This window comes from Tenrec ecaudatus, chromosome 15, assembly GCF_050624435.1.
Source record: "Tenrec ecaudatus isolate mTenEca1 chromosome 15, mTenEca1.hap1, whole genome shotgun sequence".
NCBI lineage: Eukaryota > Metazoa > Chordata > Mammalia > Afrosoricida > Tenrecidae > Tenrec > Tenrec ecaudatus.
The window spans coordinates 105,667,794-105,739,882 of NC_134544.1; the positions used below are offsets into that span (position 1 = coordinate 105,667,794).

At 42.4% G+C, this 72,089-nt stretch overlaps 1 non-coding gene and 1 pseudogene across 1 annotated transcript; one reads left to right on the forward strand and one right to left on the reverse strand.

Annotated features, from left to right (window-relative positions):
- Nucleotides 1–18,203: 18,203 nt before the first annotated feature.
- Nucleotides 18,204–18,391, forward strand: LOC142428238 (U1 spliceosomal RNA; annotated as a pseudogene).
- A 4,621-nt stretch (nucleotides 18,392–23,012) lies between these two features.
- LOC142428295 (U5 spliceosomal RNA) lies at nucleotides 23,013–23,128 on the reverse strand. Its single transcript, XR_012780219.1, has one exon. It is a non-coding gene; the product is annotated as a U5 spliceosomal RNA (small nuclear RNA).
- Nucleotides 23,129–72,089: the final 48,961 nt, after the last annotated feature.

Sequence of the window (72,089 nt, forward strand, 5' to 3'; positions counted from 1 at the left end):
TGGCCCATCTAAATTAGTCTGTGAAGAAGCCCTCTTACTCCAGTGGTTAGAGGACTGGCAGCTCCATGAAATGAAAGCAGTTGTGTTCCATGAGGTGGCCATTGGTAACACATGGATTACAGCCTAGAAACCCTAAGGAGGAGTGTAAGGTGCTATGGCATCACTCACAAAACCCACTGTAGCGCAGTGGACAAAACAAGCCTCTTATCAAGAACACATGGATAAAAGACTAGAACATTCAAGCACTACCATGCAGTGGGGCACAGAGAAAATGGTAGATTTTAAATAAGATCCTTTCTTACTATATATGAGTTATATATATATATTTGGATGTTGCCTTTTATTAGAAATGATTATGACACAATTTTTAAAATGAGCTGCTATTAATAGGGCACACTTTTTGCACAGTAAATTCAAAGAAAATGAAAAAACAGTTAACATATGAAAAAAATCCAACAGGATAAAAATCGTTTACATACTTAGAATTTGGTCCCAAGAAACTGTTCTATGGAGGTCTGAGGATTAATCAGGGCCACTCCGAAAAGGATCGAATGAAAAGCTTTACTGGAGCTGGCCGCACTCCAAAAACACTCTCCAAAGCCCTCTGTGACACTGTGCCCTGTAACAATAACAGGCAGGCCACCCCCGCCTGGTCAAGAATGGGTGCCATGTAACACTAACAGGCAGGTCCAGTCCCCCCCCCCCACCCACCCCCTGTCCGTCCCCATGTCAGAAATGGAAAATCTTTGAATTGCAGCCTGCCCAGGATGTTTACGCTCCAAGAAGCAGCCTAGCCTACCTACAGTATCGTTTGGCAGACCACTGGGGACAAACTGACCTTAAATGTAAAACTTACTTTGTTAGACTTAAAAACTGTTTTGTTTCACTTTTCTGAGAATGCTTTGCCAGTTTCACACAAGAACTTGCCGTCCCCCTCCCCTTGCTTGGCAAGACGCCCCACAAGGAAGTATAATAACTTCCCTTTGAAGCTGTTCGGGGCACTCGCCTTACAGTCTGAGCCTGCCTCAGTTGCTGGTGAGAGCCCAGATTCGAATTTGTCTGAATAAAGCTTTACTGTTTCCATCTGTTTCAGTGAGTGGTCTGGGCGAGTGTCTCGCTAGCTAACACCCTCTGCCTGAGGGCCATGTTACCTACAACTTTGCTTCCTGGTCAGAAGGCGTTCAATGAGGTTTACTCTACGTGGGACTCTGCAATTCCAGTGAGGACTCAGTCTGTGTGGGGATCTGGGGCCGTCACTGCTAAGGTACCCTTTTTCAAAGGAAGGTGCTGAGAAGTTAAGCTCTAACACAGACTTCGGTCAGCAGTGGAGCGGCCTGATGACCTCAAGGCTGGCCTCTCCTTTCGGTAAAGGCCATTCCGGGGTCCCCTGCTCTCGTGCCCGAGACCTGACATGGAGGGAACGGGCCTAGGCAAGAACCCGTCCCAATCGCGCCTTTCTGGAGCCAGGGGTGAGGGTTCAGGAGGAGCTCTGAGCAAGAAAAGCGGCCAGCGGTCTCCAGACCCATGTGAGGCCTGCACCCAATTCAGAAAGGGTTTCACCGGAAATGTCCCAGGGGGTCGCGGCGACCTGAAACTGATGGACAGAGTGCGGGAAGCGTAAAGTCCGTGGGAAGCCGGACACAGCTGGGGACGCCAGGCCTGCAGGGATTCCACGCCAGGGATCAGCACAGAAATGCAGAAACTCACTCTGGTAGAACTCCTGGGGCGCTCACTGGGCTCCTTCTCAGACAGAGGAAGTGGGGTCAGCAGGAAATTGCATCACCTGGGGAGGGGGTGGGGTGGTGTCTGTGGGAAGAGGCAAGGCCTGGAGATAATGAGGGCGACCTGGAGGTGAGGCTCAGGGCCTGGAGCAGCAATGGATTCATTCTCAGTGGTTTCCACTTAGTCTGGAAACCCTGCTGAAACGTGTTCTCTTTGGGTGACCCTGCTTGCATTTGGAGCACGTTTGCGTGTGTTTTGTGAGTTTGAGCAGGGCTTTGTAGACTGTTGTCGGACATAAGGGCTAATGGTCGGACTTGTGGGATTGGACTGACCTGAGTTGGGATGCTTTCTTAATGTATACTTAGCTCTTATATAAAACTCTCTCTTATATACATATGAGTTTATGAGGATTTGTTTCTCTAGTCTACCCAGACTAACACAGTGCTCTCCTGTCAGGTCTGAATCACTGACCTTATGCTCACAGATTGACACACTGCCAAGCCCTGCATCATCCCGAACATTGTGGCTCAGTCTGAGCCTATTGTTGTAGCCAATGTGTCCATTCATCTTCTTGGGGGTTTTCCTCTTTGAGTTGCTGTACAGCTTTTCCGTCCATGTTGTCCTTTTCCAGGGACTTTCTCTCTCAAGAGCATGTCCAAGGTACATGAGACAAAGTCTTGCCATCCTTGAACCCAAAGGGAATCTGGCTGTACGTTTTCAAGATCGGTTTGTTCTTCTGGAAATCCATAGTACTAGCAGCACCCTTTACTAGTACCTTCATTCACCTGAGCATAACGAGCCCACTAAATTCAGTTTGAATCTCACATACTTTCAGCCTTGATGGCTTCTTTCTGACCCCTGACCTGCATTGTAAAGAAAGGTCATGTAAAGTTCTGAAGGGTGTTGGTGAGTCTCTTCTGGATGGAAGAGGAGAGACTTACTCATTTAGCACTTTCTCTGGAGCTTACGTATCCTGGATTGCCTTTGACAGATATCGGAGTAGTAGCTAACACTGCATGAATCACATCTGGAAAAGAGAGGGCTGTGATTCAATCCTGTGGGGTTTTAAAATTTCATTGTTGTCCCCATCCTAATCATGGTCCTTTGCTTCTTCCGGAAGTCAAACCTGAGGCCGTGTTTAGTTAACCTGCCACCAGCCATGATTTTGTGCCCCCCCTCGCCCCTTCAACACCTTTTTATTTTTCTTGTGAAGAGAGCAAAAGAACTCTCTTCAAACAAGGAAAGGCTTTTACAAAAGATGCAGGCAAGATTCCAACTCTTTTTTAGTTGTATATGATTACTGTTTATTTTGAACTGAGTTTTTAAATCAACATAGCTCAGGAAACCTCCAGGCATCCTCCTTCCTTCCTCCCAGTTACTCTCACAACAGCAGTGAGGTAGAGCATTCATTCTCACCCCCAATATTTAAAAACAAAATAAATTAAAAAGGTTCAAAGTACTCAATCTTTTGTCTATTTGTGACAAAAGTAATAAAGATCAAATAATTGGAGTTTTCTTGGAAGTGTCAGGATCTTTTGGAATTTGAACTCTGAAAAAGTTCTTCACTGCAGTACTTTGTGGATCCTTACAATTATTATTGTCCATTCCAGGATTGCTTGGTTCCTGCAATAAACTGTTTGATTATTAACTCAAACTCCAGTTTGGTCTTTGGAAGGAGGAAGAGAAAAAGGAAATACTATGTACATTTCTTGAGAAATGATATTTGCCAATGACTGCCAAATTCCTTAAAAAAAAGAAAGAACGAGAGAGAGAAAAGGAACAATAACAATGGACTTACCATCTCTGGGAAAAGTTATCTTTATGCCTTCAATAACTAATCTTTTGTGGCAAGATTCTATTTGTTGTAAATATAATAAATAGCTAGAGGGAATCTGACTACAGAGTAAGAACAACCATGAACATTGAACAATCTGTTTGAGCCCATTCCCCAACCTGCTTAACTTTGTGTAACAATGCAGATCCCACAGCTTGTCGAGCTTCCCCTTGGATATGGGATGTTGTCACAGAATGTCAGAATACCTCATTTATTGCCAGAATTATTCTGCATTTTCCTTCCTGAGACTCTGCCTCTGTTGAGCCCTTTCCTCAGAAAAATATCCCTTTACACCACATACGTATCAGTTTTCACTAAACCTGGCCAGGCTAGCATGTCCACCTTCAGGTCACAGATCACATGGAAGAGAAGAACTTTGTTCAAGGAACCAAAAGTCACCATAGATACGTCACCAGACCAAATAAGACAACATTTGGAACCAAGAACTACAAAGACCCTATCTTGTAAAGAATCGTAACCCCACCCTAATTTGTATTCACTGACCATCCCTGTGAAATGTGTTAAACATTCATCATCCTATACATTGGCATGCTAATTTATTGGAATAGTTGCCTAAAACTGTGAACTTGGTCCACTGTCTTCTTCAGGAGCTTTCCTTGGGGAATCTTCCTGCTCAGTCCTTGCTCGCTCCAAGGAAAGCAGACCCCTGTCACTGTCATGCAGCTCCTGTCTTTGTTTCTCAGCAAGAGTCATGTTGGTAACATGCCACACATTTCTTTTTTTTTGTAAATTGTTTTATCAGGGACTCCTACAACTCTTATCACAATCCATACATACATCAGTTGTGTAAAGTACATTTGTACAGTCATTGTCCTCATCATTCTCAAAACACTTGCTCTCCTCCTAAGCCCCTGGAATTCGCTCCTCATTTTTCCCTTCCCTCCCCAGCCCCCTTCTTCATGAACCCTTGATAATTTATAAATTATTATTTTGTCATATCTTTCCCTGTCCGACGTCTTCCTTCACCCACTTTTCTGTCGTCCATCCCCCAGGGAGGAGGTCACATGTAGATCCTTGTACTCGGCTCCCCCTTTCCTGCATGCTTTTCACACATTTCTTTTTCCTGAGTGCTTTTCAACATAAAATTATAATTTATCTTCTAGAGTCGCTATGAGTCAGAATCAGCTGTATGGCAGTGAACTTCACGTTGGTTTTATCCCAAAGAAGATGATGGGGTCATCCTTTCGCTTTTCAGTGTCTGAGAAGGCTAGGAACATCTTTACTTTATTTCATAGGCTTCTAATATGCAAAGTACCTCATCCATTTCCAGGTGAAATTGCAAGCACAGTGAAAAATGTTACATCATGAGCAGAGTTCTGTAGGATCCACTGACCTTGTCCATAAGTCATGAATTTCCTGTGGAGAGTCTTCTGCCTAGTGGTTACTTCTCACAAGTCGTGTCAAGATTCCAAAAATAGGTTGACATAGGATTCCGTTACTTGTCATCAGTGATTATTTTCCCTGTTCCCAGTTTTCCAAGACTTGGACCCAGGAGTGATGAATCCCTCACAGATCCTCTCACTAAGCTTCGCTGTGTCTGATGACTCCATGTTGCCAGAGCTGGAACTCCCAAAACCTGCAGAAGAGTTTGTAGTAGTCTGTGAACAATATATTCTAGTAGAAGAAACCCCGCCCATCGCTAAGGAACTGATGCTCAAGCTCCAGAATGCCCACCAAGCAGTTCTAGCTGCAGCTGAGCACAATGACCCCGAGGGCACAGCGGTCCATTACTGTGTGAGAGCAACAGTGAGAGGACTCAGTGCTCTTACAAACACAATGTCCCTGATATAATGACAGTGGTCTATAGGGATCACATGGTTTTAGAAAACACAGGGTCAAGTCTTCTGGAGCCAGAGCAATAGGGAGGCACAGGACCATCCTGTCAACCTCTAGGGTTTCCGTTCCCTCCAAAATATTTGCTCCATTAATGACATGTTCCTTAATATTCATAACAATACCCCAAAGATATTGCAATTTTCATTAATTTGTAGATTTTATTCATACACTAAATCACATGTGTGCAAGTATACCTTTTTATATATAAATGTTGTTTGCATCATTGATAGCTATGACATGTATTTAAGGATTTTATATCCTGGATTGGTGTATTGGTGCGATACTTTATTGTGCCAGCCTGGCCGATAAACACAAGTAGGATTAACTGAAGGGCAGAGGGCTAAATGGCTCGGTGAGTCTCACCTTGCTTGTTCTGTTCCTCAGTTTAAAGGGGTACACTACCTGTGGGATGCCTAGCCTGTGGACTGTGTCGCTGTAAGTTGAGGTCCCTTTAAGCCTACACGATTGGAATGCTCACCTCTGGAGCTGGGGACCGACAGTTGATGACAGTTGGGGACCTGCCTTGCTGTTGGCTGCCTGGAGATATATAGCCCAGCTCTCTCTACAGAAGGGGACTGGCAACTGGCGACTCTCAAGCGTTAAAGGACTGCTAGTGCCTCACTGGTTTATAATTTAACTGTTAATTCCTTATATTATCTATCTGTATATAATTTAACGGTTCATTTCTTCTATTATATATCTATCTTTATAAATATATTTATATATAATTACTAGCAATCTGGTTTGTCTCTCTAGAGAACCCTCTCCAACACAATGGGACTGAATGAAAATGAAAGCACCCAACTCGTAGAGACCCTATAGACCCTGTGGATTGCCAAGACAGTAAATATTCCCCCATCGATAGTTTTATTGGCATATATTCGCATATCATACAACTCACTAGTTCAATCACATCAAGAAGTGTTGTACAATCATAACCACATCAGTTTTAGACCATTTTCTTCAGTCTTGTACTAATTGTTATTAGTTACCCATGTCCCCCATCCTCCTTGCGATACCCCTAAGTAACTATTCATCTAGTTACTGCTTCTATAGGTTGACCTACAATGGATTTCATATACAGAATAACATTGAGACAAATAAACAAAATAAACTAACAAGAGTAACAAAGTAAAACATAACCTCAATAGAAAAAAAGCAGAAACTATTAAAAACGAGAACTTAAATGGATCCTAAGGGAGAACAAATGATAGGGTGCTAAATATGCTTTCCAATGCATTATGCATGTTAGCCAGGCTATTCACCTCTCTGGTCCATGGTCAAGGATGATTCACCAGGGGCTTCATCCCTCTGTATTTCCCCTCCACTTTTTAAAAACTAAAAACTGAAACAGCTTTAAAATGGGCCGACAGGGCGATGTAAATGAAGGAATGGCATTGATTTGCAGGAGGCTGTGGATGACAGTAGACATTTGCAGCTCCACACATAGAGGAAGCCTCCATTGAATGCCCTCCAGTCACAGTTGGGTGTGAATAGCCGGGTGATCAGTCAGAGGGCATTGCAAAGTCCATTGTGCCACACTAGTTAGGTCAAAATGTAATCTCTTATCTGAGACTATAAATCAGTGGTTCTCAACCTTCCTGATGCTGCTTTTCATACAGTTCCTTATGTTGTGGTGACCAGTAACCATAAAACTATTTCCATTGCTACTTCATCGCTGTCATTTTGCTACTGTTATGAATCATCATGTCAATATCTGATATGAAGGATGTATTTTCATGGTTACAAATTGAACATCATTAAAGCATAGTGATTCATTAACAAAAGAGAGAGAAAGAAAATGAAAGCACAACAGAACAAACTGTTGGACTTAACTGAGGAGCACTTTGTGAGCTATTTGTAGCAACAAACATCTGTATCATGTTGAAATACAACTCGGACGTTAATTACCTCAGTTTCCAACTAATGGAACTAGAAAAAGGTGAGTATGCCATATCATAGCTTAGCAGGGCAGGCAGGAATGAATAAATATAAAAACACAAATAATTACAATAGAAGGAACACAATTAGTGAACCAATTAAACTAAAGCTGACTCTTTGAGAAGATGAAGTCAAGTGAAAAATGGCCAGTTTTCCCGATCATGACAAGAGAAGGAGAACCGGAATCCGCCAGGTCAGAAACCAGAGGAGACACCGCTCTTCAGGTTTGCTGGACATGTTTTATGAAGAACTCCATGCCCACAGTTTTAAAATACCATTGGACTGGGGAAATTCCTTGGAAGGAAAGAAAACCAATAATGTTCCCACACAAGAAACAGGTAATGGAGTCGTCCACTATCATCATGTGTATTCACATCTTAAGGGGGAAGGAGAGAGGATGCATTGCAAGCTCTCATACCACAAAGGTTGTTGTATATGTAATATAAAGTTTGTAAAATAAAAACTACTTTTTAAAATAATTGATAGTATGTAACAAAGAAATGCTTTATAAACAACCAGTTTGAGTGCTCTATTTTCCTTTGAGGGTGTTGTGTTTCTCTAAGTCTGAGGGAATGCTCTGGCCCATGGTCTCTACTCATCTGTTTCTAAATATCAGGGGACATGCAAATGCAGCTCTCTGCCTGCTGATAAACTGGCTACAGTTTATTCCACTTAAAACCTTTTATTGCTGTCAAATTTCAAAAATTATTATTTTTTTCTTTTTTTAATTTTAACAATTTATTAGAGGCTCATACAATTGTTATCACAGTTCATACATATACATACATCAATTGTATGAAGCACATCTGTACAGTCTTTGCCCTAATCATTTTTTCTCCTCTTTTCTTTTTTTACATTTTATTAGGGACTCATACAACTCTTATCACCATCCATACATATACATACGTCAATTGTATAAAGCACATCCATACATTCCCTGCCCCAATTATTCTCAAGGCATTTGCTCTCCACTTAAGCCCCTTGCATCAGGTCCTCTTCAAAAATTATTTTATTAGGGGCTCATACAACTCTTTTCACAATCTGTACATACATCATTTGTGTCCAGCACAATCGTAAGTATGTTGCCATCATCATTCTCAAAACACCTGCTTTCTACTTGAGCCCTTGGTATCAGCTCCTCATTTTCCCCTCCCTCCCCGCTTCCCCTTCCCCTGAACCCTTAATAATTTATAAATAATTATTATTTTATCATATCTTACACCATCTGACATCTCCCTCACCCAGTTCTCCACTGTCTGTCCTCCAGGGAGGAGGTTATATGTAGAACTTGTCATCTGTTCCCCCTTTCTCCCTCACCCTCCCTCCACCCTCCTGATATCGCCACTCTTACCACTGATCCTGAGGGGTTCGTCTGTCCTGGATTCCCTGTATTTCCAGTTCTTACCTGTGCCAGTGTACATCTTCCGGTGCAGCCAGGTATATAAGGTAGAACTGGGATCATGATAGTGGCGGGGAGGAAGCATTTAAGAACTGGAGGAAGATTGTATGTTTCATCGTTGCTACACTGCACTGTGACTGGCTCGTCACCTCCCCACAGCCCTTCTGCAAGGGGATGTTCAATTTCCCCCAGATGGGCCCTGGGTCCCCACTCTGCACTCCCCCTCATTCACAATGCTATGATTTTTTTTTTTGTCTTTGATGCCTGATACCTGATCCCTTCGATGCCTTGTCATCTCACAGGCTGGTGTGCACATACGATGTGGGCTTTGTTGTTTCTCAGTTAGATGGCCCCTTGTTTATCTTCAAGCCTTTAATACCCCGGATACTAAATCATTTGATAGCCGGGCACCATCAACTTGGTTCACAACTTTTGCATATGCACCCACTTTGTCCTCAGCGATCGAGTCGGGACAGGCCAGTGTGCTTCTTCCATGTGGGTTTTGTTGTCTCTCAGATAGATGACTGTTTGTTTATCTTTAGGTCTTTAAGACTTCAGGTGCTATATCTTTTTGGAGCTGGGTACTATCAGCTTTCTTCACCACATTTACATGTGCACCAATTGTCTTCAGCGACTTCAGGTGCTATATCTTTTGGTAGCCGGGCACCATCAGCTTTCTTCACCACATTTGCTTGTGCACCCATTGTCATCAGCGATTGTGCCAGGAAGGTGAGCATCCCAGACTGCCGAATTGTTAGAACAAAGTGTTCTTTTGTTGAGGGAGTACTTGAGCAGGGGCCCACTGTACATCTGTTTCCTTAATAATAAACCTATAAATAAATCTACATAGATTTATTCCCCCCTTGTCATATATAAATATATTTGCATCTTTATATGCCTGTATTTAAATCTCTATGACTATCCTTTGCCTCCTAGTTCTTTCCTCTGTTTCTTTGTACTTTCCTCTTGTCCCACTGTCATGTTCTGCCTTCATTTGAGTTTTAGGAATTACTCTTGGTTACATTGCCCTTGATCCAGCCCTGACAGACCTCCCACACCCTCCTTGACACTCACTGATTTTGGATCCCTTGTTATTCCCTTGTCCCTGGGCTTGTTAACACCCTCTTCCTTTCCCCCGCTCCCCCTACCCCCATGTCCCTCCGGAACTGTCATCACGTTGTTCTCTCTTGTGGCTTGTTTATGCCACCTATCCTTCCAGGTAGACATGATATGTACTATCACAAGACTGAGTACCACGAAGCAACAACAAAAAGTAAAACAATAGTTACAACAACAACAACACACACGCATACACACATAAACATAGGACTAGTTCAGGGTCTGCTGGCTTTCCTTCATGGGTGCTTTCCAGTCAAGTCTGATGGGGTGCCATGCCCTGGCACTGCCTCTATCCCTGGGGACTTCATTGCTCTGCATCCCCTGCTGCTCTGCTGCATGACCCCAGGGGCTGGCTTCGGCATGGTGGTCTGATGGTGGGCACAATTCCTGCTCTGTGTCTCTAGTGTTGTTCCCAATGGTGCTATGGGTCAATGAGGAACACTGTGTCCCATGGTTGGGCTGGCCGAGTGGTCATTTCTGTGCAGTGCTTTTTTGAGCAAGAACGTTGTCCTCAGGGCTTGGTGAGCCAGAATGTGTGTCACTCTTCTTTTTTTCCTCCCTAAGCCCCCTCGTTGGCTCCTGTGTGCTCTGACCAGACCAGTCCCTCTTCCCCTCTTTTTGAGCTGTACCGTCAGTGCTATCCTCTGAAGTGAATTCTTCTTGGGGGGAGGGTGGTGCTGTACACTTAGTTGGTAATGGGGCTCCTCCCCCTCACCCCGCCAGGCCTCTCTATCAGTTCCCTGCTTCAAGTCAGTGTGTTACATTTTGTCTTGGAGCTCCAGGTTGAAGTCTTGTCTCTCTTTCCCTGGGGAAACCCAATCAACACCCTCCCCCTGTGAGGGTTAGTGCCCTGTTCCCCCAGGAAATCTGTCTTATTTTAATTTCATGGTTATACCTCTGTTATCTCATAATTTAAAAGTTGTATTGTAAAAGTAGGAAACATTCTCACATGCAGAAAAAGCAACTATTCCTATGCCAGGTGTCCCAAGCATCAAAGTTCTGATGAAGCTCAAGAACAGAGTTTACATTAAGACTCAGGCAACTGAAGTCCCTAGAAAGGGATAATTGTGAAGTGTGCCCTCATGACTGAAGGTTGGTAGTTTGAACCCACTCAGTGATGCTTTAGGATGCAGGGCTCATGATCTGCTCCTTGCTGTTGTTAGGTACCATCGAAGTGCCTCGGGCCCATAGGGATTGTATGCACAATCAAACCAAACACTGCACGGTCCTGCCCCATCCTCACAATTATTTCCATGCCTGAGCCCATTAATGGAGTCACTGTGTCAATCAGTCTGTTAGAGAGCCTTCTTCTTTTTCACCACTCCTCAGCTTTATCGAACATGAGGTCCTTCTCCAGGGCCTTGTCTCTCCTGAAAATATGTTCAAAATATATAAGACAAAGTCTTGCTTTCTTGCTTTGAAGGAGAACTCTGGATTTACGTCTTCCAATACAGATCTGTTTGTCCTTTAAGCAGTCCATGGTAATAATAATATTCTTCTCCAGCACCACAATTAAAATGCATTTATTGAAATATATGGGCCCATGTTATCAGCAGCAACAGAACTCAGCTTTAAATAAATATGACTGCTGAAGGGGTCTCTCGTGGCCTGTACTTAAAACATGAGGGTGCAATTATACTTCCCTCCCCTCCATATTGTAACGATATATTTCCATCTCTTTAATGGAGCCTGAACCATCACAGCTCACAGGAACACTAGTAGAAGAGCATCTAAAGAATTCACAAGTGAAGAACAGATCTGGGAATCTCACTAAATGTATTATTAAGGCTTCTCTAACCAAAACCAGGACACTTATGATTTTTTATGGATAGATACAGCAGGAAGGATTATAACAGCTAATTAGTCCACACCGCAGTACAGAGGGCTCAGTTCAATTCACTTCCATGGAAGTTAATATGGAAGCAGACAGCTGAGTCTTGCCTCTGGCAATGCAGGTAGTCAGGCAACAGGCAGCAAACAGCAGGTGGGGTCACCAGCAGCTCAGGAGATTAGCGAAGAAGCTGTGGATGGGATATAGAACTCAAGCAATGCAAGAGACGGGATCTGACAGCCTCAAGCTCAAGCCATGTGTACACCAGCAGCATGGCAAAGCAGGTCTAGAAGGTACCTCAAGTTCTAGCAACAAGATCCATGGATTGCATTCCCACAAGTAGTGTAGCTCACAAGTTGAGGCAGAAAACTAGCTAAAGCTGTTGCACACTGATCCCCAGAGAGCAAGGGGGAGGGGGGCGCGAGGCTTGCTGAGCCTACTGTCAAATCAAGCGACCTTATAAATCCCATGTGTTCCTATTTACTAGGTTGGCACATTAAGCCTACCTGTCACCCCAGATCTGGTCCAACTCGTGCATCTGCAGCTGGGACAGGAGGCCTCAGGACAAGGGAGAATCCAGTGAACCATTGGGTAGGGTGAGGTATTTCCAGAACTTTGTGTCTGAATCCCTGAGCTACTTGCATTTGTGGGCTGCCACCAAGAAAAATAGTGACACAAACATGTTCCATGCTCTTGTGAATAAAGTCCAACAGTCCCATATATATTACACCAACTTATAAAGAGCATGAATATAAATAAATGTATTCTGAGGCTCCACCTGATAGAGTAAGTGGAGATGAGTGTCAGTGGCACCTTTGTAAGAATCGGCTCCTCTGGGAGTTGAATGTTGGCTGAACCCTCAGGAGAACACAATCCTCTACCTGTGTTTTCCATTCACCAAGCCCGGGGTCCTCTTCATCTAAGCCAAGCTTGATGCTAAATGAATTGCTCAAAGAGGTAGAAAAATCCAAGGGACAGGAAGCTTTAGGAATAAGGTCCATGATGCCCAACTCCCAGGGATTTACAGCTTATAAAACATCCATCATTTCCATTTTTCCATAATGTCATGGTACATTGAACATATAGTCCAAAGTTTGAGGATCATTGAAATCTATCGATCATGCTGAATTTAAGAGGAGGCATGATTCAACGTCTGCTAAATATCGGAATGACTGAGTGAGTCACCAACAGGGAAAAAGATCACTTCCCGTAAAATAACTGTACTGCTGAAGAGATTTAAAACTTACTGTGGAGTACAAAGTATTCACATCACTCTAAAGCAATTTAATGATTTAGAAGGTTTCCATTAATAAGTTGTGGGGATAGTTGTTCAGCCCTGCTCATACTTTTTCTCTGCACACAGTTGGATATCTACAGCAACCTCTTGGACTTGAAGACTCTTTCCTCATAGGGAAGATGTGAAGAACATAAACTTTCCTCAGCACACAAATAATGGCAACTTGAAGAAACAATTTTATTAACTTTTTCTTCAAATGGGTTACGTATAAATCATGTGTTTTTTCTGTCTTCCTGGGTTCTTTTAGTGGATTTTGGACATATAGAGGCAAATTAGGAAAGGCTGCATTAAGGGAAATTATTTGAGCAATTTGAGGCAGTAGAATTCCGTTCTGAACGATGTCAGATTACAATATTCATAAGGGATAAGACGACTGTGCAGAGATGACCTCTGCACCAGGAGGCAGAAGAAGCTATGGTGGGTATCTACTCCTATGAAGATGCACATCCTTGGAAAACCAAAGGACATTTCAACTTGGCTCTACAGAGACACTGTGAATCAAAATAAACTCCATGGCAGTGTTTAATTTTAGGGGCTTACAAGGAGGCCAATTCTATTGAAAAATAAACTGAGCATTCCATGCCCAGGTTATGTGTCACTGAATCTTGAGATTGTGGCTGAGATCATGCGAAATAAATAAATAAAATGCCTCTATGTCCCTACTCCCAGTGAAATATTGAGGATTTGGTTACTCCACTAAACTTCAGTCTGAAAAGACATACATTGAGACAAACAGAAATGACACAATGTATTAATTTCTCAGAGACTCTCCTGATTTAATTAATTGTGTAATTGCCTTCCTGAACCAGAGAAAGCTTTCTCTGACAACCAAAATTTACAAGAAACACCTGTGTTAACGGGGCTCTTGGTTGAAGTCATAACTGGACTTCTTGCTTCATCATTGAACAGTGTTTTAAGCAACTCCACTTGACTCACACACACCTATGGATCAAAGGGTCATAGGTCAATGCCATCCTGCTATTAGATATTACTGCCCTTGAAGGACCCAGACTCTTGGTCATAAACTGGATCCCAGAGAGTACCATATTTAAGGAATTGTACCGTGTCAATCCCTGAGATTAACTCTTCCCAAGCAGGTCATGCTTTCGGCATTCATTAATGAATGATACAGGAAGGGTCAAGAGAATGTGGAAAGAGTACCCAAATCTCTGTACCAAAAAGAACTAGTCTATATTCCACCATTTCAGGAGGTAGCATGTGAGCAAGAATCAATGGTGCTGAAGGAAGAAGTTGAAACTGCACTGCATGCATAGCCAAAACCAAGGCTCCTGGAGTTATCCGAGCACCCAATCGAAATGCTTCAGAAGAAGCACTGAAAGCACTCACTCATCTATGCCAGGAAATGTGGAAGACAACTACTTGGCCAACAGCCTGGAAGAGATACATATTTATGCCTATTCCAAAGGAATGGGGTCCAGTAGAATGCTCAAACTATAGAACAATATGATTGCTATTGTATACAAGTAAAATTTTGCTTAAGATCAAAGAACACTAGTTTCAGCAGTACATTGACAGAGGACTGCCTGAAGTTCATGCTGGATTCTGAAGAGGATTTGACACAGGGAGACCATTGCTGATCCTAGATGCATCTTGGCTCAAAGCAGAGACTACCAGAAAGATATTTACTCATGTTTCATTCACGATGTCAAGGCATTTGACTGAGTGTACCATAGTAAACTGTGTTTATCTTGAGAAGAATGGTGTGTTAGTCTGGGTAGACTAGAGAAACAAATTCATAGACTCATGTGTGTAAGAAAAAAGGTTTAAACAAAACAAAATAAAGAGGTTTATACAAAAGAGAAGTTGAATATTGAAGAAACATCCTAGCTCAGTCCAGATCAAGTTCATAAATCTGTGATATTAGCCCATATGGCCAATACCAATCTATAAGTCCTCTTCTGACTCATGAAACACATGCAATGATGCCAGATGTGGGAAGATCACAGATCAGTGGGTTGGAAGTTTTCTGGATCCAGTGTAAGCATCTCAGTGCTGGCAGGGGTCTCTACATGGTTTTTCTGGCTCCAGAGGTCTGGTTGCATCAGGATAGGCCCATGTGGCTTCTCCAGCTCACAGGGTGTAGCACTATGTGTCTTCTCAGTAGAGAGTCTCCAAAGGAGTGTGTAGTAAGAGAGAATCTCTCCCACCTCCAAGGAGGAAATTCAGGAATCCCCAGAATTCTTAGGAGAAAGAATACAGAGGCCTCATTAGCTATGACCTGATTGACAGACTAGACTCCACCCCTTCACTCTTAATCCTCTCAAGCTCCTAATTGACACCAGATTATGTAGCTACCACAAATGGGAATTCCAGAGCAATTCCTTGTGCTTATGAGGAATTTTCACATGGATCAAGAGGCAACTGTCCGAATAGAACACGGGAATGAATAGAACAAGGGATTTAAAACCTGTGTGGTTTAAAATCAGGAAAGAGGTGTCTTAGGGTTCTTTCCTTTCACCATACTTGTTCAACCTATATGATGAGCAAACCATCAGAGAAGCTGGCTTATATGAAGAAGTATGTGGTAACAACATTGGAGAAAGGTGTGGGGAGAGGTCAAACGCTTACAGACATTCTCCCCAGGGTAGTTAGGCAACCAGACTATATGGCAGGCCTCAATCCCTGCTACAGGGGACATAAACTATTCCTCCTTGAGGCCTGAGACCAAGCGTTCACACCCTACTGATAATGGTTCCCATGGAGATCTAGGGAATAGGTGAAAGTTAGGCTGCCATCCTGAACCTAGGATCTGCTCACCTTGTCACATGTATAACCCCAATCCCTCCCCTTCCTATTGCATGTATGTCCCTAGACCACCCCTCTCTCATTACTGTATTACCTATAGGACAGCCCCTTCCAGTGACGTATGTCCTCACCTGTAATTAGGGGGCTTGCGTGTCCCCAGAGAATATAAAAGGGGCCAGGGCTACCATTTAAACTCTCTCTCTCTCTCACTCACTCCACGTGGACCATCAAGTGGGGCAGAGGTCAGCATGCTACCATGAAGCATGTCTGACTCCCATTTACTTCAATACTTCACTTCTATCTCTCATGCTCTCTATAACTTTACTATGATGTTTAATTATTATCACTGTACAATTGCGCCTACCGGACCCATAATGATGTGTTAGGGGCTGGCTTCCCCTGACAGAAAGGTTTATTACCAACCTTCAGTATGAAGCTGACAAACTTGCCTGATGAAAGTGAGGAGGGTTGAAGCACTTGCTGATGAAGAGCAAGAATTTCAGCCCTCAGTATGTATTACAAGTCGATGTAAGGAAGACCACAATGCTCACAACTGGAACAATAGGTAACATCATGATAAATGGAGAAAAGGTTAAAGTCTTATTTGGATTCACAATTAGTGCTCATGGAACAACAGTCAAGAAATCAAAACATGTATCACTTTAGATAAATCTGCGGCACAAGACCTTTTTAGAGTATTACAGATAAGTGCTGTTCCTTTGAGGACTAAGGTGCTCCTGACCCAAGCCATTCCCCATTGCATCATATGCTTGTGAAACTTGGATATTGACTAAGGAAAACTAAGAATCAATGCATTTGAATTGTGGTGCTGAAGAGGAACACTGTAACTATCGTCGACTGCTAAAAGGACAAACAGATCTGTATTGGAAGACGTAAGACCAGAGCACTCCTTAGAAGTAAGGATGGCAAGACTTCATCCTACATACTTTGGAAATATTGTCAGGAGAGACCAGTCCCTGGAGAAGGCATTGTGTTTGATAAAGCTGAGGAGTGGCAAAAATAGGAAGCTTTATTTTGTTTTCCTTTAAAAAAACATCATTTTATTGGGGGCTCTTACAGCTCTTACAACATTCGATACATCAATTGTATCAAGCATATTTGTACATATGTTGCCATCATCTTTTCCAAGACCTCTTCTACTTGAGTCCTTGGTATAATTTTCTCTTTTTTTCCCTCCCTTCTCCATCCTCCCTTCCTCATGAATCATTTATCAATCATTTTTGTTATTATTTTGTATCGTACAATGTCCTTTGTGTCTCTTCACCCACATTTCTGTTATTCGTCCCCTTAGGAGGGGGTGCTATATATCCAACCTTGTGATGAGTTCCCCCTTTTCCCGCCGTCCCGGGCCATCCCCCTACTCTCATGATGTAGCTACTCCCACTACTGTTCCTGAGGGGTTTATCTGTCCTTAATTCCATGTGCCCAGAGCTCTTATCTGTACCAACGTGTGTTCTCTGGTCTAGTCAGATTTGTAAGGTAGAACTGGGTCATGGTAGTCCAGGGGGAGGAAGCATTAAGGAACTAGAGGAATGCTGTGTGATTCATCTGTGATATACTACACCTGGAACCATTCCTTCCTTATAACCCTTCTGTGGGGAGATATGCAATTGATATCCAATTGTCTACAGATGGGCTTTGGGTCTCCACTCCAACCCCTCTTGTTTGCATCGATATAGTTGTTTGTTTTAATCTTTTGATACCTGATACCTGTTCTCATTGACATCTCGTGATCACACAGGGTAGTGTGCTTCTTCCATGTAGGCTTATTTGCTTCCCTGCTAGATGGCTGTTTGTTTGACTTTAAGCTTTTAAGACCCCAAATGTTGTATCTTTTGATAGCTGGGCACCATTCACTATCTCCACCACATTTGCTTATACACCCATTTTGTCTTCAGCAATCGTGTTGGGAAGGTGAGTATCAGAGTACCAGGTTATCAGAACAAAGTGTTCTTGTGTTAAGGGAGGCCTTGAGTAGAGACCCAAAGTCTGTCTGATATCTTAATATTTAACATATAAATACATGTACATTGGTCTCTATCCCTTTCATTAAACATTAATATATTTACATATATACATGCCTATAGTGATACTTCTGTAAATAGCTTTTGCCTCCAATTTCTTTCCTCTACTTCCTTTCACCTTCCTCCTATCCCACAATCATGCTCACCCACCATTTGACTCTTGGTAATTCCTCTCGGATACATTGCACTTGCCAGGCATTATACACCCTCCTGTTCCCTGATCTGTGAGTTTGTTGGCTCCCCATTCCCCCTCTCCACCACTTCCTCTGCCCTGTCCCCCAACACAGCTCCCACTGCTGGTTACATTGTTTTCTCTTTGGGATTGTTCATCCTGCTTATTTTATATAGAGACATAGGGCAAAAGAAAAGCAAAAATAAACAAAGCAAAACGAATACTTACCTGGCAGGGGAGATACCATGATCACGAAGGTGGTTTTCCCAGGGCGAGGTTTATTCATCCATTGCATTCCGGATGTGGTGACCTCTGCGATTTCCCCAAATGTGGGAAAATAGACTGCATCATTTGTGGTAGTGGGGGACTGCAGATCAGGTCTGATGAGGTGCCAAGCCCTGTCCCCCAAGTCAGAAGTCTATTTTCAGGATTCCTTGGGGACTTGGTTACTTTGCTGCCCTGTTGCACTTCCTTTGATTTCACCCCGCGGTGTCTGGGGCAAACTGGGCACACTTTCTGCACAGTGTCTCCAGTGCTGTCCCCAGTAGCACTAGGGTTCAGCGAAGGAATCCCATGTCTCCTGGTGGGGCCAGCCACACGGTCCTCTGTGTGGATTGGCTGCTCCAAGCAGGGATGTCGTCCCCAGGGTTTGGTGGGCCATGATGAGATTCTCACTCTCACTCTCACTCTTGCTTGCTCTCTCCCTCATAGTTTGGGTCTGGACCTCATCGTGTGGGTCTGGACAGATCAGCAAAGAGCAAGGTTCTTGAGAAGATTGATTGACACAATGGCTCCATCAGTGGGCTCAACCCTGGCAATAATTATGACGACGGCACGGGACCGGGCAGTGTTTGGTTCAATTGTACATTGGCTATGGGCTGGAAGCAATTCGATGACACCTAACAACACAGAGCAGATCATGAATCCTGTGTCCTAAGACATCGCTGGGTGGGTTTAAACCACCAACCTTTCAGACATATGTGTACACTTCATCATTTGCATCATGTAGAAACCTCAGTGGCCCTGAGTCTGATTATAAAATCTATCCTTGAGCTTTATCAAAACTCTGGTGCTGGGGGCACCTGTCCGGGTCTTTTTCCCTCCATAAGGCACAGGCGCTTTTACTGCAGGTGAGAATATTTCCTACTTTTACAATACCACTTTTGAATTTGGAAACACCAGGGAAGACTACAAAACCAGTAAATAAAAATGGAGAGATTATCTAGGAACACAGTGAGACAGAGCAGAATCCCCAAACTGAAACCATCTACAACTGGTCCTTGGCCTGATCCTGCGCTCTTCGGGTCCTGAGCGCCCCCTGGAGTCCAGTCTCTTCCCTGCAGAGGAGGTTTGTGTCTGGGCTCTCACTGACTTCCCACATTGTGTCACTTACATTAATGCATGATCATTTCCTCGACATTCATGCTCTTTCTAATCATCTGCAGAAAGAGAGTGTTCTTAGAGTTGTCTCTGGAGATGGTGAATTGACGCTTTGCTCAGTCTGTGTATAATGTAGTCCCACCAGAATAACTAATGTATACAACCCACTGCAGGCCCTTCACTGGAGCCTGATGGGAACAATGCATTTCACAACTATTGAAGGTGAATCCAGACGCTGCACAGGAGAGTCTCCGAGACACCCCACCACCACCACGACTTTCTCAGATCGCCCCCAGATGGTGCTCACACTGGACACCTACAAACACAGAAACACCACGATTAGAGGACACATACACAAACAAATGTACTCGATATTAAACACACACAGCAAGGGTCTACAATGATTACCATGTAAAATGGACAAAGATTGGTGCAAAAGTAGTTTTGTGTATTTGTATTATTAATAGTTATGATATGTATTGATTGAATTTTATATCCTGGATGGCTGTATTGGACTGAACAAAAAATGAAAGCACAACAGAACTGTGGGATTCAACCGAAGAGAACCTTGTGGGCTATTTGTAGCAACAACCAACCTGTATAGTGTCAAAATCAAACTGACGTTAATGACCTCATTTTGCATCTAATGGAATTAGAGAAAGATGAGTGTGCCACCGCCCAGGTTTACAGGGGAAGGGGTAGGGGTGCCAGGAAATAATTAATATAAGATCTCAAGTAAATGAAATAGAATGAACACCATCAGTAAGTCAATTAAACAAAAACTGACTCTTTGAGAAGATGACCTCGAGTGATAAATATCCAGTTTTCATGATCATGACAGAAGAAAGAGGATGCAATTCTGCATGCTTTCTGAACAACCTCATGCCCACAGCTGTATATATCACAAAAAATGGAGGGATTTCTTGGATGGCAAGAAAACCAATAATGTTCCTATGCAAGAAACAAACGATGGCGCCGGTCACCATCATCATGGGTATCTACATCTTAAGGGGGACGAGAGGCTTTTTGCTGGATCTAACTTGGCAACCTTTGCTTCTTTGGACTTAAGCCAATGGCCTGCCATCTGACCTGCCCATTTTGGACTCATTTTCCTGTCTAGTCACAAACCTGACCTGCCAACCTGCCTTTCACCCTTCTCCGCAGCCTGTGGTGTTCCTGCCCATCCTGGGTTCGTTAGCCCCTGAAGTGTAACTTCATGTAATTTAGTGGCAGTGTAATTTAGAGTCAGAAAGGGGAACTATGATTTTGGTTTGTGATCATTAAGACTCCTTTAACCTGTGAACACATTTTTTAGAGTACTGACTGCATAGCAGAGTGGGTGAGTTTGATCATAAGCATTAGATAGATATTTTATTTATTTGTTTAAAAGATAATTTGACTGGGGGGCTCTTACAGCTCTTATAACATTCCATATATCAATTGCATCAAGCATATTTGTACATATGTTGCCATCATCATTTCCAAAACATTTTCTTCTTGAACTCTTGGTATTAGCTCTTCTTTTTCCCCTCCCTCTCCCACCATCCCATCCTCTTGAATTCTTGATCAATTATATATTGCTTTTATTATTTTATATCTTACACTGTCTCTTGTCTCCCTTCACCAACATTTCTGTTATGTATCTCCTTCGGGGTTTGGGGAGAGCTATACAGCCAACCTTGTGATGGGTTCCTCCTTTCTCTCCCTCCCTCCTCCCCAACCATTCCCCTCTCCTCATATTGCTACTCCCATTACTGTTCCTAAGGGGTTTATCTGTCCTGAATTCCCTGTGTCAAGAGCTCTTATCTGTACCAATGTGTGTTCTCCAGTTTAGCTAGATTTGTTAGGTAGAACTGGGGTCATAAAAATTAAAAAAAAAAAAAAGAGGGACGAGAGAGGATTCATTGTGAGCTCTCACACCACAAAGGTTGGTGTGTGTAATGTAAAGCTTATAGAGTGAAAACTACTTACAAACTCATATATAACAATAAAGTACATGTCTCAGAGCTCTGTTTTCCCTTGAGAGTGCTTGTGCTTCTCTGAGTCTGAGGGAGAATTCTTGCCCATATTCTCTACTCATCTGCTTCTAAATATCAGAGGACATGAAAATGCAGCTCTCTGCCACTGATAAACCAGTCAGAGCCCCTGATGTGGGAGATCTCAGAGGACAGTCCCAGTCTCTGGGGTCTCTGGTGTTACCATTTCTGCCCAGAAGCTAGTCCACAAGACTCATAATGAATTTTACACCAAACGTGGCATTCATTCTGGCCATTTTACATGGTAATTGTTGTACACCCTGCTGCTGTGTGTATAATTGTGAGTGCATTTGTTTGTATGTGTGCCATCTAATCACGGTGCCTCTGTGTTTGCAGGTGTCCAATGTGAGGTGAAGCTAGTGGAGTCCGGGGGTGACCCAAGAAAGCCTGGGGGGTGGTCTTCATGAAGTATTCAGTGATTTCTTCATGAAAGCGAGAATCGAGCAGGGCCATGTTTTAAGAACTAACTATTCTTGGATTGGGGCAAGAACTAAGTAGGAGCCCAAAATCCATATGCTAGCCCAGGGGTCCTCAAACGTTTTAAACAGAGGGCCAGTTCAAGGTCCCTCAGACCCGTTGGAGAGCTGGACTATAGTTTAAAAAAAACAAACAAAAACAACTATGAACAAATTCCTATGCACACTGCACATATCTTATTTTGAAGTAAAACAAATGGGGCAAAAACACCCGGTGGGCTGGATAAATGTCCTGGGCGGGCTGCATGTGGCCCACGGGCCATAGTTTGAGGATGTCTGTCAGCTAGCCCATGGGTTTAATAACTCTGATTTACTTTTGCGGTCATGTTATGATAAAACCAAAACCCCAAACAAACAATAACAACAAAAACACACAAAGAGCAGAAAGAAACAAAAAAGCAAAGAAACAAAAGAGAAAATCATTGTCAATCTTCCTCTAGGGTATAAGGCAATTGCACTGATAAAATTCAGCAATTTATTCAATGACAGATGTTTTCCCCCAATCTATGGGCTCTCATTTTGCTCTCCTGATAAAATCATTTTTTAAAATTAAAAAATAATTTTTGTTATTGTATTTGCAATACATAATTTTGTTGAATACTGCCAAAAATGTTACAAACTTTTAATCCTCATTGTATACATTAATGAAATGAATTTCAGAGCAGTTAAGTATCTTGCATGTGCTTACATAACTTATAAATAGCGTGTATGAGATTGAAAACTAATGCATTCTGATTCTAAAAATTATTCTCCTAACTTCCAAGTCTACATAACTAAGCTGTCAAGGCACTTCTGGCGAAGTTTCCTTATTTATTTATTTTTTATAAATTATTTTATTGTTCTTACAGCCCTTCTAACTGTAAGAACAGTTGATGTATGGAATGTCAGAAGAGTTCTTACAGCTCTTCTAACATTCCATACATCAATTGTATCAAGCATATTTGTGCATATGTTGCCATGGTTTCCAAAACATTTTTCTACTAAAGCTCTTCTTATAAAACCCTCTTTTTCCCCCTCTCTCCCTCTTTGATCAAATATATATATCTCCTTTGATCAATTATATATATATATATATCCTTTGATCAAGTATATATATATATATGTATATGTATATATATACATACAATTTTTTTAGTAAGCCTTGCAAGTGCATGGCCTCAAAAAATTAGTTTATGACTCAGAATTGTTCCTCTCCATGGAAATCTTTAGTAAAAGGCAAAAGATTTATACGATCTGAAGAGAAACCAGAGTATGCTCAATTATATTTTGTTATTGTTAATTTGTATCTTACACTGTCCGTTGTCTCCCTTCACCCACATTTCTGTTATCATCCCCTTTGGAGGTGGGGCGGCTATATATCCAGCCATATGATAGGTCCCCCGTTTTTTACCCTTCCCCCTACCTGATCATCCACCTAGCCTCATTACATCACTACTCTCATTATTGTTCCTGAGGGGTTTATCTTTCCTGAAGTCCATGTGTCGAGCGCTCTTAGCTGTACCAATATGTATTCTCTGGTCTATCCAGATTTGTAAGGTAGAACTGGGTTACGGCCTTGCGGGTAGGGAGCGAGTATTCAAGAACTAGATGAATGATGTGTGATTTGTCGGTGCTATACTGCACCTGGGTTGAATCATCCCTTCCTTATACTACTTCTGAGGGTGTGGGTGGTATCCAATTATCTACAGATGGGATTTGGGTTCCACTCCAACCCCCCTCTCTCAAATCAATATAATTGTTTGTTTTGGATCTTTTGAGACCTGATGGCTGATCCCATCAACACCTCATGATCACACAGGCTGGTGTGTTTCTTCCATGTGGGCTCATTTGCTTCCCTGCTAGATGGCTGCTTGTTTGACTTGAAGCCTTTAAGACTACAGACGTTATATGTTTTGATAGCTGGGTACCATCCGCTCTCTTCACCACATTTGCTTATGCACCCATTTTGTCTTCAGCAATTGTGTCGGGAAGGTGAGTATCAAAGAGAGCCAGGTAATCAGAACAAAGTGTTCTTGGGTTAAGGGAGGCCGTGAGCGAGGCCCAAATTCCATCTGCTATCTTACACCTTTTCATATAAATATATGTTCATTGGCTTCTATCCCTTTCATTATAAATTAATATATTTACATATCTATAGACCCATAGCTATACCTCTATAAATAGCTTTTGACTCCTATTTCTTCCCTCTATTTCCTTTCACCTTCCTTCTATCCCACTATCATACTCACCTTCCATTTGGCTCTCAGTATTTCCTCTTGGATACATTGCTCTTCATAAAACCCTACTCGGGATTATACACCCTCCTCACCACCAATTTTAGATCTCTTGTTTTTCCCTTTGTCTATGAGTTTGTTGGCTCCCCACTCTCTCTCCCCGCCCCATCTTCTTCCATGTCCCCCCTGAACTGCCGGTCCTGTAGTTTCTCTTTGGGATTGCTCATCCTGCCTATCTTATATAGACAGACAGAGGGTGGAAGAAAAACCAAAACATAATAAAACAAAAACAAAGCAACAACAAAAAATAATAGATAGTTCCAGGTCTGTCTGCTGACCCTAATGTATTTTTTCCGATCAAGTCTGAAGAGGTGACAAGCCCTGTACCCCAGGCCAGAAGTCTATTTTCAGGATTCTTTGATGACTTGGTTACTTTGTTCCCCTTACTGTCCAGGTACACTCCCTTTGCCTCTCACCCCACTGTGCATGGGGCATATCAGGTACACTTTCCTGCACAATGTCTCCAGTGCTGTCCCCTGTACTGTTGTGGGTCAGTGATAAAATGTCTTGTCTTGTGGTGGGGCAGGCCCTACGGTGCTCTCTATGCTCCGAGCATGATGTCGTCCCTGGGGCTTGATGTGTCATGATGAAGTTCTTTCTCTCTCCCCCTTAGTTCGGTCCTGTGTGGTCTGGACAGAGCCACCTCTCTCCCCGGGCTATATCTTCAGTGTTGTCCTCTGTATTGCCTTCTGGGGAGACGGTCAACATAGATCGACTTGGGTTGTTCTTACAGCTCTTATAACAATCCATACATCAATTGTATCAAGCATATTTGTACATACATTGCCATCATTATTTACTAAACATTTACTTTTTATGGACACCTTAATATCACTTCCTCTTTTTTCTCTCCCTCCCCCAACACCCGCGTGACTCTTTGATAAATTATGTATTATTATTTTCTTATCTTACACCGACCATGTCTCACTTCCCACAGTTTCTGTTGTTTGTCCTAGAGGGGGTGTGTGTGGTTTATGTGTCAATCATTGTAATCAGTTCCCTCTTCTTCCCCTCCTCTTCCCACCCTCCCACCACCCTCCTGATATCGCTACTCCCATTCCTTTTCTTGGATTCCGTGTTCATGGGCTCTCATCTCTTATATGTACCTGTGCACATGCTCTGGTCTAGCCCGCAGTGAAAGGAAGGACTGGAGTGATGATAGTGGGGAAAGAGGAAGCATCAAGGAACCAGAGGGATATTGTGTGTTTCATTGGTGCTATTTTGAGCTGTGGTTGACTCATCCCTTTCCTTGTGACCCTTCTGAATAGATGTCCTATTGTCTACAGATGGATTTTGTGTCTCTGCTCTGACCAACCTGGCATTCTGTGATGCTCACACTCCCAGCACAATTGCTGAACACAAAATGGGCACATAAGCAAGGGTGGTGAAGAAATCGGATAGTGCCAGGCTATCAGAAGATATAGCATCTGGGGTCCTAATGACTTGAAGTTAAACAAGCAGCACTCTAGCAGAGAAGCAACTAACCCACATGGAAGAACACCATCTGTGCTATCATGAGGTGTCCACAGGATCAGTTGACAGGCAATAGAAAACCCCAAACAAATAAAAAACCATATTGTTGAGAATGAGGGGTCACGTTTATGATATCATTTAAAATACCATGGCTTGGGTCAGGTACACCATATTCCTCAAGGTAATATTTTTATTATTAAAATTTTAAAGATATATTTTGCAGCAGATTCACCAAACGCAATATGTCATTAAGTTCGGTTTGAGTTGATTTAGTTTAGTCTAGTCTAATTTGATTTAGTTTAATTTAGGACCCAATTGCAGTAAAATCCTGAAGAACTTCATTTTTTACTATTTTAAGTGGGTAAATACATAGAACACTTAAAATGCTTATGTAGGAGATGTTTGTTTCATTTTCCTCATTAACTTTGTTCATTAAATCATTTATTATAGTGGTATCAATTCAGGGATATTAATTGTATCCTTTACATTTAAAAAAATTATTTTATTGGGGCTCATATAACTCATCGCAATCCATACATACATCAATTGTGTAAAACACACTTATACATTCGTTGCCTTCATTCTCAAAATTTGCCTTCTGCTTCGGTTCCTGGAAGCTGATTTTCCTTTTTATCCCAACCCCTTTCCTCCCCACTCACCCCTCCTGTATCCTTTATATTTTTATACAATTCTAAGTTATATATTTTATTGTTCATAGTTGTCCAGATTTTTGATGTATTGAGAACATTTTCATTTCATATTAGGCATTTCCAGTTATGTCTTTTACAATGACACTCTGCAATTTTTCAATGATGTATAATGATTTCATAACTTGGGGACACATACCCATGGTAATGACCTTTATAAAACAGAAAACATTGCTGTGTGCACTTTATTTTGCTTTTAGATTTACAGTCGTTGATCACCTGAAAGTTACTTATGTTAGTATGCTGCCCTGTACCACCCTCAGAGTTGTTCTATTCATTTCAATAGGAACATTTTTAATAGAGTTTTGCTTTCCATCTTGAAATGCCCTAATTATTTTGTAATGTATACAATTATATTAACTCTGTTGTAAAGTTTTATCTTATATTTGAAATAAAAATGTCATATTTCCAACCTGGCAATAACAAGTAGAAGAATTTAACTGCTGTTAACTTACATACATCACCTATTGAGCACCAATTCTCAAGAGTCTTGGCAAAGAGTGCATTGGGAGGAATGGTTGAGGAGTTGAAGCAGGCCTGAACTCAGTCTTACAGATATCAGCATTTTGGGATGCTAGTTTAGCGGTTGATTTTCCTTCTTCCCTCTTTTCATAGATTCCCTGGTTGAGTAGTGGTTATGCATTGGGCTGCTAGCTGCAAGTTCAGCAGTACAAAACCACCAGCTATTCCATGAAGACAGATGAGGATTTCTACTCCTTTAGAGAGTTACAGTATCTGAAACACTCAAGGACAGTTCTTCTCTGTCCTATAGGGTCACTTTCACTTGGCATCTATGCAATGTCACTGAGTTGAGTTTGGTATATTTCAACTTATGGATAAAAGCACTTTATAATTACTGTGCATAGTTTATGTAGCTTTATTTTTAAATGATTTGAGGAGAATGGCAGCTTGATTATATTATAAAATTATATTCGCTGTTGTGAAAAAGCTGCCAGATTGTTCTAATGTGACGGTAACATTTGGTAGTTTCTGGCACTCTACATCCTCACCAGTCTTTCATGGTATCAGTCTGTCTTTTGAAGCAGAAGCACAATAGTAAACTTGCGTTACTAATTTATTGACCATTTAACTTGCAATTCTTAATGATAGTTGATGGACCACGACATTCCACATGCTTGCTTGCTAACTTTGAAGACATCAGATCAGATCTCCCCATTTCATCAATTTTGTAATTCGGATTTTAGCTAATTATGTAGTGTCTTTCTTTGAAAATCATTCAGAATGTGGCACTCCTCAACAGCTCATCATCTTCTATTCCTGGATGACATTCACGGAGTATAGAGCCCAGCCACTTTAGTAAACTATTTAATCACTGATGCTCAAGAGGGTCTTCTATTTAAATATAAAAACAAAATCATTTAAATGAAATATTCCCCATATAGTTGCACACTCAGGATAAAATATAGGCCCCATGTGCTGAAGCGAGATCTTTGCTTTAACCCTGGCATAACTCCCATCTTGCAGCCTTAGGCAGCATGAGAGAGTATATGTGGGAGTATATATGAGTACAGTCTCAGAAGCTGATGTCTTACCCAGCAATAAAGATTGGCAAGGAGGCACTGCATTGGCCAGCATTAGACCTTCTCTTTGATGCCAATGTTTTCATCCCAAAGTCATGAAATAACCAAGTAGTTGTCATTTTAAGCTGCAAAGAACTATGCCTGATTTCTCTACAACAGTAGAAAACTGGATAATTTTGATAGCCCTTTCATTGGGCCCCTATTTTTCTACAATTTCCAAGTTCCAAAAATTGGAAAGTTCTGTGGGTATATTGATTAAATTACTGACCATGATTTGGAGCAGTGGGAAAAAACAAAAACAACATATGGATTATAGAGCCCAAGCAACGCTTCTTCAATGTGGAAGGAAACTGCCAGCATATACGGGTACTTTGTAGTACACGTGATAAAAACGTCATTTACAAAGGGTTACTGTGGGAGTTATATAATCATTTGTCAATTTGATGATTAAGAATGTAGGGGTGGAGTCTAGCCTGTCAATCAGATCATAGCCAATGCGGCTTCTGTGTGGGCATGGCCTTCTCATGAGAATTCTGGGAAATCCAGTATTTCATCCTTGGAGGCAGGAAAGACTCTTTCTCACTACTTCACAGCTTGGGAGACACCGCAGCTGAGAGGACAAATTGACCCATCCCGTGCAGCCCTGGGTGCTGGGGAAGCCATTCCGAGACCCCTGCCAGAGCTGTTTCCAATGACACTGGATGCAAAGACTTGCTACCCACTGGCCTGTGATCTTCTAAATTCGGCATCATTGCATGTGTTTCGTGAGTATGAAGAGGACTTTATAGATTGCTGTTGGACATATAGGCTAATATCAGACTTATGGACTTGATCTGGGCTGGGCTGGGCCATTTTCTCAATGTTCAATTGCTCTTGTATATAAATCTACTTCTTATACACACAGAGATGAAAGTGACCTGGACTGAAAAAAAGAAAAGAAAGAAAGTGACCTGGACTAATGAGCAGAGATGCACGTAGTCAGAATCTTAAATTGTTCAGACACCCACCAACCCCAGATGCCATGAGATGGCAGGCAGTCTGCTGCAGTGACTGGGATCAAGTGATTACATTCCAGCCTACATGAGAGAAAATACTCAATTCCGTGATCTCCAACTGACAACTGGGAAACTGTCCTGTGCTTGAATCTCGGGATATTGACTAAACCTCTGGGTTTTTGTTTTTTACCAAATCATTACTTATTCCCCTCAGCAGAATCTGCTCAAGAGAAGCCATGTGAGTTCCACTCTTTAATTGTATTTCAACCTTTAAAAAATTAGAATACATTAGAGATTATACAGTGGTTAGAAGTAAGGAGGAAAATGGATGAGGTCAACCCTCGGTCTGGAACTTTTTGCAGACATTGATATGAGGGATAAAAACGAAGTGGAAATCTGAATGGGAAATAAACTTTAAAATAGCACGTTCAAAGATAGTGCCACTGCTTGCACTGTCAAAAGTATGGATAATTTTCCAAAATGGATGAATCTGTAAGCTTGGTTAATTAATTCAAGGTGAGATCTCTGAGCAGTTATTCAGTGGCCATGCATAACTCGAGAGACTGAGCAGGAATGTTCAGGCTTCAGAAGCACCCATTTCACCTGGGGAAAGGCCACTTCAGTGTCCATGACAAGCCCTAAATGTGGAGGTAACATTCTACCCTTGGTCTGGGAAAGCCAGCACATCTTCAGGCAGTGCTGTAGCTCCTCTGGAAAAGCAGAGTTGTGGGCAAAGACGCTGTTGCTCTGTGTTCTTCTGTGCCTGGTGACAGTTCCCCAAGGTGAGGGTCTCAGATAGCAAAGCTGGTTTATGGGGCCTGTGGTGAGTGCATGTGACTGACAGGAACTTCTCTCTTTATTTCTAGGTGTACTGTCCCAGGTGCTGCTTCAGGAGTCTTTTCCAGGTCTGGTCAAGCACAGTCTATTGTTCTCCCTCACCTGTATGGTCTCTGGTTACTCCATCACCAGTAGCTACTGCTGGAGCTGGCCCCTGGGGAAAGGTCTGCAGTGGTGGGGCCACATATGCTATGGTGGTGATACATAGTATCACTCATCCTTCTGAAGTCCACTCTCTAATCACCAAAGACAATTACAAGAACCAGTTCTCCCTTTAGCTGAGTTCCCTGACTGTACATGACACAGTCCTGTGTTATGTGCAAGGTACACACTGTGGGGACTCAATGTGAGCCCAGACACAAACCTCCCCTGAAAGGGAGGCAAAGAGCAGCAGGAGGCACTAAAGACCCAAAACATCACAGGTCCCCGCCCTAGAAAGGCACAGAAGAGCAATCAGGAGGATTTCCTGTTGGAGTCTGCATGTTCTCTAACTGGCTCTCAGCATCTCCAGCGACAGATTTCACTTTTCATTTCTTCCCTACATTTTCTAATCATCACTGCTAACTTGAAAGGAGGAACTAGTAAACTAGTAAACTCTGCTTGCAGTAGAAATATATACATGACTCTGACCCTTCATTATTTTCCTAAATGACCCATTTTTTTTGACAAGCAGATTATCATGATCATTCTCATCCTACCTGTCACGTAAAAACTGTTGACAATGAATGGAAACACAGGCACGTAGACACTCATGAGTGCAATGCATGGTTTAAAATTCCTTGAGCTCCAAGGATATAGAGTATTTATATTCCAAATGTGTTGTGAAGGCACTATTTGTTTTTTTAGCATTAATTTTGGACTGGTATGTTAGATTAGGTGTTTTTCTTTTCTTAAAAATCATTTTATTGGGGGGCTTGTACAACTCTTATCACAATCCATACATCCATCTATTGTCTCAAGCACATTTTTATATTTGTTGCCATCATTTTCAAAATATTTTCTTTCTACCTGAGCCCTGGGTAGCAGCTTCTCATTTTCCTCCTCTCATTCCCCCACCCCACTCCATCATGAACCCTTAATAATTTAAAAATTATTATTACTTTGTCATGTCTTACTCTGACTGATGTATCCCTTTACTCACTTTTCTCTTGTCGGCCCCCTAGGAGGGGTTATAGGTAGACCATTGTGATCGGTACCCCATTTCCCCGCACCTTCACCTTCCCCTCTTGGTATAGCTACTCTCAATATCGATCCTGTGGGATTTATCTGTCCTGGATTCTCTGTGTTTCCAGCTCTTACCTGTACCCGTGTACACGCTATGGTCAAGCCAGATTTGTAAGGTAGATTTGGGGTCATGATAATGGGGGGTAGGAGAGGAAAGTTGTATGTTTCATCGGTGCTATACTCCACCCTGACTGGCTTGTCTGCTCCCAGCGACCCTTCTGTAAGGGGCTGTCCAGTTGCCTTCAGATGGACTTTGGGTCTTCACTTTGCACTCCCCGACAGTCACAATGATATGATATTTGTTCTTTGATGCCTGATACCTGATCCCTTTGACACCTTGTGATCACACAGACTGGTGTGCTTCTTCCCTGTGGACTTTGTTGCTTCTCATCTAGATGGTCACTTGCTTATCTTCAGGCCTTTAAGATCCCAGATGCTATATCTCTTGATAGCCAGGCAATATCTGCTCTCTTCTCAACATTTGCTTATCCACCCAGTTTGTCTTCAGAAATCATGTTGGGAAGGTGAGCATCATGAAATGCCAATTTAATAGAACACAGTGTTCTTGCATTGAGGGAGTACTTGAGTAGAGCCCCAATGTCCATCTGCTACCTTAATACTAAACCTATAAATATACATACATAGATCTATTTCCCCATCATCATAAATATATTTACATATGTACATGCCGGTATTTAGACCTCTAGAAATGATCTTTGCCTCCTAGCCCTTTCTTCTATTTCCTTTTACTTTCCTCTTGTCCCACTATCATGCTCAGCCTTCATTTGGGTTTCAGTAATTCCTCTTGGTTACATTGCTCTTGATCAAGCCCAACATCCTCATTGCCATAGATTTCAGATAACTTCTTGTTCCTTTGTCCCTGGCTTTGATAACACCCATTTTTTATCCCCTGTCTCCCTATGTCCCTCCTCTGGAATCATCATTCCTGTTGTTCTCCTCCAGATTAGATGGTTTTCATTAATAAGTATAATTCAGTGCCATTTCACTTATGGGTAATGTTTGTTTAATCAACACTACATACACAAACTTTTGTATCTTATTTCTTCTTACGTAAACTTCTGGTAGTTTTTACCTTGCAGCATTGCATTTAATTTGAACTATAAATTTACTAGTAAACATTTATTTAATACCCTTTAAAAAATTAAATGTATTAGGACAAAATTAACATAAGTACATTCTTTTTATCTGTATCTCCCACCCATCAGTCAGTTCTAGTACTGTTATGAAAACACTCCTTTGTTTCTTCATTTTCTGGTGACTTGAATACTGCTTTGGTTCTGGAAGCTATAATATTGTTCACTGTTGGAGAAATTTAATGGCTTTCCTTTAGTAAGACAGTCTAGGAAGAACTCTTGATGATTTCTCTTCAAAAATTAGCTAATGGAAACTTTACGGGTAGCAATAGAACATTATCCAGTATGCTGCTGGAAGTTGAGCCACCAGTTCAGAATATTTTCAAAATATAACATGGAAAGTGCTGCTTCATCAAGGTAAGGTTACCCTTAGTGACATGGATGGAGAAAGGGTTTCAGGACTTTCATTGCTGATGCTATAGCACTAAAGTGAGAAGCTATAGTACAAATGACAACATTATGGGCATTCCGTAGACTTAGAGAAATACCAGAAGGAATGACCCACTCTGGGACATCAAGGTGAGTTGGCACAAAGAATTCCACAGAGACAATGTGGTAAATTCTGCATTATTGAGCAGTGATAGAAGTCTTCAGAACTTGTGAGGAGTCTTTTAAGGTGCAGCCATTCACCTGTCTCTTCCCCCAAACAAATTAGAGTCGAGATGACCACAGACTAAATCCAGTGGAATAGCGTGGATACACTGAATCCAATGAAATAATGCACCACCCATAAATCAGCCTACAAAATCCTGAGGCCAGAAGAAGAAGATGCTATCTGGCTACCATTATCGACCTACCTAAAAGGGGTCATGAGAAATAAATAAACAAACAAACAAATAAATAAATAAAAGGGGTAAAGGTTCACACTTCACATTAGGGATGGGTTAACTAAATGTTTGCAGGCTAATAAAATGTTTGCAGGCCAATTATAGCATGCTAACTTTTAAGATAATAATTTTGTATCTCCCACATATAAGGTCATAAGTATAAAAATGGCCCTTCAAAAGATACAACAAAAATATTTCCCTACCCTTACCTTAGGAGGCCTGGATAAAGTGGTGAAATATGTAGAACACCATTTTAAAAAGACAAGGCTTACTGGTTGGAGAGAGACTAGTGGAACCCGTGAGCGATTAGACCTCAGTAAGCCTTCAGGCTTGGGACATATCTCATTCCAGTTGCTCAATGTTTCACTGAACCGTAGATAGCATGGTGAGAAATAAACAAACCACTAGGGAACACACACTCAGGATGATTGACCATTTAAAAAAAAATGGCAGCATTTATCCAAGTACAAAATACTCTGCCAGAGAAGTAGTAAAAACAAAGTAATACAAATTGGAAGCCAGGGGGTAAGTGGGAGAAGTGCTATTGTATTATGGGGATTACAATCAATGACATAAAACAACATGGGTATGGATTTTTGAGAGGAAAGCAGATTTGCTCTGTTAACATTCCTCCAAGTCAAGGTAAAAACTAAATAACACAAGATGCTAAAGAAATTAATGTCTATAAAATAAGACTGTGGAATTATGAAATATGCCTCCAATACACTTGGAATTTCCATAAATCACTAGAATGCTGAATATTGATATCTTGGGTATGCAAAACTTTAAGTGGATGTTTAAATGGATTGATGTTTTGGGGATCCATAATTCTATGGTTTACTGTTTCTGGAATGAAAAATTGAAGAAAAAATGATCTTGTATTCATTATCCAAATCATTTCATCCTGAAATACAACGTTCAAAGTCAGTGAAAAGTTAATATCCATAGGCTGCCAAGGAAGACTAATTTAAAGTTTACTGAAGTTTAAGATGAAAAAATGAAAAAATTTAATGAACTGCTGCAGTCTCATAATTAATTAATAATTAATCACATGAAAAATCAGGAGTCATAATTAGTCATAATTAATCACATGAAAAATCAGGAGGCACTATAATTTCCATGAGTGATTGAAATACAAAGTTTTTAGAAAGTTGTCACAAAGTTTCAAAAGTTGAAAAATACAGCTTTGTTGATTGGATATTAGGGATTGCATGATAGATAGAATTCTTCATGACAAGTAATTTATTAATCACAAGCCTTACTTTTAAATACTCCACCACATGAATATGCAAACAATCAGAGATCTACTAGATCAAATATGAGTATGTTGTGTTTCCTGAAGGATCGTTTAACTAGCATACCCTCCCCGACAGAAACGCTGAGGAGACAGCTCTCACACCATGGACTGGATCTTGAGAATCCTCTTCCTGGTGGTGGCAGCTACCGGGAAAGAAGTCACCGGTCTCAGGGAGGAGGAAGTGATTGTAGCTACCCTAGATTGATTTTGTCCACCTGTCTTCACTCAACAGGCAGTGACTCTGAGGTCCAGCTGGTCCAATCTGGTGCTGAAGTGAAGAAGCGGGGTGCTTCAGTGAAGATCTCCTGCAAAAATTCTGGACACTCACTCACCAGTTACCTTATTGACTGGGTGAGGCAGACCCCTGGACACAGGTTTGAGTGGATGGGAGAGATCTACACTAGTAATGGTGGAACAAGATACCCACCAAAGTTCCAGAGCAGAGTCACCATGACCAGGGAAACATCCATAAGCACAGCCTGCATGGAGCTGAAAGGTCTGAGTTCTGAGGACACACCATGTATTACTGTATGAGGGGCACTCAGTGAGATAACCCAGTGAGACAGCTGTGCTGGGCTCACAGAAGATAGTCAACCAAGGTACAGGCTGCCAATTTTTTCAGATGGGTAATCAAGAGAACAAAAAGAAAACCAACAAACATGTATTTACTTAAATTGTTTGAGACAGTGCCCAATGCATGTTCCCCAAAATCAAAATTTAGGGAGGCAGGAGAGGGATGAAGGTCCCTTACTGATTTATTTATTTTCCCATTGTGTAGAAGAGCCTAGCATCCAGTTGGAGCCAGTGAGCTTGGTAGCAAAGCAGATTCTGTATGCAAGGGTTTATTCCAAATAAAATGTATATGCATATGTTGGGTCAATCAGTGGATTGCTGCAAACAAGTTCTCTAAGCAATACAGTTGTCTTAGTTTCCTTAGAGAGTCTTTAAAAAAGAAAGAAAGAATGAAAAGCACGGTCTGTGTTTTGTACTGTGTGGAAGAAAAGTATTTTGAGCCGAAGGCTATTATCGCGTATTTAAGAAACTCAAGGGGACATGAAACTTTGGCTGCTCGATATAAAATAGTGGTTTTTAGATGAATTGAGCATTTTAAGGAAGGTCTTGAAGATCTCAAAGATAGATTCCAAGTAGAGGTCAGATCAGAAGTTTATGGAGAATGGTGGGACTGCTTTTATTTTTGTTTGTTTACTTATTGTTGTACAGGTTATATCTTGTGTCATTTCTGGGTGGGCATATGGTTGTCATGGGGCTAAGGATTAATCCTGCTAAGAAAACTGAAAATTGCATTGGTGAGAAAAATGTCAATGATGATTGACTTTACATCACAACACAAATCATGTCAATGCTTTGAGAGTAGTAAAGGTTATCCTAAGAAATTTTATTGTAAGAGACTCTGCCATGTTGGGTGAGCTGAAAACTGTCCAAATACCTATTATTAGGAGACTGTATAAAGAAACTCTGATACATACACACAATAGAATACCATGCATTTCTGAAAAACAGGGATGGCATTATGAAACACCACATGATGTGAAGGGACTTGGAAATCATTATGCTGCGTGCAGTTAGTTGATCACAAAAGGACAAATATAGTATGTGTCCACTAATGTTTGATGGACACCAAGATGAAGGAAGGCTTTTACCCTCAGGGTGTGCAATAGTCTGAGCTGGTCTCCCAAGCAACAAGATAGAGAGCCTGCCAAGTGCTCATGGGACATAAATCACCTGCTTTATGTGTACGTGTTAAAAACCTCTCTGACAGAGGACATTTCATCTCAACTGGGGTCAGATTTTCAAGCAGGGGCTAGAAGATCATTCAATTGCTGCCATACAACATTGTGCTAAGGTCACTCAAAATCAGTAGACACATCTACAATACTGGATTGAGACTATACTTGTGTAGTCTTGGGATCCAATCCCAGTAGCCACAAAGTCAAGGGAATAGAAAACACTATTGGCTAAATGTGTGTTAGAAACATCTGCAACTTAAATGGTCTTGAATAGAAATTATATGACTTTGGCTACAAAGGATTATCTTCCCAAGCGACTGCTGGCATTGGAGCCTCTGCTCATTTGGTTAACTTTGCCGTGGTTCTCAACCTGTGGATCATGACCTCTTTGGGGAATCGAACGACCCTTTCACAGGGGTCACTTAAGACCATCAGAAAACACGTTATGATTTACATTATGATTCATAACAGTAGCAAACTTACAGTGATGATGTAGCAACAAAATAATTTTATGGTTGGGGTCAGCGACATCATGAAGAACTGTATTAAAGGTCGTGGCATTAGGAAGGTTGTGAACCACTGCTTTACAGGAGCACATCGAGTAGTGGGAATTTCTTTAAATAAAAAATACTATGGAACAAAAGGTCCTGTTCCAGGCTATTCTGTTCCAACAGCAGTACATGGCGTTATAACAGCGTGGGGGAAAGACCATGAAAAAGATGCATTAAAAATCATAGTAACGCAGTTTTTATTAGTGCCTGTATTTGCAGTCGGCCATAGCTATGCCATTTTTAATGCATGTCAGAAAATATGGGGTGAAGATTTGAGACATGTAATAATATCAAGAAGTACAGAATTGCCACTAATAATCAGAACTGACTCTGGAAATCCTTTGACACTGTATTTAAGTTTGGTCCATGTTATAGAGAATTCAAAGGGTTACAAGTTACTGCCACCTTACCTAAGAGTTATTTAAGAGAATGGAATAGATATTAATACCTTATAAGCAAATTGTATAAGGGGTGAAAGGAAAAAAGGGGAGTGTTGAAAATATTCCCTTTGTTTCTGGTGGAACCTTGCTACAGAAGTTAACAAGAAATCTCTTAAAATATTCCTTCAAGTGTAGTTATGTGGTAGCTTATGTATTTAAATCCATAGTTCTATTGGATCAAACATAATTGTACAATTGCTGCCATCATCAACTGTGATACCTTCATATCAGCTCCCCCTATCCACTCCCAGCCCAACCCTGCAACCCCCAGAACCCTCAATATATATGTATATTTTGCTGTAACTTCCACCATCCCATGCATCCTATCACCTGAAATTCTGATGTTTGTTCCCTTTGAGTGGTGTTATACAGTCACCATTGCTGTTAGTTTCTCCCTCCCCCACCTCCCCACTTCCCCCAAAAAGACCTGCATGGGACTTCAATGAACCAGAAGGTAGGGAGAGGCTCCGAATTTATCGCCAGGTTCTCATGCCTGATTTCTGAGTGGCAGCAAAAAAGCCGCCCAATTTGACCAAGGTGGGTAATGTAAGGCAAGGTCCCCAGGAAAGTCCAGCTGCATTCTTAGAACACATCATGGAAGCTTTTAGGCTGTATACCCCATAAACCTGACATCAGAGGAAAGTAGGGCTGCAGTAATAATGGCTTTTATTAATCAAGCTGCACCAGATGTCAAAAGAAAGTAGAAAGGCTGGGGAAAAAATTTTAAGGATTTGTCGGAGGTGGCAGTGAAGGTCTATAACAATAGAGAAACCTCAGAAGAGAGGAAAGAAAGACAGCGGATGGAAGATCGAAGGTTCCAGGCAGGAGAAACCAGGAAGATTACAAGGGAAATTGCCCAAGTATTAGTGGCAGCTACTGCAAGTGAAGAGGGAGAACAAGGGAATGTGTTAATAGAAATGGGAGGCCTAGACTAGGAAAAGATCAGTGCAGCTACTGCGAGGAAAGAGGGCACTGGGCCAGAGATTGTCTCAAAAAAGAGCTTTTGAAAGGAATGATATGGTGCTGGCATTGCCAGGAGGATGGACACCAGTTTGACAGGTGCCCCAATCTTCATAAGCCAGCATGTCCCCTATTTTTAAGGAAGGGGGAAAAAGGCAGGACCTAGAATGAGGAACTCGGGGTTCAGAATCACTCCCCGAGCTTAGGGTACCATGATTGGTGGAGAGGAAACTGGTTGATTTCTTGGTTGACACAGAGGCAAAACACTCGGTCCCCACCCACAACAATGAAAAACTGTCGTCTTGTACCAGCTGGGTGCAAGGTGTCACAGAGACCAACTGGTACTGATGGACTTCTACGCGCAAAATGGACCTCAGCGTGGGTCAAGTAAGTCACTCGTTCATGCTCATCCCAAAGTGCCCGACACCCCTGCTAGGAAGAGATATTTTAACCAAGTTAAATGCCCAAATATACTTTAAAACGAACAAGTCTGCTTGGCAGACTAAAAAAGACACTTTTAACTACTCCACACCACCAACCAGGATGAATATCAGTACTCACAGTAAAAAGAAAGATTCATAACTGCTAAAAGAAAAGAAATAAAGAATAAGACTGAGGTGATGCAGCCACTGGAAGCTGTAACACTGCCAAAAGCTGTGGCAGTGGTGCACACACCCAGCCATCAACAAGGAGACTCCATGGAAGCTAAGGGCCATTGTGCCACAGACAAGGAGGTGCAAAAGGCTGCGGTCCAAGAAAAGGAAGGAGATGGACCTGTAGAACCAGGTGGGCAAGTATGCCTTGTTCAATTTTCTTTTCCAGGAAAGGGGTCCTTTCCACATGTGCCTGGATACACAGCTGAAGAACTTTGGGTCAAACAAGAGCTGTAAGCCCTAATAGAAGAGGGCTCGCCGTGGCTAAAAGCCCAGAACAATCCTATCCTCCCGGCTGAGGTGGGACGCAAGAGATGCTGTACAATTTACACCGTACTACTCATTTGGGGGAAAAGACGCTACAATTGTTGCAAACTGCCAAACTACAGTTCAAAAACCAAGGACTGACTGCAGAACAGCTGGTGAGCCAATACCATGTCTGCCAAGAAATGAAACCAGGTAAAATTATAAATATGCATCAAGGGGCTAGAGAAAGAAGTAAGCAACCTGGGCTACATTGGGGGGTGGATCTCACTGAGATCAAGCCAGGCAAATATGGTTACAAGTACTTGTTAGTCCTCATTGAGACTTTTTCAGGTTGGGTAGAAGCTTTCCCAACTAAAAGAGAGACAGCCCTGATAGTAGCAAAAAAGGTGTTAAAAGAAATAGCTCCAAGATATGGAATGCCTCAAACAATTGAATCCGACAATGGGCCTGTTTTTGTAACCGAGGTCGTTCAGAATTTATCCTGGGCTCTGGGGACAAATTGAAAACTGTATTGTACATACAACCCAAAAAGCTCTGGGCAAGTAGAGAGAATGAACAGAACTTTAAAGTAGACTTTGACCAAATCAGCCTCCAAGACTGGCAAAAACTAGGTGACTCTCCTCCCGTTTGCTATATTCCGTGTGCGGAATTCCCCCATGTTTGAATTGACACCTTTTGAAATTGTGTATGGTAAACCACTCCCCATTATCCCTAGAGCATTCAATCTGCTCTATGCAGGCCTGCTGAGATATTAGGGGCTATGCAAGCCTTGCAGAGCAGACAGGCCAATGTTTGACCTACCATTCAGGCTGTTAACCAAAATGCTATTGAGCAGGCAAATGCAGCTGCAAGTCAACATGAGCATTTGCCTGGAGATTAGGTCTGGGTTCGAAGGTTCCATAGCAAAAATCTAGAAACCAAATGGAAGGGGCCTTATCAGGTTGTTTTAACCTCCCCTACAGACTTAAAGTTGGAGGATGGGATAGCTGCCTGGATTCACCACAGCCATACCCGCCTAGCAGAGCCTCTGGAAAAGGTGTGGACGGTAACTCAGCACCCCACCAACCCCCTTTGGGTGCGCCTCAGTAGACTATCATGATCCTGTGGCCTGTGGCCCTCTGGGTGTTCCTCTCTGCGATTATCAAGGAAAATGAGACTATAACCAACATGAACCTTAGATTCACACCTGGACTCTAAAAAATGTAGTCACCGGTGACATTCTGGCAACAGTAAGTAAGACACATCCAATAACTGCGATGCGGTATCTTGAAATATTTTTCAGCCTTGAACAGCTCTGGCAAGAGAGAAGGATTGGTCCTGCCCCCCGAGTGGCATGGCATGTCGGGTATAGCACACCTTTAAATAATAAACTGGTCATGAGGAAACAGGGGTTTCATGTGTGCCCTATGACATGGCCTCAGGGCACTGACAGAGCAAAGTTGTGGGGACGCAGCCTGCAGCAGGGGTCTTCCAGTAAAGCATGATGGCCCTATTGTTCTGAATGGGCTTGTGTAACCACCAATGATGGTGACTGGAAATGGAGTTCTAAAGAAGACTCTGTGTCAATGAAATTTGTGTCAAGTAATAGTGCTGATGCCAATAATACCATAAAAATCACCATCCACATCACTGGGAAACCTGGATCCGAGGAATAATGTGGGCCTTCCAAAGTAATAGCCACCCCAGTACCAAAAGTCCTACATACTGTAACATCAACGGCTGGTCCAGAAGACACGCAGAACAGGGTTTATCTCAGTTCTCCTTTGTTTGATTTAATAGTATCAACGTATAATGCTTTAAACAGTACTAACCCAAATGCTACCAAAAGTTGTTGGCTTTATTATAGTATAGAACCCCCATAATATGATGCCTTAGCTATAAACAGAATTTTGGTCCAGGAGGCTGATGCAAGTTGTGACTGGAATAGCCGTAAGAAAAAAAGTTTCACAATAGAAAATGTTCAAGGAATTGGAGCGTGTGTGGGAAAAAATCCAAAAAAATATGAGCCCTCTGTATAAGCATAAATTCTCAGGTCAACCAAAGCAGTAAGTGGATAATTCCTACTAAAAGTAGTTTGTGGATATGTTCAAATTCCTACCCTCCCCCTTGCCTGTATACCAAGTTGTTACACTCCACCAATGCTACAGAATTCTGTGTAAATATAATTCTTTTCCCGTGGGTTATTTACCATTCGTGGGAAGATGGATGCTTACAATGGTCAAACCAGCACTACCAGAAGGTTAAAAGAGAACCTGTCACTGGTTTTTTTTAAAAAACATTTTATTAGGGGTTCATACAACTCTTATCACAATCCATACATGTACATACATCAATTGTATAAAGCACATCCACACATTCCCTGCCCCAATCATTCTCAAAGCATGTGCTCTCCAATTAAGCCCCTTGCATCAGGTCCTCTTTTTCTGTCACTGTTTTAACTGTTGGTCTGTTACTCAGAGTTAGCGCTGCTGGAGCGGGCATAGAAATAGCTGCTCTAAGCAACCAAAATAATGGACTGACCCAGTTCTAGAGTTTAATTGATGAGGATTTAGCCAGACTAGAAGATGCAATAACGCATCTAGAAAAATCTGTAAGCTCTCTTTCTGAGATAGTCCTACAAAATTGTAGAGGGTTAGATTTAATTTTTCTACAGCAAGGAGCAGTGACCACCCCCCCCACCCCCCACCGATTGACCAGTCAAGAAAACATGTGCGAAACTGCTTGCCAACCACCACTGGACAATGCTGGCACCAGAAGTTTTCTCTAATCAATTTAAAGAACAGCAACACTGGACTGCCCCCTGGCCCTGGCCCCATAAAAGCCCAGTGAACAAAGAACTCAGGGCTGATTCCCTTTGGCTGCTGGGTCCCCACTGTGTTGGGCAGTGGAGGGAGGGAAGCCCTAGCTTGAGCTAGCAAATAAACTCCTTTTGCAGCTTTTGCATCTCAACTGGTCAGAATTCTTCCATGCGCCCAAGGTGAGCTCGCATTCCCTCCCCCAATCCAACACTAGAGGATGAGAATTATATTACAGTTGAGTCTCAACTACAGTTTACTCAACAGATAATAGGATAGATACGTGAGGTTTGCTTGAGTGCCTGGGAAAAGATAATTCCATCAGGAGAGAGAAAGCCAAGTTGCATGGCTATAAGACAGCGGATTGATGAATCCTATGCTGACTTTGTGTTCCAAAAGTTCTATTTCCAAATGTGTAAAGAATGTCCAGGCAGTAAGAGACTTAGTGCATAAGCTATCTTATGATTTCTCCAATAAGCGTTGTAAAAATACCTTCCACAGGGAACAGGGCACTCTGCTAGATTATCTCAGGATATGCAGGAATGTAGAGACAGAGGAATACAAGGCCGACCTCATGGCAGCTGCACTGGCAAATTATATCAGACCTAGAAAAAAGTGTTTTAGTTGTGGGAAGACAGGTCATCTTCACAGAGAGTGTAGGCAGAGCAGGCTGCGGCCTATGTCAGAGCATGGGCCAGGGACATCGAGTGGGTTTAATAGAACCTGAACTCTGCCCCGCTGTAGGAAGAGAACTCATTAGCCAAGACTTCCCAGTGGGGAAATAGTGGAAGGAGCTTGATACAGACCCTGCCAAACAAAGCATGGGAGGCAAGGCGTCTGCCTGCCAGAGCAAAGAAGAGAGAAACTGCAGGTATCACCCAGCTTCACAGCAGGAGACCAGACCTAACCAATCTTGCAAAAGCCCAGGCTCTGTTCTCCCTGCTGTTGTTTTGACTAACTAACAGATGGCTCTCAGAAGCCCTCACAGCCCTTTGCTGATTCTAGAAGCAGGAACCTCTTATTGAAAAAGTAATACACCTTGGGATGAAAGCCAGAGTGAATCATGTCTTGTTTTCGTTCTTGTACAGGAGCCAAAAATCTATATATCATCTCTGTGCAGGGGATCAAGGGCCGGCTAAGCAGACTGCCCGCTGCCGGAGTGGGTGACATAGTGATGGCCACAGTCAAGAAAGGCAAACCCGAGCTCAGAAAGAAGGTCCATCCTGCAGTGGTAATACGGCAACGGAAATCCTACCGGAGAAAAGATGGTGTGTTCCTTTCTTTCGAAGATAATGCGTGGGTCATTGTGAACAATAAAGGCGAGATGAAAGGTTCGGCCATCACAGGACCCGTTGCAAAGGAGTGTGCGGACTTCTGGCCCCGGATTGCATCCAATGCCGGCAGCATTGCGTGATTTTGCCATGTTTGTGAAAACCTCCAACAACCCTATTAAAAATTATTCACACACACACCCCCAAAAAAAGAAGAAGTAATACAGTTTTTATCAGGAAGTTTTAACCTAAATACTCAAGAAATTCAAATTGTTACTGGAGTTGATAAGAGTTGGGAGAAAAAGCCAAAAGCTGTGATTAAATTAGAAATTATTAAGAGCAGTAATTGGTGTCCACTACCAAAGAACTAATTGTGATTGTTAGCCTAAATAGAACCATTTTATATTAAGCAATCATTCTGCACCAGTCCTAAAGTGCAATCTCAGGCCTTATAACATTTTCAAAAAAAAGAAAGAAAGAAAGAAGGAAAAGGCCAACTAGCCCCTTGTTCCTAAAAACCAGCAAACGACTATCCTGTGCCAGAAAATTGTGCAACCTCAAAGTCTGCTTGCTCAGTCGCGCTGCTTAACGGCCAGTTTTGCTTCTGTACCAGCCTGCTTAGTCGCACTGTTCAACCCCAATTTCTGCTTGTATACCAGCCTGCTTGCACAGTATAGCAATCTAATGAAGCCTTATAAAAAACCAAGTCTGTAAGCGAAAGGGACCAGCCGATGGCCACATTTTGTCTAGGGCTGGCTGGTCCCTGCGCAGGTTTCTTTTGTTATCAAAACTTTTATTTCTTTCAATCTCACATCTCAGTTATTCTTATCTGGCTCATGTACAACAAAATAAGATGTTTATTAGGAAAGTCCAACCTAAATTCTCAAGGTGTTGCTGGAGTTATTGGTCACGATTATGAAGAAGAAATTAAGGCAGTGATTTATTCTGATATACCATGTTTTGCAGAGTGAAGACCCAAAGCCCATATGTCAGCCACTGGAGATCCCCTCTAGGGGAGGATAGGAGCCAATCAAGGTGCGATGTAGCATCGATGAAAAATACAATTTTCCTCTAGTTCTTAAATGCTTTCTCCCCACCCCCCACTGTCATGATCTGAATTCTACCTTGCAAGTTTGGCTAGTTCAGAGGGTGTACACTGGTACAGACAGGAACTGGAAGCACAGGGAATCCAGGGTGGATAATATCGTTAAGACCAGTGGTGTGAGTGGTGATACTGGGAGGGTAGAGGGAGAGTGGTTTGAAAAGAGGAAACTGATTACAAGGATCTACATGTGACCTCCTCCCTGGGGGACAGACAATGGGAAAGTGGGTGAAGGGAGACATCAGGCAGTGCAAGATATGACAAAATAATAATTTATAAGTCATCAAGGGCTCATGAGGGAGGGGATTAAGTGGAGAGCAAATGTATTAAGAATGATGAAGGCAATGAATGCAAAGATGTGCTTTACACAATTGATGTATATATGAATTGTGATAGGAGTTCTATGAGCCCCTAATAAAACAATTTAAAAATATTTTAAAATAATAAATTATAAAAATCTATGATCAAAATATAATGGAGAGCCAAAAACTTAAAAAAAGGGAAGATCGCTTAAGCCAATTTTTTCTTCCTTGCATTTTTAGAGTTAAAAGTTATGGTTGGCAGGAAAGAGTGCTTGAGAAATCTGACCATGGTTTAAATCAAGGGGTCTTCTGGAATGCTCTTGTGGTGAAACAATAGCGCCACCACATGGAATTAGAAATTGAAGCGAAAGGCTTTTAAACTTAGGATGGGGGGTCATTTCTTTAGTGCAGTCAGGAGGGCCTAAAAATGTCCCATTAACTTCCACTAAAGTCAGCGTGAAGGGAATGAGTGAAGTTAAGTAAGAGAGACGATAGCAAGATGGTAAAATCATACAGTGTGAGAAGCCTGAAGAGCAAAGGGCTTAATTGAGCCTGTAACCTTACCGGTGAACTTGGAGGAAAAAATGTCTGATTAGTAAGTTACTTCAGGAACAGCTGAATAAATTTATTGAGATGTTTTTCAGTCTTTGAAAGTATGGTAATTAGTCAGTTCTCTTAATTCTCTGAGGGCTGGGAGCCAGTATTTTTATAACAATGAAGGCTATCTAACTAGTTGTTTTACTGGATCAAGACCAAGCAAGGTAACTGAGATTGCCAGCAATACTTTAAAGGCTGCATTGTTAAAACAGAAGGAGGAGAAGAGGAATCTTATGTGCAACAAATTTCATTTGGTCAATTTAACAAAAAAAGTTCTCCTTACTTAAAGTTTGAAACAAAGGTAGGGCAGAGAAACATATTTTCACTTCTGCAGAGAAAACTGATCCTAAGAAATCCCAAGATGATGGAAACCGCGTTTGGGATCCGGGTTCATCTCTCACCCAGAGAAAGGGCTGTGCATTTATGTTTCTGCAGAATAAAGCTGATGGGCTCCCCTCAGAAGGACGCAACCACGTTGGGAGAAAGATGGACATGAAGGACACGAAGGAACCCCAAAGCTTAATCATAATTCTTTTTCCAGGTCACTGACACCCTGAAGAGAGGGGCTATTTGTTTATATTTTCACAGGCCAAGGGGATAGGTGAATTTCTCTTCAACCAGCAAGGCCCAGAAGAAAGCAGTGAAGCTGGTGGGTGACCTGACCTCCCTCTCCTGTTACTGAAGTTATCCAAAATGTCAAGAAGACTTGGCAGATTCCTGAGAATGGCGATTGCTGACTGCTGAGACATTTCTTCCATTGCTGATGCTGTCTAAGAGAAACTCTGAGACTCTCATCAAAGAGGAACATTATATACAATAGTGACTGGACTATTACTCCAGACTGTTGTTTTGCTGAAAGATCAAGATTTTGGACTTGTGAATTAATGTTATAATGTGATTGGAATGTAACTGATTTCTGTGTAACTCCCTACCTATATAATGTAACATTGCGTGACAAGGATTTGATTAAGAAACATTAGCAAGGGTTTAAGGGAAACATTTCATTAGATGTTGATCAGCTTAAAGAGGATATTTTCTATACATTCAAAGACAGACTCAAGGCATCTCCTGACTCTGATGTGATTAAGCAGTTGGTGAGTGGCATGGGAGGGTTGGATTCTCCATCTTGGGCTCAATGTATCTCACATAGCTTAAGTTCCAGTCTGACTGTATTATTTACTCATCATATTTTTTTATGCTTGCAGTTTCGTGCTGCTTCTATAGGAAGCTAAGAGATATGAAGAGAGACCATGTTGCTTCCGTGACACTATTAAATCTCAAACATAATGCAGACAGGGGAAATGTGGGATACTAGCACTATAGGGAAATAAAACTGGGACTGTTAGGTTTCTCTCTCCAGGACTAGATCCCAACCTCAGTCCTTGGCTCCGCGCGAGAAATATTTCATGCTGAAGCCGGGCTCGTGATCCAAGAGAATTTAATGAAAGTTCAAAGAAGCATCAGGTTTTACGCGGCACCTATTAGGATTCCTTTGACCATGTGGCCTGGCAGAGACTGCCCCAGGTCACGCAAGGATCTCTCTCCTCCCAGGAAGACCAGACCAAAAAGCCCCTCTCCCTTCCAGTCCCTGCCTTTTCAAGGGCTCCCAGGGGAGGTGTGGTGAACGACCCCAGGTTGATCCCATTGGCAGAATTGCAGTCACCTGGCCCAGGTGGGCTGCTCCAGGTGTAACGCCCATCAGGGCCCACGGCAGGAAAATCTAGCTTTTGTCCTTTGCAGGCCCACCTGGGCATGTGTAAATGGACTTCCCAATTCCCTAGGCTAAGCTACCTAACAGGACTTACTCCCTGACTGGTGTGGAGGGAATCTGGAAGACTAGTATTCCATGGCTGGAAAACCGCCACTCGGGTAGTTGGAGATATGGTCCAGGTACATGTTCCTGCGGTTGTCTATCATTTCCATAGTTTCTCCCTTAAAGCTGTGCTGTCTTAAAGTGAGCACATGGTTGATTCATTCTCCCTATGGAAGCAGACATTCCTATTTGCTCGTTTTCTTCCCGCCATGATATCCAGCCTCTATCATACCTTCCTCCAACAGCAGAAGGGCATTAGGGGGCATTACCCCCAGTGCCTGGATTCAAAATGTTAGCTGTAAGCCTGAATTTTTGGCTATATTAATTGGACCATTAAGTTTTGTCTGGACAACTTAATGTATAGAAAGTAACCATATAGCCCATGTGGCTTTTGAATTTTTTATATAAAACAAAGGGGGACTTGTGGAGGGAGGTCAGCTTCTTAGACATGCTCCCTGTAGGCAGACTGCTGTCTCCCCACACCACAGGATGGGCCTGCTCCCTGCTGTTGGAGACAATGGGTTACTTCTCCCTGAAACTTACAACCATTAGCTTGGTTCCTCTAGGTAGGGTTTATACCCTATGGATAAAGGTTCCTATGGAGATCCAGAGAACAGGTCAAAATTAAGCTGCCATCCTGACTCTAGGATCTGCCCATCTTATCACATGTATAGTCCCTATCCCTCCTTTTCCTGTTGCATGTATGCCCCTAGACCAACCCCTCCCATTACTGTATAACCTATAGTGCAACCCCTTCCTGTGACGTATGTGTTTACCTGTAATCAGGGGCTTGCATGCCTCCAAAAGTTATATAGGCCTGGGTTAGCTCTCTGGTCTCTCCCCACCTCTCTCCTTGACTCCCTCTTCTCCCTTGTTTCCCTTTCCCCCTTTCCTCTTTCCCTTCCCCCTCTTTCCACGTGGGCCACCAAGTGGGGCTGAGGTGAGCAATGTTACCATGAAATGTGTCTGACCCCTTGATTGCAATATCCCCTATGCCTCTTCTATCTCATGCTCTCGATGACTTTATGTATTTATCTCAACCGTACAATTGTGCTTAGTGAACCCACGACTAGTGGTGGGGGGCTGCCCCCCTACCTCATACTACACTCCTGGGGCCTTATTTTTTGCTAATATCTTCAGTACCCTTTGGATTTCTTCCTTCAGTACCACTGGTTCTTGATCATAAGCTACCTCTTGCTTTGTGTATTCCTTCCATCCTCTTTTGATACCTCCTGCATCATTTGAATTATTGTTTGGTGAAGAAGATTGAAAGAACTATGGACTTCAAGAAGAATTAACAAATCTGTCTCAGAAGAAGTACATCGAGAATGCTCCTGAAAAGTGAGCATGGTGAGATGTTTTCTCATGTGCTTTGGATGGGTTATCAGGAGAAACCAGTCCCTGGAAAAGCATATCATGCTTGGGAAAGTAGAAGGGCAGTGAAAAAGAGGAAGACCCTTGTGAGAGATTGAATCATTGACTGCAACAATGAGCACAAACAGAAAAACTACTGTGAGATGGAGCAGGACTTGGCAGTGTGTCATTCTGTTGTACATGGGTTCTCTGGGAGCTGGGACCTAATTGAGGGAATCTATCAACAGCAACAACATATGATCACTCATCCCTATCTCGTCAAGGCTTTCCTGTTTCTGTTCCTCCACATTTCCTAAATCTCTCCTTGGATGTGTACTGTCCTTTTGATCTTAATTACACGGATGGTTAGTCTATCAACAGGGTGAGTTCAGTTCCAGACTGTGGGAAAATAAGACTTACAGAAATATGACCAGGACTATATTCCCTAAATCATCACAGAGGGAATTTGGAAGCTAGTATTCCACAGTAGGAAAGTCACCACTTCGGTATGTTAGAGATAAAGTCCAAGTACATTATCCTGCTTTAAATATCATTCTCACAGATTCTCCCCTAACAGCTATGCTGAGTTAAAGTGAGCTTCTATCTCTATATAGAAGTAAACATTCTTGTTGTCTCCTCCCACTGCAGAACCCATCCCACCTCAGGCCTTTCCCCAGTGCAGGTATTAGGTTTCCTCACCTGTGAGCTCAGAGACTTTACTGTGGTTACCACCCACCTTGTGATGTATGTAAGTACTGAATATGCATGTATTATGGCTACCTACAAATATCCCAAGACAGTAAAGATTGACTCTCTCTTCCTCCCTTTCTCTGCGTAGACCTGGCTGCTGAGATCATGGCTGTCCCAGAGGTAAGCTTGCTACCATAACATGTGTTTGAGTCCTTTATTTTATTTTCTCTCTCCTATCTTCTAGGACTTTACTATGCTCTTTGTATATCATAGCCATACAATTTCAACTACAAAACCAGTGATTGTCACAGGCTTGTTTACACAAAGATTGGACTTGAAAGGTGACTAAAGACCCTTGTGTTGAGGGTCTCTTTGGTGATTTGACTTTTGGCCCACATTTTCCTCCTACTCTATCTATGATCTTCTAATGGGATTCCTTTTCGAGCCCTTGGTAGTGGTAGTTGGGCACATCTGGTTCTGATAAATCACTAACATTAGGTTAACAATTCAATGGAAAGTAGCTTGCATAACTGAGGGGACCTTTTGGACTCTACTTGCATGCTATCAGGGGTAGAGCTACATTGATAGATAAGAGGCCCTGTTTGTGTAGTGCTTACGAGTTGGGCTGCTAACTGTACGACTAGCACCATTCACGCCACAGGAAAAGATGGAGCTTTTTACTTCAGCAAAGATTTAGTCTTGGAAACTCACAGGGGGACTGTACCCTGTCCTACAGCATCACTGAGTTCACATTGACTTGACTGTAGTGGGTTGGTTTTTTGTTTGCTTGTTTTTATTTATTTATTTATTTATACAACTCATGATTTATCCATCGGGGGAAAAAATCTTAGTCTTATGGTCTTCATCTGGGCTGGGCTGGTATGTTTTCTTGATATCCAATTACTCTTTGATATAAAGCTCCTCCTTACACATTGAGTGTCCCTGCATTTGTTTCTCTAGCCTACCCAGTGTAACAGGGTAGGTATTTTAAGAGAAGTCCCCTTTTAGTTGCAAAATCTAGCCTCTGTTTCCCAAGATCTAAGGATAAGGTGGCTCCACCAGAACTGGGAACATAAATCAGTAAATATTTGATGATAAATGACACAGAGTTTTCTGTATCGTCTGTGGAACTATCTGACCATATTGGAAAATGTAATAAAGTGTTGCAATTATCATATCTCCATTTTCAAAAGCAACTTTGGAATCTGACTAGAACTTTCATAAAGGAATTTTCTAATGTATCAGACATAAAAGAAGCATAATCCTTATGATTGCAAATTCATAGGGAAACACTTTACTTTGAGCTGTCCCATCAGCACTTGTTCTGAGAGACCCACCCGCCAAGAGTTACTAGGAGGAAGTAAATTTAAATTTCACACCTCTCAATTTGGAAGAGTCTCTATGAACATTGTGCCCATGCACTTGAAACCATTAGATTGATAGAACCTCTGGTGAGTGATAAATTAGCAGAGTGTAGAAATCATAATAAGCATCATTGAACTGAACTATCATGTTTAACTGCCTCAATAGCATTCAAGCAAAATAAAACAAGATCAAAATACAAACTCCAACTCTAAGAATAGTCAAGCTTAACAACCAACACCCACCCCCTCCCATCACTTTTTAGGGTTCCTATCCTGCTTAAGTTTCATTTTTAAATTTTGTTACGCAGACATAATTTACCTTGACCATATGATGCCAGATACTTCTCTTTTCCTAAAGGCAGTCTTATGTGTCCCTACTTTGAGCCGCAGAGTGGTCCTTCGCCTCAAAGGTCATTAGTTTCGGTTCTTGCTTCAGCCCCATTAACACTGTGGCAGGGTTGGATGGCTGGATGGTTCCCGGTAGTTAGGAGGATGCCACATCCGGGGAGTCTGATCACAAACCCACACAAGTACATTGTACGTCATTTTATGTCCCCCACGAACGCTCTCGGTGCTGGGGAAAGTACCAATTCTGCCCGCAGGTGCCTCAGCCATCATTACCTGAGCCTTTGCAGCTGCAGCCTTAGCCAGGGCTGAGGGCCCATTGTTGCCTGACCTCCCTCTCCCTTCCTCCTTCCCGCGCTGCCCCAGGTCCCGCCCCAAGCTCCGCCCCCTGCCCAAACAGCACCGCCACCTCAAAGATGCCACCTCAAAGATGCCACCTCAAAGATGCCACCTCAAAGATGCCACCTCAAAGATGCCACCTCAAAGATGAAAAGAAGACAGACACCCTAACCCCGCCGGCTCCTCCCACCCCGGGTCGCTCTGAGAGGGGGCGGAAGTGGTGGTGTCCTAGCCGGAACTGTGGCTCATTGAGTGAGTCCTACTTATTGTGCATTGTAAGTGGGTGCAGAGAAGCGCCCGCAACCTGAGCACCATGTAGCCAGTGCTCCCAGGTGAGGGACGCTCTTCTCCAGGGACTTGTTTGTGGCCAGCGGCCACTTTGGAGCACCCAGCACCCCTGCTTGGGTGCAAGCCCCCTTTCTCTCCTCCTCCTCTTCTCCCATGCGTCGCCCTTCTCGTGGTGAAAGGTTTGTGGGTGCTCCAGGAGGTTGATCCCATCCCCCAGCTTTGGATTGATTTGGGCTCATGGTAGGAATCCCTGTTGGAGAAGGGGTAAACCCAGGCTGGGTGTTCTTGTCTTCGGGGTTTCCAGGTTAGTTTTTTTGTGAGTTTCTGCTAAGCCCCCTCCATTGTTTCCTTTCCGCACAGCGGTGCCTTCTCCCGGAGACTCCTTGTACCTCGTCAGCTCAAAGGTGAGCCCCCGAGTCTGTTGTTTCTCTCACTACGAAGAAGAGAACGCTTCTCAGGAAGCGAGTGGCTGCAGCTGGTGCACAAATGTTAGGGCTTCCTCCGGAGATTTGCTAAGTCTTGTCAGCTGTGTGCCGGGAGCCAGGCAGGGTGAGAACTCCAGGTCCAGGTCTAGAACCTCCCTGGCTCTTTGCGTCATCTGGTGTGTGGCCTGACAGCTGGAAAGTCAAAGAAGAGACAGGCCCAGCTTTAAAAAGATGAGGTTCAACCTTGAACTCAGCCAAATGGATGTCCAGTCTTTCTTTGGGAAAGCTTACAGGTCTCTGTGGAAGGGCGAGACCCCCTTCTAGGGTCTGTTGGAAGCATTTACTAAGGATATCATAGATGTTTCTTCTTTACAATGCTAACTCTGCCCATCTTCCTGCCCAATAAAGAGATGTCAGCCCACAGAAGCCAGCATCCAGCCCATTGGAGTTATCCACATCAACCAGAAAGATGTGGGGGAACCCTCCTGTCTAAGCATTAGAGACATCCCACAGAGTTAAATACCTGAATTGATACTTTGCTCACTTGGACTGGGCACCTTCTACCCTCCTGCTGCTCTGACTTATCTTGCCTCTCACCACCCCCACCCCTCTCTACCCCTAAGTCTGGCTCTCCCTCCCACTTACACTCTTTCTGCTGTTTCTGCAGCAGACATTAGAGCTGTGTAACCCCTTCCTAGAAAAAATTCTGCTTTAGTTCGTGGGTCTTTATTAAACCTGATGTTCTCTTCCTTTATGAAATAGCAGGTCTAATGGACTTTACACTTTTAAATTTACCCTATATACTTCAGTATCAGCCGACCTGAAAATAAACTTAGGCACCTAATTTTTCCACAGAAACTGGGCAAACTTCTTGACTCCAGTATAACCCTAGGCTAGGAAATGCAACAGTTATGATAAATTAAAAAATAAAAATAGATACCAATGAAATCAATTGAGGCATCAGCAGGTTAGATGTTTATGAATATTTCAAAGAAAAATAGTAAACTAGCTCTAAGTGGAAAAGAGGGTGAACAAAAACCATATGTTATGAGTAATAACTGTACACGCTGAGTTACTGCATGCGCTACAGTACTGCATGTACATAAGACAGCTTGTAAAGCTTGAGGCCTAAGGCAGACGGATGATCTTCCAGAATAAGATGACATGACTGTTTTCATACAGCAGCCTGTGTTAGGGCTCATAATAAACACACACTGCGTATGCCCTGTGTTACTGCATGTGCTGTGCTACTGCATACACAGCGTCGCCCCCTAGGCATGGGAAGTGCTAATGCACCACATGCAGTAACACAGTGCGTACACAATGCAGCGTGTATATTATGAGCCCTAACACAGGCTGCTCTATGCGGGCATAGTCAACACTGGGTCCAGATAGGGGTTAATAAGAAAGTGAAAAATAAAATAAGTACTGTAAATAATCATAGTGTATATCCAAGACCAGAGAGCTTCTAGTACTTGTAGTCAGCAATGCTTGAATGGAGCAAAGGGGTGTGACAAAGCACGGGTAAGACTGTAAGGGCTACATCGTTGGTCAAGCCCTGGAGAAGAGTGGGAGAAGAAGAGCGGCCGTATCCAGCATTCATATGACAAGGATGCAGTGCGCCTCTGGTACCAGCACACAGAAGTGGGCAGGTTCATGCCCAGTATGGCACAGAAAACACAGGCTTCTGGCATGCAGGAGAAAAGAACTGTGATATTCGCAGTCATGGACCACCCACAGAGGCTGTAGGCACTCTCAGATGAGCAGGAGAAATCAGGTTGCACCAGAGAATAGATAAGTGGGACCCTCACTTCAGTATAAGCCGGGGGGGGGTGTTTGTCAGCATCAAAAATGTGCTGAGAAACTCGGCTTATACACTAGTATATACTCGTGTGGCTAATTCTCTGCTTTAGATGAAGGGCCAGCTCTAACCTTTCTTAATCTTACTATCCTTAACCCCTTTCACCTATTTTCCTTTGATATCCTGTTCCCTACAAACCTAAACTCCCTCAATAAATCTAAAATTAAAGGTCTTTGTCTCTTGTCTCCCTAAGACCTAATACATGATGGCCGGTACAAAGAGTCTGTCTATGTTAGACTGGAGTGGCACTTTCCTTTCCCTAGCCACTAAAGTCCCCAGTGCCTTTCTGGACCTCTTCGAGCGAGCCTAGCAAAGAGATCTCCACTTCATTGGCTAAAGACCCTCGGACAATGCATCGGTGAGGGTGAATGTTAAATCCAAAGCTCCCTACTCCATGGTCATCTGTTCATTTTCCCATGGCCATTCTGAAAATGTCCACATACAAGTAATCTTGCTAAGTCAGATGGCCTTTTCACCCCAGGGGCTTAAGTGGTAATTATTCAGTGGAAGGATGCTCTCCTGTTTTGCTACCTCATTTAAGAGAGCTCAAATTTTCTCTCAGCCTTTTAAAATGGGTTGTAAGAATTCCAAGTATGTTAGTCCAGGTAGGCTCGAGAAACAAATCCATAGAAATTCATACGTGTATAAGAGAGAGATTTATATAAAGGGTAATTGTACATTAAGAAAGCATCCCACCAAATCCAGTCCAATCCCCTAAGTCTGATATTAGCCCATATGTCCAATACACATGCAGTGACGCTGAATGCAGGATGATCACAAGCCAGTGCATAGAGAGTCATTGGATCCAGTGGTGGGGTACGCATCTCAGCATTGGCAGTGGTTTACATGTGGCTTTTCCAGTTCTCAGGGAATGGGGTCTATCAGCGTAGTGCCATGTTTCTGGTCAGTAGAGTGTCTCCAAGGGAGTGAGTTGAAAGAGAGAGAAAGAGAGAGTCTGTCTCCTGCCTCCAAAGAGGGAATTCAGGAATCATGGTTGACCAACTGGACTCCACCTCTTCACTTTTACTTGACAAATTGACAAATGATTATATAACTACCACAGTAAGTAATGGGCATAACACACCTCTAGTTTGTTTACTGGCAAGCCTCAATTATCTGGCTCTTAAATCAGTTATTGAAAGGGGAAATAATATTTTCCTATGTAGTAATGTGTGGCCGCAGCACAAATTGGACAATAACTCAGGATGGCCACCAGGTATTATATTTGATTTAAAATTATTCAAGTTCTCAATACTTTCTTTTTAATCTACAAAATATATTCTCATTTTCCATATATCCAAGTTTTCTCTCTCCATGCTCAACCTCATTTATGTCCGAATTGTTCCACTATGAAAATCCTACTGGTTCAGGAAAGTGTTCCTCTCTCAGACTAAGAATCAGTCATTGATCCTTCTGATCTCGCTTTGCCGCCAATTTCAGTGCCTATTGTCTCTGAGAAAACTGCTTCTGTGCCTTCTTTCTCCCCCACCCCTTGCAAACCCCTTCATGTCCCTCCAACCACCCGTGGATACTGCTGCATTCTCCCAGTTGCCAGAGTGTAAACCTATATCTCCTGCTAGAGTGTCCCATTCTTCTTCAGCCTTGCTCTTCACCACCACTCCCACTCCTGCCTTGTCTCAACCTGGTCCCACCAACTCCAAGCCTACCTCTCCCCTATTACATCATATAATTTCTACCCAAACTTCTCCCTTGCCCATACCATGATTGTCTACTACACTACCCTATTACTACCCCACCCTATTACACCATATAATTTCTACCCAATCTTCTCCCTTGCCCATACCATGATTGTCTATTCCTCCCACCTCTCCTCTGTCACCAGTTTCCTCCCACGGTTGCCATGTTCTAAGACATCTTATACCTGTCCCCTTCTGCCAGCACCATCTTCTCCTCCCAGCCTTTTGTGTTCAGCTCTCTCCACCACAAAGACAGCTCCATGAAACCCAAAGGATCCATTCCTAAATCCTGCCACCCTCATCCCCCTCTTTGAAGTCGCAGGAGCAGAAAGGCTAGTAAAAGTTCATATCCCTTTCTTGTTAAATTATATATCAGTCTTAGGGAAATGTCTTGGATGTTATACATCAGAGCCAGACACTTATATTAAAGAATTTAAATAACTCACTCAGACATATGTTACCTGTCATGTCGTCCATAGGATGTTAACAATTACCTTGACTTCTGAAGAAAGGGAGATAGTCTGGACAGCTGCATAAAGAGAAATGATGAAGGGCATGCCCAGAACTGGGATAAGCCCGTGGACTTCAAGGCAGTCCCCAGAAGAACCCTAATTGGAATTATCAGACGATCATGAGGACTGTATTCTTCAAGATTATTTTATTTGTATCTCATTGAGGGCTTGCCAAAAACCTCAACTAAGGCAGTCAGTTATGACAAAGTTAAGGAAATCTTTCAGGAACCAAAAGAAAATTCTGCCACATTTCTCTCACATCTTTCAGGAGGTTTAAATGTACCAAAGTAGACCCTCCTACACTGGAAGGGATGATTGTATTTCACTCAAATTTCATCTCACTATCAGCTCCAGATATTAAAAGACCATTTAAAAGGTTAGACTATGGACCCCAGACTTCACAGCAAGATCTCAGTGCAGCCTTCAAAGTTTTCAACAATAGGGAGGATCAGGAAAAGTTATATAAGTTAGAAAGAGATAAGGTTAAATGTCAAATGTTAGCCAGTGCCCTCCAGGCCAGAGTGGGTGTGTCTAAACTAGTTATTGGGCCACACATGAGTGTGCCATGATGACCCTGCTTCAAATGCTCCCAATCGGGGCAGTGGGCAAATAAATGTATGCCCTAATCTGTGACCTCCAAGAAAGCCATACTATGAACAGAAAGGTCCCTGGGGAAATGACTGCCCCACTCTCAGAGTGGGAGGGATAGTTTATCCCATTAGACCTCCAGAGCAACTTGCTCAAGATGCCTCCGTGTTAGAGCTGCTTGGCTTGGCCATGAAGAATCGATACCCAGGGTGTAAGACCCCTTTGAAGATCACCCAACTCAAGAGAGCCTTTCTTTCCTTTTAGACGTAGGGGTCACTTACTCTTACCCGAACAGGCAGGTAAACATAATTAGCATGCACCACTATTGTGGGAGTCTTTGGTACAACTCCACAACCACTTATCACACAACCACTTTTATGTAGTCTGTATAATGTTCAATTTACACATCAATTTCTAGTCCTCCAAAATTGTCCTATTTCTTTACTGGGAAAAGATATTCTTGCTAAAATTCAGAGCAGTGGTAAGTTTGCTTTTACCAGAGGCCCCACCAGTCCCAGACCTATTGCTTCTCTTATAAGCAGTGCCAGACACTTGCCTGTCTTCACTTCCTCCCTAAATGACTCTAGTGTCACCACACCCCCAGCTGGGTCTTTCCCTTTACCACCTGATCTAGTTTACTCACAAGTATTGAATGTCACTCATCCTTCAGTTGCTAGGCATCATCAGCCTGTTTACATCAAATTAAAAGACCCTTCAAAATTTCCTAATGTGCCCCATTATCTAGTATCCTCCGACACTTACAAGGCCTCAAAACTATAATCTCAAAACTACTTACAGCAGGCCTGTTAAGGCCAACGCACTCTCTTTACCACATGCCTATCCTGCCAGTTATTAAACCCAATGGAAGTTACAGATTTATCCAAGACATTAGGGCCATTAATGCTGCTGCCCTGTTTATTCATTCCTTGGTGCCCAACCCTTAACACTCTGTTCTCTACCATTCCGCACAATACTAAACATACACGGTTGCCTCCATGACTATCCCTCTGATGAATGGTCCAAAGACCTCTTCACCTTTACCTGGGCAGCTCATTCATTCATTCTCAACAACTCTGTTGGGGCGTTTTGCTCCAGGGTTATTTAAATAGGAGCCACTTTTTTAGTCAAACCCTGACGATTTACTTCCTGTCCCTAGACCTTTTCCTCAGCTTCATCCTCCACTATGTAGGTGACAGGCATCAGAAGATTCATAACATACAACTTTCCTCTAATTCTTTAATGCACCCCCATATCAATGACCCCAATTCTACCTTACAAATCTAGCCAGAGCATCTGTATACAGGTACAGATAAGAGCTGGAAACACTATTGAGAATAGTCATACCAGGAGGGGGAAGGGAAGGGGAAGGTGACGGGAGATACGGGAACTGATCACAATGATCTACCTATAATTTACTCCCAAGGTGATGGACAACAGAAAAGTGGGTGAAGGAAGACATCAGTTAGTGTAAGCTATGAAATAATAATAATTTATATATTATCAAAGGTTCATGAGGGAGGGGAAAAGGGAGAAACTGATACCAAGGGATCATGTAGAAAAAATGTTTTGAAAATGATGGCAACAAATGTAGAAATAAGCTTGACACGCTGGATGGATGGATGGATTGTGGTAAGAGTTGTACGAGCCCCCAATAATATGATTTTAAAAAGTCATAACAAACAACACGTTGTTGATATCCTTCCATTTCAGATTCCCCAAATCATACCAATGGTCTTTTAAACTTCCTGGCAGATAAGGAGTACGGAGTGTCTCCCACCAAGGTACAGCTTTCTCTCACCACTGCAATGTATCTGGAAGTCCGACTCAGAAAGAATTCCATAGATAATACAGTTGATAGAAAACAGCTTCTTCCTCATCTCCCAACTCCCTCTACTGAAATGCTCTCCTTTCTAGGCTTGATTCACAGCTAAGGCTGTGGATTCCCAGTTTTAGTGGGTTAGCCAAACCTCTCTATGAAGCAGCTAAGGGACAAGCCCTGAATCTTTAGAACCAACAACATTCATTGATAAACCATACAAAGCACTTAAATGTGCCTAGCTATCAGCTCCTGCACTTTTCCCTCCTGGTTTAACCCCTTCATTCTATATGTTCATGAAACTGGTGGCTGTGGGAGTCCAATGCCAGGAAATAGGATCTACTTTTGCTCTAGCAGCCTATTTACCTATACAGTTAGATCCAGAAGTACAGGGGTGGCCTCCAAGCTTATGGGGCATGGCAGAAGCTGCTCTCCTAGCCCAAGAAAGCTCAAAAATTACTTTTGGCCAGAACATGCATATTAAATCCTCTCATCATTTATGTGACCTGCTCTCCCACCATGCTATATCAGCCCTGACACGCTATCCTCTACAACTCTTTCATCTTAACTTTTTTTTTTTAATTGAAAGAATTCTATTGGGGGCTCTTACAACTTTTATTACAATCCATACATCAATTAGATTAGGCATATTTGTACATATGTTGACTTCATTCTTTTTTAAACATTTACTTCTTATTGAGCCCTTGGTATCAGCTCCTCTTGTTTTACATCCCTCTCGCCACCCTTGTGGCCCCTTGATAGATTATAAATTGTTATTATTTTCATATCTCACACCCATCGTTGTCTTCCTTCCCCAATGGTTTCTGCTGTTATTCTTCCTGGAGGGGTATGTGTGCTTATGTGCCAGTCATCACGATTGGTCCTTCCATCCTTCCCTCCTCTCCCCACCTTCCCCCTACCCTTTTGGTATTGCTATTCTCATCCCATGTGTCATGAACTTTATCTCTTATCAATACCTGTGTACCTGCCCCAGTCCAGTGCAGAGTGAGAAACAGCAGTAGGGTCATGACAGTGGGGAGTGAGGAAGCCTTGAGGAAGCCTTAAGGAACCAGAACAATATTGTGTGATCCATTGGTGCTCTACTGCACCCTGGTTGACTCATGCCTTCCCTGTGACCCCTCTGGGACTGGGATGTTCCATTGTTTACAGATAGCCTAAGGGTCTCTGCTCCAACCTCCTTCATTCTCAACAATGTGTTTTTGTTTCTTTGTTATGAATCTTCTGATACCTGTTACAGTCCTGATGACACCTCATGATAACCCTGGCTGGTGTACTTCTCCCATGTGGGTTTGCTTCTTCACTGTTGCATGATTGCTTGCTTAACTTCAAGTCTTTAAGAGACCCCAGACGCTGTATCTTTTAATAGCTGGGAACCATCTTTCTACACCACATTTGCTTGTGCAGCCATTCAGCCTTCAACAATTTTGCGTGTGTGTGTGTGTGTGTGTTTGTGGGGTGACCATCACCAAATGCCAGTTTGTTAAAACAAAGTATTTTTGTGTTAGGGTGTGTGTGAGCTGAGCCCCAAGGTCTGTCCACAGTGTATTGCCTTATAAATGTGTGCATAGGCCAATCCCTCTATTTTTATGGATTAATGTATTTACTTAAGTATACACCTCTGCCTATACCTCTATCGATAGCTTTGCTTTCCAGAGCCTTCCTCTGTTTCCTTTTGTCTTCCTCCTGCCCCACCATCACATTCCCCCTTCTTCCACCTCTTAGTACTTCCTCTCCGATTGCTGTTGCTCCAACATCCATAGAATCTCTATGTTGTTGTTGATTTTAATTCTATAGTTGTTCCCCTGTCTGTGGCATTGTTTGCTCACCAAACCCTCTGTCTTTCTTCTTGAGGACTTCTCTGCTAATGTTGGGTTTCTGCCCTCTCCATATAAAATTTGTGGCCAGTTCTTTGATTAAGATTATTGGTATTTTAATCAGGATAGCATTAAACTTATAAAGTGCTTTGGGTAAGATTGACATCTTCCGTGTGTTGAATTTTCCAGTCCACAAACATGGGATATTCTTCCATTTGTCGAGGTCATTCTTGGTTTCTTGTAGTAGGGTCGTGTAGTTTTCCTTGTATGTCTTCAGATTTTTTTTGGTTAAACATATTCCTAGATATTTCAATGTGCTCTTGACTATTGTGAATGGTACTGCCTTCTTGATCTTCTCTTCCATGGTCCTGTCGAATGTATATAGCAAACCAATAGACTTCTGTTTGTTGACCTCATATCCTGTCACTCTTCCATATTCTGCTATTGCTGTCAGTTATTTTGGGATTTAAAATGTACACAATCAGGTTGTCTGCAAAAAGAGATAGTTTCACCTCTTCCTGTCTCACTTGGACACCTTTAATGTCCTTCCACTGTCTCACGTTGTTTGCTAAAGCCTCCTGTACGATATTGAATACAATTAGGGAGAAAGGGCATCCTTGTCTGGTCTCCTTTTTCATTGGGATCATTTTCCTCTCTCCTTCATAGGCTATAATGTGGCTGTTGTATTTCCATAGGTAGTTTGCATTATCTTGAGGAATCTTCCTTCTGTTCCTATATCTTCATGAGTGTCTTAATTAGGAAGGGGTGTTGAATGTTGTCAAATGCTTTTTCTGCATCTATCAATATTATTATGTGGCTCTTATATTTTTTCTTATCAACATGGGGTATAATATAGATGGATCTTTGAATGATGAATCATTCCTGCATCCCTGGGATGTTTCCTACCTGATAATGGTGAATGATGTTTTATATATTTGTGTATTCTCTTGGCCTATAAATATCTTGTTAAGGATTTTTGCATCTGTGTTCATTACAGATATCACGTCAGAGGAAACCAGCCTCTCTCTAACAACTGAAGGGTCCATAGGTGCAGTTGCACGGTGATAATATATAAACATATAGTAACGTCATAGAAGATAGGAGAAATAGGAGTGTGAGTAAAATACAGGAGTCAGATACATTTCCTGATAGCATGCTCACCTTAGCCTCTCTTGGTTGCCCATGTGGAGGTGAGAGAAGACAGAGCAATTGTTTACTGTCTCGAGATATTACTAAGTAGTAATATATTATACTTATTTTATTTCCAAATAAAAGTCCTATGGTTTCTTTAGTTAGCAGTCCCAACATTGTGGTTTTAATAATTTCTGGCGGGATGTCTTGAACAAGCTGGAATTCCTCTTGGCTGTTTAAATCTATCGAAAATCTTCACCCAGCAGTGTGATTGTCTGATAAAGCTGGCTGGACTCTGGTGCATTTCTTGCTTGGCTTATTAGCAACAGATTCCCTCAGGCTCTCTTGGGTGGGGCTTGGAGCATGCCCCCTTAGAGGGTTCCAGATTGGGAAGTGCTTACCAACTGGATTCCTTCACTGTTGGCTCTTGAGTGACATTGATTTATTCAATGATCTCCCCTTTTGCAATGGGGCATAGTCCAGGTTCTCTGGAACCCACCTCTTTTCCCGGTACCTGTCTGCTGTGAGTTGCCCTGTTTCTTCATGAAAATTGCAGGCATTATCTTTTAAAATTTACCTCTTCCCCACCTATAAAGCACTTCCCCTTATGCCTGTTGTAATTTCCCAAGGGAGCTGCCATAATCACTTCTGTATTCATCTGTTCCTACGTTCCTGCATATTCTGAAATAATCAGAGTGAGCTCTGTTCCTTGAATGGATGGATCACAGATTGACATGATGGGTTCAAATTTTAAAATTCTAATATAAGAATGAGATTATCAGCAGCCCCTGAGTCAGCCACATTTTTGCAAACCGCATCCTGCAATCTGGAGATAAAGTCTAGATAAGGCTCATCATTTTTTTGATTCACTGCAGTGTAATTGGGCCATCTGCCTCCTAATAGTGCTGTTTTCTCCCTGTCCCTTGGGCAAACCTAGTGTACCTGTGAGAATGCCTGTCCAGAAAATTAGTTGTGACTCAACTGTGATATAATTCTTATCCCCAAGCAACTGATGAATTCCAATATCTATTCCATCCTCAGTATTTTTGAGATCTTGTGCATGCACTGCTTCATTCCACAATATCTGATACCATAAGAATTATGCAGTAGAGATGCATGCTTTTTGTCAAAGCTCTCCAGTCAACAGGGATCCTGTGTTCAGACTGACAAAGACTTTAATCATGCTAACTACAGAAGAGGAGCTGGGCCACAACTAGAAAACACTTTCTTGAAATCTTGATGATGTTGTTCTTGAACTGTGATGATGTTCTTGAACTCTCTGTGGGTGTTGTGAGTCAGGCTGTGTGTTAATGATGCGAAAAGGAAAAGCCATACATGGGTATGCTCTGTACTTCCCTGTGAACGTTTCTTAGGTTAATAGCTACCATGTCCCTGCTCTCCATATCAAAGGCTCCTGACTCTGGAAAACAAGATTTAAATTTCTTTACCACTTGAAGAAATGCCTTTATTTTTTAATTTGTTGGCACTACATTTTGTTTATTTAAGAGGTGGCTAAGAGTGATATGGCACTCTGTATCTTTGCTCGTCACCTGACCCATATCTCAGTCATTCTAAAAATACTGAAATTTCTCGGATTTAACCTCTCTGTCTGAAGAGGTTGTACAATTGTTACACAGGGTATAACTCAAAAGAATTATTTTCCTACATCTCCATGTTAGGCATCATTGGTCAGAAGAAACCAGCCTCTAACAACCAAAGGGTCCATTGGCACAATTGTACAGTGATAATATGTAAAGGTTATAGTAAAGTTATAGACGATAAGAGAGAGAGTAAAATAAAGGGGTAGTAGCATGCTCACCTCATCCCCTCTTGGTGGTTTATGTGGCGGTAGGAGAAGAGAGAGTGAGTCTTTATAGTTTTGGGATATTTATAGGTATCCTTAAAACATGCACATTCAGTAGTTACATAATTCACAATGTGGGTGGTAACCACATTAAGGTACCTGAGCTCACAGGTGAGGAAACAATTCCTGCATTGGAGGAAGGTATGAGGGTTATGGGTTACTTGATGGGAGGAGTAACAAAAGAATATCCATTTGTATAGGGAGATAGGATCAACCATGTGCTCACTTTAAGGCAGCATAGCTGTTAGGGGAGCATCTGTGGGAATGATATTGAAAGTAGGATAATGTACTCGGACTTTATCTCTAATGTACCAAAGTGGTATCTTTCCTATCGTGGAATACTAGCTTTCCAAATTCCCTCTGTTATAAGTTAGGGATTATAGTCCTAGTCATATTTCCCTCAGTGTTAGTTTCCCTAGTCCTGTTGGATTATTACCCTATTTGGGTATCAAAGTTAGACTGCCTTCGTAGAATGAGTTTGGAAGTTTTCAAGTTTGCCATCCTTTTCTATCCTCTGGAATAATTTGTTGATGATCGGTGAGAGCCCTTCACTGAATGCTTGATAGAATTCCCTTGTGAAGCTCTCTGGTCGGGGGCCCTCTTTTGTTGGTAGATTCTTGATAACCAGATCTATTTCTTTTGTTATGGGAAAGTTTCTTGAGGTTCTTGAACTCTATTTGGGATAATCTAGGGAAGGATCGTTTTTCCACCTATTTGTCCATGTCATTCACATTTTTTAATTCATTAAGATACAGTCTTTCATAATACTTTGTGATTATTCTTTTAATCTCATTGGGGTCTGTTGTGATTTCCCCTATTTCATCCCTCAGCAGGTCTTCTCTAAGCAGCTTGTAAGGATGATCAGCAACATCTTTTGAGGAAGATCAGAGCAGGTGTTCTCACAGAATCTTGCAAGGAACATCAGCGACATCTTGCATGGATAATCAGTGCAGATCTTCTATCAGCACCTTGCAGGGAAGATCAGTGGTGTTTTGAAGGAAGGGTAGGTCCGATTGATTCTATCTCACAAGAAATATCCTATCACTTGTGGGTGATGGAGTGGTGCTGGGAAAGTTTTTCAGAGAGACCGTGTTAATTCGCTTTGCACGACATCACACGCAGCTGCTGTTTCTAAGTCTGTATTATCAGCATGTTGTGCCTACCATTAAATTTTGCTATGTTTTGCCACACCAATTGAGTTTGTGTGTCTGCCTGTGGATTAGGAACTCCCTGGTTGTGACTCATCTGTCTTTTTCAATTTCATAACTTACACTCACACTCACAGACACACACATATCATCATTTATGCAAGCCCAAAAAGATCATCTGCCAGTATCGTTAAAATACATTCTTCAATATAATTTCCTGATTTTTAAATTCATAATAAAAACTACACATTTAAGAAATGAAATCAGCACACATAACTATACCACAGTAGGAGGAGGTAAGTTGTTAGCCAGAGAGGAGCCAGAGCTGGTTGACACCATGTAGAGCTCCTGTGAGCAGGGAGAGTTCAACAAACATACATAAATAGGCACATAAGAAGGTACCACAGGGTTTGCTTGATCTAGACCACGGTTCGACTGACGCCCGAGGTGTTTAGTAAAACCCACCCTTCACAAACAGGCGTGTATGATGTGCAAACACACATACACATACATACACACACACACACACTCAGGGGTCCTCAATAACTATGCCTCTGTACAGGTGCGGTGGGCTACATATGCCAGGATCTTGATGTACATTTATGAAATACAGATAAAAGTCCTATTTTTCCTGCAAATCTTTTGAAACAGTCATAAGAATAGAAAAAATAGAAGTGAACCCAACCCATATCTATCCAAAACTTTGCCAGAGAGGAGGAGGGAAAATTATTTGACCTACCTGTGGGCCTGCTGAGGCCAGTTCTGGGCTCACACCCACTGGGAGCAGAGGTGCATGTGCATATCGGAACAACTCCAACAGGTTGTCCTCAGCATCTGGCAAGGATGATCAGCAGTCACTTAAAAGGTAGATCAGAGAACGTGTTCTATCTTGCCAAGCAGATCTGCAACATCTTGCGAGGATAATCAGAGCAGGTCTTCTATCAGCATCTTCCAAGGAAAATCAGCAACATCTTGGAAGGAAGAGAAGACCAGGTCTTCTCACAGCATCTTGCAAGGAAGTTCAGCGACTTCTTGGCAAGCTAGAGAAGAGTAGGTCTTCAATCACCATCTTGCAAGGCACATTGGAAACATCTTGCAAGAAGATCTTCTCAGCCCCTTTTAAGGAAACCAGGGATATCTTGCAAGGAAGATCAGAGCAGGTCTTCTGCCTTCATCTTCCAAAGAATATCACCGACATTTTCCAAGGCAGATAAGAGCAGGTCTTCTTCCAGCACCCTTTAAGGAAGATCTGGGATATCTTGCAAGGAAGATCAGAGCAGGTCTTCTGTCACCATATTGCAAGACAGATCAGAAGCATCTTGCAAAGAAGATCAGACCAGGTCTTCTCTCAGCACCTTTTAAGGAAGACCAGGGATCTCTTGCACGGAAGATCAAAACAGGTCTTGTATTAGCATCTAGCAAGGAAGTTCAACAAAATCTTGCATGGAAAATCAGAGCAGGTCTTCTATAAGCATCTTGCAAGGCAGAAAAGGAAGCATCTTGCAAGGAAGATCAGGGCAGGTCTTCTCTCAGCATCTTGCAGGGAAGATCAGTGGCATTTTCAAGGAAGGGCAGATCCGATTGATCCCATCTCACAAGGAAGATCCTATCACTCGTGGCTTAGGGAGTGGTGCTGGCAACATTTTTCAGAGAGTACTGTGTTAAGTTGCTTTGCATGTCATCTCATGCAGCCGCTGTTTCTAGGTCTGTATTATCAGCATGTTTTGCCTACCATCAGATTTTACTATGTTTTGTTGCACTACCTGAGTTTGTGTGTCTGCCTGTGGGTTAGGCACTGCCTGGTCGTGACTCATCTGTCTTTTCCTTGTTCACACCATACACTCACACACAAACACACACACTCACACAGTTACCATTTATGTAAGCCCAGCAAGATCATCTGCCAGTATTTTAAAATTACATTGTTCAATATATAAATCTGATTTTAAAGTTCATATTTTTAAAAGTGACACATTTGAGAAATTAAACCATCACCCAGAACTATTCCACAGTATGAGGAGGTAAAGTTGTTAGCCAGAGAGGAGGCACTGCTGATTGACAGCATACAGAGCTACAAGCAGGGTGAGTTTGACAAATATACATAAATAGTCACATGAGAAAACACCAGTGTTTGCCTGATCTAGACCACTGGTCGACTGACCTTAAGTTGTTTGGTAAAACCCACCCTACAGAAACACACACATTCAACCTACCTGTGGGCCTGTTGAGGCGAGACCTGGGCTCATACCTGCTGTGAGTGGAGGTGCATGCGCACATTGGAACATCTCCACCAGGTTGCCCTCAGCATCTTGCAAGAATGATCAGCAGTTCACTTACTAGGGAGATCAGAGCAGGTGTTCTATTTTGCCAGTCACGTCAGCGACATTCTTGCAAGGATGATTAGAGCAGGACTTCTAACAGCATCTTCAAAGGAAGATCAGCAACATCTTGGAAGGTAAAAAAAGACCAGGTCTTCTCACAGCATCTTTCAAGGAAGATCAGCGACATCTTGGCAAGGAAGACCAGACCAGGTCTCCAGTCTGCATCTTCCAAGGAAGATCAGCAGCATCTTGCAAGGAAGATCAGAGCCTGTCTTCTGTCAGCATCTTGCAAGGCAAATCAGAAGGATCTTGAAAGGAAGATCAGAGCAAGTCTTTTCTTAGCATTTTAAAAGGAAACCAGGGATATCTTGCAAGGAAGATCTGCAACATCTTGCAAGGAAGGTCATGGCAGGTCTTCTGTGAGAATCTTGCAAGGCACATCAGGGAAGATCAGAGTAGATCTTTTGTCAACACCTTTTAAAGAATATCAGCGACAGCTTGCGAGACAGATCAGAGCAGGTTTTCCCAGCATCTTGCAAGGAAGATTAGCGATATCTTACAAGGAAGACCCTAGCAGGTCTTCTATCACAAGCTTGCCAGGCAGATCAAGGACATCTTTCAAGAAAATTCAGGGCAGTTCTTCTTTCAGCATCTTTCGAGATAGATCAGCAAAATCTTGCAAGGCAGATCAGAGCAGGTCTTCTCTCAGCAGCTTGCAAAGATGATCAGCGACATCTTTCGAGGAAGATCAGGGCAGATGGTCTCACAGAATCTTGCAAGCAAGGTCAACAACATATTGTCAAGGAAGATCAGAGCAGGTCTTCTATCAACATCTTGCAGAGAACATCAGTGGCATTTTCAAGGAAAGGCAGATCCGATTGATCCCATCTCACAAGGAAGATCCTATCAGTTGTGGGTTAGGATGTGGTGCTGAGAACATTTTTTAGAGAGAGTACCATGTTAAGTCGCTTGGCATGTCATCACATGCAGCTGTAGCTTCTAAGTCTGTATTATCAGCATGTTGTGCCCACCCTCAGGTTTTACTATGTTTTGTCGCACCACCTGAGTTTGTGTGTCTGCCTGTGGGTTAGGCCCTGCCTGGTTCTGACTCATCTGTCTTTTTAAATTTCATAGTTACACTTACACATAGACACACATATGTCACCATTTATGTGTGACCGACAAAATCATCTTCCAGTATCTTTAAATTATATTCTTCAATATAAATATCCAATTTTAAAATTCATAATACAATTATCCATTTGAGAAATGAAAACCGGTATCGAGAACTATTCCACAGTAGGAAGAGGTGAAATTGTTAGCCAGCGAGGAGCCAGAGCTGTTCAACAGCATGCAGAGCTCCTACAAGCAGGGTGAGTTTGACAAACATACATAAATAGGCACATGAGAAGATACCAGTGTTTGCCTGACCTAGACTACTGATCGACTGACCCCTGAGGTGTTTGGTAAAACCCACCCTACACAAATAGGTGTGTATGATGTACACACACACACACACACACATACACACAAATTCAGGACCCTCAACGACTATGACTCTACAGGCAAGTCGTGCTGCATATGCCAAAGTCTTGATGTACAATTATGTGACGGAGTCCAGCTCCAGGAGGATTAAACTAGATACTTCAAGGAGGTGTGGAGTCGGCGAACACAGACAAGACAGACATGAGAGATGTTATGGTGGAAGTATTCTCTGCTGTGTTCTTCCAAACAGCGGTACTTATAGCATAAAAAGTTTTGCAGAACACTACATAAAAACAATGCTTTATGATTAACTCCAGTATCACCCTTATTGTTTCTACTGAAACCTGATAAAAGACCATTATGAGGTCTGTACTTTTTTCTATCACTTTCTGTCATCTTCCTGGTTCTTTCTGTACTGCTTGTCTTATAAGTCACATACTATTTTTGATTGAGGTGTTCAGAAAATTTGGTTAGACTCATATCCTACTCACTGCCCTATCATTTTTGCACAATATTCGTTTCCTGGTTGGCTAACAATGAATCTACCTCATGTGCTACTTCAAAGCCTAATATCTAAAAACATAGTTAAATGCTTCTCAGTGTTACATATTTTGCTTTATAAACTTTCCCATGGTAACTGTTTCATTGTCTACCTATGTTTCTTTTGTTTTTTATACTCCTGAGGCACCAAAGAGCCAAACCATCTGATTCTTTGCCAAATACTTAATATTTCCCCTTTTATGTGTTTCCTATTAATGTTAACCATTCTTTCTCCTTCTATCTAAGCCCCTGTCCAAGATATAGGGTCATCAGTTGGTTCTCTATATCACGGAGGGCAAAAGAGTCCCCCACTACCTAATCTGGATGGAATCCAGGGTTTTTTGGATGGGTTTTATTTCTCCTCTAACCTCAACTTTTGGGTTTCTTCCTCACTCAATTCCCACATATCTTTCTCAGAATTCCCAAAGATGTCTTGTTGTGTAAGCCTCTCAATGCCTCAGGTGTGGAAAGCACCATCATATTGAAGCAAGTTTTAGATCTAATTTCATTCATACTTCTCAAGACTGCCCTCGCATTGGTTCCAGGTGCGGTAAACATGACAATGCACAAAATTCTCAAGAGTGGATTTAACAGCAGCAAATATTTGAGGGATGTTGGAAACCCTCTCTGAGAACCTCTCCTCTGCAGAAGCTTCTTCCACCAGGCTGTACCTTTGCTAGACAGCATGGCTGGGATGGCTCCCAATAATTATGAAATACAGATAAAAGTCCTATTTTTCCTACAAACCTTTCAAAACATAAGAATGGAGAAAAGAGAAGTGAACCCAACCCATATCTTCCCAAAAGTTGCCAGAGAGGAAGAGGGAGAATATTTGACCCACCCATTGGCCTGCTGAGGCTAGACCTGGGATCAAACACCTTGTAAGTAGATGTGCATGTGCACAGCGGAACATTTCTAACAGACTGTCCTCAGCATCTTGCAAAGATGATCAGCATTTCACTTACAAGGGATATCAGAGCAGGTGTTCTCTCTTGCAAAGCAGATCAGCGACATCTTGCAAGGAATATCAGCAACATTTTGGAAGGAAGATTAGATCAGGTCTTCTCACAACATCTTGCAAGGAAGATCAGAGACATCTTAGCAAAGAAGACCACAGCAGGTCTTCCATCAGCATCTTCCAAAGAATATCAGCAACATCTTGCAAGGACGATCAGAGCAGGTCTTCTATATTGCAAAGCAGATCAACGTATTTCAACTCAGACCAGAACAGATTTTCTAATCACCATCTTGCAAGTCAGATTAGAAGTATCTTGCAAGAAGACCAGAACAGGTCTTAGCACCTTTTAAGCAAGACCAAGGATACCTGGAAGGCAGATCAGAGAGCAGGTCTTCTTTCATCAGAAGCATCTTGCAAGAAAATCAGAGCAGGTCTTCTCTCAGCTCCTTTTAAAGAAGATCAGCGGTATCTTTCAAGTCAGATCAGAGCAGGTCTTCTGTATGCATCTTCTAAGGAAAAACAGCAGTATTTTGGCAAGGAACACCAGAGCAGTTCTTTAATCAGCATCTTCCAAGGAAGATCATCAGCATCTTTCAAGGAAGATCACAACAGGTTTTCTATCTTGCAAAGCATATCAGCGACGTCTTGGAAGGAAGATAAGACCAGATCTTCTAACAGCATCTTGCAAGGAAGATCAGCAACATCTTGGCAAAGGAAGACCAGAGCAGGTCTTCAATCACCATCTTTCTTTTTTTTTTTTAAACATTTTATTAGGGGCCAATCACCATATTTCAAGGGTCACCAGAAGCATCTCGCCAGAAGATTAGAGCAGCTCTTCTTTCAGCACCTATAAAGGAAGTCCAGGGACATCTTGCAAGGAAGGCCAGAGCAGGTCTTCAATCAGCATCTTGCAAGGCAGTTCGCAGCATGTTGAAAGGAAGATCAGATAAGGTCTCTAAGCATCTTTTAAGGAAGACCAGGGATACCTTTAAAGGCAGATCAGAGCAGGTCTTCTGTCAGCATCTTGCATGGCAGATCAGTGACAACTTGCAAGAAAGATCTGGGCAGGTCTTCTGTCACCATCTTGCAAGGCACATCAGAAGCATCTTGAGAGGAAGATCAGCAAAATTTTGCAAGGCAGATCAGAGCAGGTCTTCTCTCATAACTTGCATTGAAGATCGTGGCAGGGCTTCTGTTAGCATCTTGCAAGGCACATCAGGGAAGATCAGAGTAGGTCTTCTGTCAACACCTTTTAAAGAATATCAGTGACAGCTTGCAAGATAGATCAGTGCAGATTTTCCCAGCATCTTGCAAGGAAGATTAGCTACATCTTACAAGGAAGACCCTAGTAGGTCTATCGCCATCTTGCCAGGCACATCAAGGACATCCTTCAAGGAAGATCTGGGCAGGTCTCCCAGCATCTTACAAGGTAGATCAGCAAAATCTTGCAAGGCAGATCAGAGCAGCTCTTCTCTCAGGAGCTTGCAAGGTTGATCAGCGACATCTTTCAAGGAAGATCAGACAGGTGTTCTCACAGAATCTAGCAAGCAAGGTCAGCAACATATTGTCAAAGAAGATCAAAGCAGATATTCTGTCAACGCCGTGCAGGACGATCACTGTACCAGAGGTCAATGTCTGTCCTTATGTAACTCTTCCCTGCTTCCTCCCCCAATCATTTAATTGGGGGCTCATACAACTCTTATCACACTCTTTATCTACATCCATGTATCAAGCACATTTGTACACTCGTTGTCATCATCATTCTCAAAACGTTTGCTTTCTACTTGAGCCCTTAGTCTCAGCTCATTGTTTTAAAAATCATTTTATTAGGGGCTCATACAACTCCTATCAAAATCCATATATAACATCAATTGTGTAAAGCATATTTGTACATTCTTTGCCCTCATCATTTTCAAAGCATTTGCTCTCCACTTTAGCCGTTTGCATCAGGTCCTCTTTTTCTCCCCCTCCCTCTCCAGTCCCCTCTCCCTCATGAGCCCTTGATAATTTATAAATAATTATTTTGTCATATCTTGGCCTGTTTGATGTCTCCCTTCACCCACTTTTATGTTGTCTGTCCCCCAGGGAGGAGGTCACATATAGATCCTTGAAATAGGTTTCCCCTTTCCAACCCACCCTCCTTTTGCCCTACAAGTATCTCCACTCATGCCACTGGTCCTGAGAGCATCATCCACCTGGCTTCCTTGTGTTTCCAGTTCCCATCTGTACCAGTGTACATCATCTGGTCTAGCCAGACTTGCAAGGTAGGATTCGGATCATGACAGTGGGCGTGGGTTGAGGGGAGGAAGCATTTAGGAACTAGAGGAAAGTTGTATATTTCATCGTTGCTACATCACACCCTGACTGGTTCATCTCCTCCCCAAAACCCTTCTGTAAGGGAATGTCCAGTGGCCTACAAATGTGCTTTGGGTCTCCATTCCACACTCCCCCGCTCATTCACTATGGTGAGATATTTTTGTTCTGATGATACCTGATCCCTTGACACCTTGTGGTCTCACAGGCTGGTGTGCTTCCTTCATGTCGGCTTTGTTGCTTCTGAGCTAGGTGGCCTCTTGTTTACCTCCAAGCCTTTAAGACCCCAGATGCTATATCTTTTGATAGCCAGGCACCATCATCTTTCTTTACCACATTTGCTTATGCACCCATTTGTCTTCAGCAGCTATGTCAGGGAGGTGAGAATACAATATGATTTTTTTCCTTTGAAGCCTGATAACTGATGCCTTAAGCACCTCCTGATCACACAGGCTGGTGTGCTTCTACAATGTGCGCTTTATTGCTTCTGACCCAGAAGGTCGCTTGTTTACCT